Source organism: Phodopus roborovskii, unplaced genomic scaffold (assembly GCF_943737965.1).
Source record: "Phodopus roborovskii unplaced genomic scaffold, PHOROB, whole genome shotgun sequence".
NCBI lineage: Eukaryota > Metazoa > Chordata > Mammalia > Rodentia > Cricetidae > Phodopus > Phodopus roborovskii.
This window is the reverse complement of record NW_026126413.1, coordinates 15,909,942-15,970,889: the sequence shown is the minus strand read 5'-3', so window position 1 is coordinate 15,970,889 and position 60,948 is coordinate 15,909,942. Positions and strand designations below refer to the sequence as shown.

At 43.8% G+C, this 60,948-nt stretch overlaps 1 pseudogene; it reads right to left on the bottom strand.

The window, feature by feature from the left end:
* Nucleotides 1–9,530: 9,530 nt before the first annotated feature.
* Nucleotides 9,531–46,738, bottom strand: LOC127221023 (26S proteasome regulatory subunit 4-like; annotated as a pseudogene).
* Between the last annotated feature and the right edge of the window lie 14,210 nt (nt 46,739–60,948).

Genomic DNA, 60,948 nt, shown 5'->3' with positions numbered 1-60,948 from the left:
GATATGTAGACTAAAACTGCATACTAGTATACAAAACAGGTATAACTAAGAACCAACAGAAAGTGCTACTGCAGAAGAAAGTTTGCAGATTAACCCTTATCCAGCATTTAAATGCATGTGTGTGTTCAAAACAGTGCCACACATCTTTTCTGGCTCTGTGCATAGTAGTATAAAAATATCAACGTGAAAACAGACTCTGAATTCAACAGTGTGTGGTTTCCTTGGGTGAAGAAAAAAGGGAAACAGCTTCCAAGAATGATACACAGAAAGCCACAACTGTAGCTACAATTTTCTGTTTCGTGTGTGTGCTTTTCTCTAAAAACCTAGTACACAGCCAACAAGATAGGTCAGCTGGGAAAGCGCTTGCTGTGCAGTCCCAATGGCCTGAGTTTGATCCCCACCATCTCATGGTGGAAGAAGAGAACCAATCCCTGAGAGTTGTCCTCCGATTCCTCCACAGGGCACTGTGGCGTGAGCAAGCCCACCCGTAATGATGATGGCGACAATAATAACAAGCAATTTAAAGTAACGCGAATACAGAACCGTGTTAAAGATTTTTTTTTTGAAACATCTTAAAATTAAAAAAGTATTTTTGAAGGATTTGTGAGTTTTAAAGAAATCTCTCTAACATCAATCATGCAAAACCTATAAATAAATTTAATACTTCCAGACTAATTTATGAAAAGATATCCCTCAAGCATTCTTGTCTACTGAAAAGCAGAGCCAATTGAGTCACAGTGGGAAAAGCATAGGCAGTTTAGTAGCCTGGGTCCATCATCTCTGTGGTCTACAGGGTTACATGATAACGCTGAGATCCTTTCCAGCCATCTCATCTCAGTAAAGCTTCAGCAGAGGGCCATGTTTCGGCTTAGAGAGGCCACTGCTTAGCCTCGGCTTAAACCCTTGACTCTATCTTCCCAGGGTCCTAATCTTCTGCATTTACTTCCCCTTTAGTCTTTGCAGACAGAAACCCATGTATCCAGAGTCACCTACAGGCATTGTATCCAATTATGTCAGCATATATGCAGTCACCTCTAGGCAATTTTATTTCCCTAGCCCATTATGGATTTGGAAACAATCTATGAATTATTCTGGATAGTGATGAATGAGGAGAGATTTACTAAGGGCTTCCAAGGAAGGTGTCCTAGTTTGCAAGAACAAGCAACAAAAAGGACAAGTCTCCACCCCAGGCATTACTGTGTATAGTTTGAAGCCTGGAAACCAGCAGCCATGCCTCTGCTAGGCTGAAAAGGAAGTCAGCCTTCTGAAAGGAGCCAGAAGACTAGCAGAGAGACATTTGGTGCAGCTAGATCATGTCAGCATGAAGATGGCCTCACCTCTGGACAATCAAGAAATGGAGTCTGTGTGGTGTTTTAACCAGGGGGGGGGGCCTCAAAACTTACATACATAGATGGCTCAGGTTCCTTAGCTCTGTGTGGGGATAATAATGTCTTCCCTGATCATTGACTGTCCCCAAGGTCACATGAGTGAGAAAACTAGCCCTGCCCATCACCAGCGGCAGCACACGGACACACGGAGAGTGGGCCCTGTACACCACCTGGGCAAAACAGCGGAGCTGGCCTTGGGGGTGTGAGCATGGGGCAGCCGGATCTGAAGACCTGAGAGCAGAAGGATCGACCCCACTCCTTGCTGCCTGCTGCTCCGGGAGAGCTAACCAAGGCAGTGCTGGAGAGCCGTCTGGGTAGTGATGGTGAGGGAAAGCTGGCCAGCTGACCAACCCAGCTCCCACTCAGGGCCAAGTTAGCCCACCCCAACATCCACCTCATCTATGAACTGCTGAAGTAGGTGAAGGGGATGAACCTACAGGTCCAAAACTGCAGGGTCTCCATGACGCAGGACAACAACAGGATATCCAAGAGGAGCCCTAGTGGGAGCCCATTATTGGTGGCGTAGCAGAGGCCTCAAGCCAGTGGAGATGAATGGACTAAAGGGTAAACGGTGTCACTCAACAGGCCATGCTACAGCTTCTAGGACAAAAATCTGCGCCCCCCCCCTTTCTCTTTCTCTTATGTGTTTGTTTGGTTTGGCTTTTTTTTTTTTTTTTTTTTTTTTTTAATTTGGTTTTGCTTTGGTGGGGAGTGTTGAAAAGGGCAGAGGACAGATGCAAAATATTAAAGAGATTGAGTGAGATCGATCTGTGAACTCCAGAAAGAATCAATAAAAGTTAAAGAACATCATTAAAAAAATATAGTCACCTAACTCGTTTATTTTAAGTACTTCCAGAAACTTTATGCAATTTACATATAAAGTGCTTGTGTATCTTTAGCAGCAGACAGGAAACCCTGAACAGTACATTTCTATTCAGCTGCAGGAAGAAGGTAAGGCTTTTTTTTTTTTTTTTTTTTTTTTTTTGACTAGCCGTTTATATTAAAGAGGTTAAAATGTGTTTGCCCATAAAATATGGTCTTCTTACTGCAAAACTGCATAGATGCCAAAATCTCTGTGGAGTCAGCATTCCGGTTTGTGAAGATTAAAGGAGAAAGTCTATGCCAAGCGCTCACAGCAGGGCCTACCACAGCTCCCTGCACAGACGCAGCCTTGTGCAGTTTTCACGTGTTCTGTTTCATCTCTAAAATAGTTTTGCTGTAGGGAAAATATTTCATTCTTATTTTTAAAAGAACATTCAGACGAGGACTGAAAATCTAGTTCCGCTGGTAAAGCTTCCCACACATGTCTCCCTACCTGAGTTCCATCCCCACAAGCCATGCAAAGCTAGAGAGTGAGAACTGACATCACAGAGTTGTCCCCTGACCTCCACACAAGTGCCATGGTGTATACACACTGCATTAATAATACACATGCAACACACAGAGAGACACCATAGATAGATGATAGATAATAGATGATACAGATACATGACAGGTGATAGATCGATATACATAGGTAGCAAGGGGAGAGAGAGAGAGAGAGAGAGAGAGAGAGAGAGAGAGAGAGAGAGAGAGAGAGAGAGAGAATTTTTAAAAGAACTCCAATGGGCTGGAGGATGACTCAGCATTTAAACCACTGGCTGCTCTTAGAGAGGACCTGGGTTCGGTTCCCAGCACTCACAAGGCAGCTCACAACTGTCTGTACCTCTAGTTCCAGGGGATCCAGTTCCTTCTTCTGGCCTTCAGGGCTCTGGACATGCAGACGGAGTACCCGTACCCATAAAAAAAAAAAAATACATATTTAAAAAGTTGTAAACTCAAACAATACAGAAACATGTAAATCAAATAAAAAGCACTTAAAATTCCATGTTATTTCCTGGAAACTTGATAAGCAACCAGATGTTTTCTCTGTTTATATTAGGAGCAGAGCTGGAGAAATGGCTCAGTGACTTAGAACATTGGCTGTTCTTCCAGAGGAACCAGGTTCAATTTCCAGCACTCACATGACAAATCAGAACTGTCTTTAACTGCAGTTGCAGGGAATCTGACATCCTCACACAGATGCAACAATGATGCACAGGGAGAAAAAAAGTAAATCATTTAAAAACTATGTTAGGAGCAGGTGTATACACACAGGCATCTGTATAAAATATATGTTATACACATGTGTAATAGATGCACATACATAGATTCATAGATTCAGCTGTTAAGCCCAAAGTCTGGAACCCAAATCACTACTGTGAGACCGATTCCGATGCAAAAACAAAGTCTTTATTTTCGAGGTAACTGGTGGCATCAGCCTCCGTGACAATAGCAATAGCTACAGGAGCAGAGCAGGAGAGACTTCCAGAAGTGAGGGAAGGGGGTTTTATAGTAGCCTGGCAAGAGGGAGGGGCTTGGGGAATTCCAAACCTGCCCAGCTATGGGCTTGGGATTGGCTCAGACTGAGCTGATTGGCTGCCCTGGGGGAAATTACAACGTTGTCTCAGTACTAAGGCGCCTGGAGAGGCATTTCTCGTTTCTGATTGGCTTCTCCGTGTGCTGGGGGGGGGCAGACCCTCCCCACTCCCTGGAAGGAGCTGCCTTGGGCTAAGCTGGGCCAGAAAGTTCACACCCCTAGAAGGGGAGGTTACTACTTTACTGCTCAGGGATTGGTCAGTCTTCCCTCGTGGATTGGCTCGTGGAGGGCAGAGGTGGCTCTGATTTCAGGGGAGGTAATTCCCTGCCATCTCACTCAAAACAAGAAACACAACACTCAACTCTAATCCCTTCTCTCCGCCTTAATGTGACATCTATCAGATGATACATCAGAGACTTCATTTTTATATGCTTTTTAAATTTTGTTTCTGTCTGACTTTGCTCAGTAAATATTAATCCACCTACGTAAAAATAAATGGATTTCTATGCAGTGACAGGAAGAGGCAGAAATAGAGACAGAAATGAAGAGAGGGAATTGAGTGGGAAGGAGCCGTGTGTGTTTCCTACAGGTTGGACATAATTATTGTACTCTTGAATCAGGACTGCTGTGGTTACTACTCGAGGCCACCGTTATATCAGACCTGTCAACACATTCTCACATGGCATAAGGAGAAAGCTCACAAGACGAGCTGCTCCAGAGGATGGATAAGGAATACACAGTTTGGAAGCCACACTCCGTGTGTGTAGCCACAATCAGGTGATATCCCCATGCTCCTATAAGTAACCCTCATGAACTCAACTGCTCACCATGCTAAACTTGGGCGAATTTGGAGGGCGGCTGTCATTGTCCCTTTGATCTGGAATGAATAGAAATGGATTCCTGCCAGCAGTGGTAGCGCTTGCCTTTAATCTCAGCACTCTGGAGGCAAAGGCAGGTGGTCTCTGTGAGTTCAAGGCCAGCCTGGTCTACAGACTGAGTTCTAAGATAGCCAGGACTACACAGAGAAACCCTGTCACCAAAAACAAAATCAAAAAAAAAAAAAAAGGAAGGAAAGAAGAAAGGAAGGAAGGAGAAAAAGAAAGGGAGGGAGGAAGAAAGAAAGAAAGAAAGGAAGGAAGAAAGGAAGGAAGGAAGATTCTTCAGGAAAAACCATGCAACACAGATACAAGGAACATGTTCTGTCTTTATCACTTGGGTGATTGTATGGGTATATAAATTACTTAAAACTCACTGACATATTTGAATGAGCATATTACATTGGGTGCAAAATACAAACGATGAAAGGACTGCTTTAGTTATTGTGTTTTGGTTTTGGTTTTTGTTGTTGTTGTTTGAGACAGGGTCTCTCTGTGTAAAAGTGCTGGCTGTCTTGGAATTCTGTAGGCAATGCTGGTATCAAACTGGAAGATATCCACCTACCTCTGCCTCCCAAGCTCTGGGATTAAAAGCGTGCACCACCACACCTTGCTATGAAAGAATTTGCTTTTGTTTTTTAATTAGCAGTTGTACTGAAGTTTCCATTGTTCACAAGGTAAGAAAACTATAGTTCAAACTCAGATGGATCTGGCTCCCAGATCTTTGTGTGGGGTGTATGGCCTTCCTTCATCTCTAAATCTTCTTTCAGATTCACACATCTCTAGGGCAGGGGGATGCATTTCTGGCTAGGTCTTTCATGTTTTGAAAAGCTTGGGAATGTGAGATGGTGCTGGTGATTGGCATGCATCTGTCTCCCTAGTTCATGTGTGGTGTGATGCTAATAAATACATTTTCTGCAAGGGTCATTAATTAGTTCTCAGGGGCTCAGATATGTAGCAGGCCCTCGGTGACACATACCTGATAGGGTGCTTGATTTCATGTGTCAGCCTGGGCCTGTTATCTGGCCCTCAGGCAAGCACTCAAGCACTGATCCAGGTTTTGCAGCAGAGACATTTTGAAGTATGGTGAACATGTGCATTTGACAGATGTTAAGGAAGAAGATTGTCCTGTGACCTGAGGAAAATAGACCCTGTCAGCAAGGCCTTCAGAGCAGAATCCAGGCTTCGGTAAGTAAGAAGAAATCCTGCCCATGGCCTTCTGGGTCAGCTCTTGCCGGTTCTTCCTGTTGGGCCAGCACACAGGCATACAGGGTTAGTCTTTCCTTCCTAGACCCTAGGTTTATACAAGCTACTTCCTGCAATAGATTGCTCTCTCTCCTCTCTCTCTCTCTCTGTCTCTCTCTCTGCGTCTGTCTCTCTGTCTCTGTGTCTCACTCTGTGTCTTTCTCCCTCTCTGTCTCTCTGTCTCTCCCTCCCTCTCTCTCTCTCTCTCTCTCTCCCCGTGTGTGTGTGTGTGTGTGTGTGTGTGTGTGTGTGTATGTGCCTTTCTCCCTCTCTCTGTGTGTCTCCCCCCCTCTCTCTGTGTGTGTACACAATTTTATGTTTCTGAATATTTTCAGAAATAAAAAAAAAAAATAACCTTGCAACTACTTGTTTGTCTAGCATTGTCTGTGTAGCTACTGCTTGTCCTGTTTGCCCTGCTTATTGCAGTGTATAGGAAAGTCTATAAATTCTGATCCATCGGCGAGGATTGGAGCACGTTTAGACGATGACGCATGGCCACTTGTTGGTTGCCTCAGGCTGGCCTCAGAGTCTCAGCCCTCCCGCCTTGGATTCCTGGCGCTGGGGTTATAGACGCACATTGCCACGCACTGACAATGGTTTTAACTAAGCCTTAGGAGGGTGAAGAAGGGATGGGAGGGCTATCTTTGTCCTCTCCTTGTCTTGGTGTGGGAAGGGAACTGCAAAGAATGAACATTGTGTGCCTCCACACTCTGAGTTCTGGCACAGATTCTAACACAGAGATTCGTGTGGGGCTCACATGCCTGGATCTGACCCAGCAGAGGCCAAAGCATGCCTTAGCCCTCAGTGCCAGGCCGGGTCATGTGGCCTGGCCCTCTCTGGTCCCAGGACCACTTCACATCTACCCAGTCCCACCTGAGCACCGCCTGTCCACCTGGAGACTGAGAATCAAGTCTTCCTTCCTGTCAGGAGAACTGCAAACTGCTGCTAGTCCTCAGGGGAGGGGGGAGTGCCCAGGAGAAGGACACGTGTTGTCTTGAGACGTTAGCCGAGGTTGTTGAACGCGCATGAAAGAGTGGTACAGACCAGGGCCACAGTGACAGTGACTAAAGGGTCACCAGGTCTTGATAAGAGCCAAACCGTTTCTGAGGGAACCTAAAGCTGTGGTCTCTGAGGAGAGGGACTACATTTCATGATGCCGAAAGAGCTAACTAACGTGTCCAGAGCAAACACCTGCGTGTCATTATCTCGCCAAGTCTGTCAGGATCTAGTACCATCTGGAGAAACAAGGTCACACATAAATAAACTAATTGGATTGAAAGGAATTAGGATAGGAAATAATTCCTATGAATTTGCATTAATGTCACTAAATACTTTTCAGTGTAGGTTAGCCTTCAAGTATCAGATTATAACTTTAGTTATATATGCCCTCCGTTTTCTGAGGTCTAAAAAGGTAGATTTCCCATAGTCATGATGGAAATAGATCTTTAAGTAGAAAACTAATTTTTAATTGAGGAAAGAGTGGGGATGTAGGGGTGTACACCTTTCATCCCAGCTGTCAGGGAGCAGAGCCAGGCGGGATCTTTGGGAGTCCCGGGCCAGTTTCATGTCCATGGAAAACTCAAAGCCAGCCAGGACTACATAGTGAGACCCTGGCCCAAAACCAAAAACAAATACATTGAGATTATAGCGAATGAATGAAGATAATGTGTAGGGGCTGGGGAGATGGCTTAGCAGTGAAGAGTACTGGCTGCTCTTTCAGAAGTTCTAGATCTGATTCCCAGGCGCCGGTATGGTTGTTCACAATGATCATATATATATACATACATACATACATACATACATACATACATATATCCAAAGCCCTGTGGCAGCTTCCTTGGACATCAGGTACACACATGGTGTGCATCCATACTGTATGCAAAACATTTATACACATAAAATAATTTTTTAATTTAATTTATTATTTTACATGTCGATCCCAGTTCCCTCTCCCTCCTCTCCTTCTCTCCCTCCCTCCCTTTTACCCTCTCTGCCCCCTCACATGCACTCTGACCACCCTTCCCTCCCATCCCCCCACCCCAATTCCATATGTAGGGGAATGCCATCCAGGTGGGGTCATGTAGATCTGACAGGTCATGTGAAGTAGGGACTAGGACTTCTCTCCTGTCTCTAGGTTAAGGCAGTATCCCTCCATGGGGGATGTGTCCACAAGGTCCTTTTGTGCACCAGGGATACATCCTGGCTCCACTGTCTGAGGTCCCTTAGACTGCTCAGTCCTTCTGGCTGAGACCCTTATTCAGGGGGGCCTGAGTCAGTCCCATGCTGGATTCCCAGCTATCAGTCTGGGGGCCCATTAGCTCCTCCTTGTTCAGGTCAGCTGTCTCTATGTGTTTCTGCAACCTGGCCTTGTCCTCTCTGCATCTGGATTCTAGTTCAACTCAGTGTTTATGTATGGGTGTTTGCTCCTGTTTCCAACAGGTATTGAATGAGGGCTCCATGGATAAGTTTGTTGTTGATCTCACTATCCTGGAAGGGCATTTATGGTAGCCTTTCCACGGACGCTCAAATTGTTAGTTGGCGGCAGTCTTGTAGTTCTCTAAACCTTTCTTTGGGTTCAATTTTCTCTTCAAACCAATATTGGCACATTACAGATGGTTATGAACCACCATCTGGGTGCTGGGAATTGAACTCGGGACCTCTGGAAGAGTAGTCAAGTGTTCTTAACTGTTGAGTCATCTCTCCAGCCCATAAAATAAAATTTTAAGTGGTAACATATAACATAAAACTTGCTATTTTATCTGCTTTCTAGTTCATGCATTCATGAACTAGACAGTAAATGCATTCATATGCTGAGTGACTGTCATCTTCCTGCAATGGGTGATGATGCATTTCTGAGCCTTTTTCATCCTATGAGATTGTCCCAACACACAATTGGCTGCCCTCCTTCCCTCGGTCCCCAGTAACCACCACTCACCTTCCCATCACTCTGTGTGTGACTGGGCCACCTTCTCCTATCAGTGGGATCCCACGGTACTTGTCTCTTTTCTTGTTTCCCTTAGCATAGTGTCCTCAAGTCTCATCTATGTCATGGCATGTATCAAAACGTCCTTCCTTTCTAAGGATGAGGAACATCATTTTAGAGCAGTTCTTCTCAGCCCTCCTAATGCTGTGACCCTTTACTACAGTTCCTCAGGGTGTGGTGAGCCCCAACCATAACATTATTTTCATTGCTACTTCATAACTGTGATTTTGCTACTGTTAGGAATCATAATATAACTATCTGATATGCAGAATATCTGATATGCGACCCCTGTGAAAGGTTGAGGGCTCTTGTATTTACTTATTTATTTATTAGAAAGGAAACCAGGACAACCCTTTATTGGGAGCAGAGAATAGCACAACACTGACCAACAGGAAACCGCCTGAAGTCTGCACAATGTCTTCCAAGATACAGGTTCTCAATTAGCAAAAGTCAACTGGAAAAGAGATTTCATGGGGCAGTTTCACATCCTCCCTGGGAGGGAAACTCATTAACTTTGCTCAAGGCATCTGTGGCCCACTAGAAACAAAACCCCCCGGGGTGCCTTTATAAAAAACATTCTCCTTGGATTTTTAAAAAAAGTCTTTGTTACTTTCATTCTACATTCCCACAAGGCCACCAAGCTATGTATGGATTGCTTCGATGTCAACCCCAGAGAGGTCATCCTTGACCATGATCAAGGTTACATCATCAGCCAGTGTCATCCTGCTTGTGTGAACCTAGAAGATACGATTCTTGGTTTTTTCACCAGGCAGGGAACCTCAGTCTTTCTGTCAATGAAGCCTGGTCTATTAAATGCTGGATCCGAAGTTTCTATTCTCTTTGTGGCCATAGTTTCTTTTCTCTTTGTGGCCATGATAACTTTTACATCTCCTTCCAAGTTAAATCCATCCAACTGGTTTAACAGTTTCAAAACTGCTGAATTTCTCACCTCCATGGTTCTAATATATCTTTTGTTCCCAATGGAAGGTGCATGTTCTCTACTAACTTGAAACAGTTCCTGTATGAGTTTGGGCCCATCACCTAGATACTTCTGAGTAAGTCCTGAACCAACTACTCTCAAGAAAGTGGCTGGAGTTTGGTTGTCTAGTGCTTCGACCAATAACATTTTACCTATTCCTAGAGGGTCACGGAGAATGACCCTCTTAGGGGGCTTTATCCCCATCTCTTCGTAATGCTCAGGATAGGTAAAAGGAATTTCCTGGTTTTGGTTGTCCAGTCCCCCGATATTTTTATAGATCTCCTGGTGGGCAAGGGGGGGGGGGCTTCATCGCTGTGACCGGGGGATCTGTGGCATCCATTAGCACCCTTATCTCAGAACGTACCTTGTGGTTGACCAGGACTGAACAGCCTGTCTCTAGCAGATTCTCATATACAAATGATAGGATGCTGATGTAGTGTACTGAGCCCATAGATTTGTACACAAAGGCATGATTCTCATCAAAGATTTCTTCCGAGGTCGAAGCAGACTTGAGGTTCCCTTGAGAGCATCTTATTTCATTGTCTTGTCCTTGTCATCCTTCTTGTCATCTGCCAAGACCATGGCCACCATGGCCACCCTCTGACTTTGACCCATCTTCTTTCTGTTGTCCTAGCTAAGGACCAAGTGCTGGGTTTTGAAATCAGGGATCTTGGACATGTTAGCCAACTCCTCTACCACAGAGCCAAATCTCTTCTTCCTCCCTCTCCTCCCCCCCTCCTTCTTCAAGCCAAGGATGGGGCTAGGGATATTGCCCAGCAGATAAAATCATTTGCTTCATAAGCTTGATTACCTGGGTTCAACCCCAATAACCCACATAGAAAAGTGGGTTGTGGTAGCTTGCATGTATAATCTCAGCGTTCCTATGATGAGAAAGGAGGCAGAGTCAGCCAGAAGCTCATGGACTTCTTAGTGTCTTAGCTACTTGTCTATTGCTGAGAGAAGGGTGAGCCCATGACCATCATGGTAGGAGCACAGCAACAGACAGGCAGACGTGGTAGCTGAGAGCTCTACATACAGATCTGGAGGCATCAGGAAGATCTGTGTAGGCCTCCCAGTGGCCAGGGCCTCCGTCACTGTTCCAGCTGGTTCAGTAGGCCTTTTGAAACCTCAAAGCCCACCCCCAGTGACACACTTCCTCCAACAAGACAAATGAAATTCACCTTCGCAGGTCACATGTACTTTGAGGAGCCTCACGTTATTTTCTATAGCAACGATACCTTTTCTGCATTCCTCCAAGCCATGCACAGGGTTCTGATCTCTCCACATCTGTGTCAGTGTTTGTAATTTTCTTTTCACTTGTTTAACGTTATTTTTGCAATGCTGATTATTAAACCCCAGGTTTTGCACAAGTTGAGCAAAGCAAAATACCAACCGAAGTATGTGGTGATATGTTATTTATGATTTAATAAAGATTGCCTGGAAGATTAGAATGCAAAGCTAGCCACACTAGTTATCTATGGAAGCTGGGCAGTGGTTGCACACACCTTTAATCCCAGGACTCAGGAGACAGAGGCAGAGGTATCTCTGTGAGTTCAAGAGCACCTAGGACTACAGGAGATTGAATCAGGCTAAAAGAGAAACAGAGCTCACACCTTTAATCCCAGCACTAGAGTGTATATAAGGAGCTCAGTGCAGTCTCTGAGAGCAGACCAGGATTCTGTCTGAGATTTGGTGAGGAGCAGTACAGTCTGGAGATGCAATCTGAAGATCAGTGGATCGCCCCTTTGGTCTGAGCATTGGTAGAGTGAAAACTCTCTAGTGGCTGGCTGCTTTGCTTCTCTGTTACAGAGCTTTGCCCTTGGCCTCTAGTTTCCCCTAGCATGGGTTTGACGGGAATCTCTCTAATAACCAGTAGTGTTGAGCATGTTTTAATGTATTTATTAAACATGTATGCATTTTCATTGAAGAAATTTCTGTTAATTTCCATTGCCCACGTTTTAAAAAGGTAATTTGTTTATTTTTATTTTATGTACATTAGTGTTTTGCATGCACACATGTCTGTGTGAGGGTGTTGGATCCCCTGTGACAGGTAGCATAGACTGTTGTGAGCTACCATGAGAATTGAACTCCGGTCCATCTGGAAGAGCAGCCTGTGCTCTTAACCGCTGAGTCACCTCTCCAGGCCCTGCATTACTTGCTTTTCATTGGGTTGATTGTTCTTGTTATTGAATTGTAGGAGTTATATTCTAGATATTGACCCCTTATGGGATACAACCACACGCCCCATAACAAAGGATCCTACACACAATGTTGTTCCCATTATACTGCCTTGTGATGGCATAGCATCTTAGTGTACAAAAGCATGTGCAATGATGTTTGGCTAACAGTGGAATTTCCTAATACCACACATCACAGAATGTACCCACCTTGCTGATACATGATTACACATGATTTGTAAAACTTTTGTCCTAAAAACAAGTATTTAGGTTGGACTATCTTAATTTTTTTCATTCCAGAAAAATATATGTTATAAGCTTTTTTATTCTTTTTTTTTTTTTTTTTTTTTTTTTTTTTTTTTTTTTTTTTTACTTTTTGTTTTTTACCCTTTCCCAAATCCATTTAAGGCCCCGACCCCCAATGTGACTGCATTTGGAGACAGAATCGGCGAGGGTTGATAAGTTACTGAGATCGTAGGTCTGGTGTCTTCGTAAGAAGGATCAGTGCTCCCAGAATTCCCTGTCTTCCATGTGAGAACCCACGAAAAAGGCCATGAGCAAGCCAGGAGCCAGCAGGAGGCTACTTTAATCTGGAAGCTGAGGAGTAAATTTCTCGTGTTAAGTCATCTAATGTGAGGTGTTTTTTGGTTTATTTTTTTTTTCTTTCTTTTTTTATAGAAGTTCAGGCAGATCACAGCAACAGGCTGTGCATGGCTGGGGACAGTGGTCAGTATAGTGTGTGCATGGCTGGGGACAGTGGTCAGTATAGTGTGTGCATGGCTGGGGACAGTGGTCAGTATAGTGTGTGCATGGCAGGGGACAGTGGTCAGTATAGTGTGTGCATGGCAGGGGACAGTGGTCAGTATAGTGTGTGCATGGCTGGGGACAGTGGTCAGTATAGTGTGTGCATGGCTGGGGACAGTGGTCAGTATAGTATGGGCATGGCAGGGGACAGTGGTCAGTATAGTGAGGACCGTGCAAGCATGGGAACCGAAGTTAAAATCCCGAGCATACAAATGAAAATTGAGTATGACTGTTCACATCCTGGACCTGGGCCCTGCCTTCCATGCTGGGGCTGGGGGTGGAGACTAAAGGATCCTTGCAACTTATTGGCCAGCTAGCCTGGCCAAATTAATGAATGTCCAATTAAGTGAGAGGTCCTATCCTAAAACTAAAATAGAGAGCATTGACCTTTGACCTCCATACACACATGTTCATGCACACTGGCAATCAGGCATGTCACGCACACATGCATACAAGAAAAAAGCCTTACGTACTTGTGGGATAGTTTAAAAACATAAAAAGAAGCCAGGCACCGTTAACCCTGTTGCTCGCTAAGCCAAAGCAGGAAGATTGCTTTGAGTTTGAGGCCAGCCCAGTCTATATAGTGAGTTTTGGGCTAGCTGGGCTATAAAGTGAGATCCTATCTCTAAGTAATTGATTAATTAATAATTGAAGGAAGGAAGGGCAGCTGGCCACATATGTTGGCACCTGACTGGTGTGCCAGTTGTGGGATGCTGAGGCAGAGGAATCTATATATCTTCACATGCTTCTTTCTATGCACACAAACAGTGTTTACAACCCACACCAGAGATACCTCTGCCTCTGTCTCCTGAGTCTGTCCCCCTCCAGGGCTGGGTATGAAACCTAGGGCCTCTGCATGCTAGGCAAGCACTCATCTAGCCCAGACCACAGATGTTCTTCTGTAACCTTCTCTTAACACAGAGTATGAATATAGATAATTGTTTTTAAAACTTGCAAAGTTCCACTGGACAGGTATATTATAATATACAATGTAATAATGTATATTGTAGAGATTATTGTATACAATATGTAATAATCAGCCTCCTATCGATAGACAGCTGAGTGGTTCTTTACATATATCTTTGATGTTTGATTCATTCATGGAGACAACTTCTCAGAAGTTGAATTAATGGGCTAAAGGATATGCATCTTTAAAATTTTGATAGCCAGTCTATTGCCAAATTACCTTGCAGAAAGGCTAAACTAAATTGTCCTCGTACCATGTTTGAGAGTACCCATCGGACACACCCTTGCCAAATCGGCAAGCTTTCAACAGTGGTTAAAAATAAGTTCTTGTCTGCTCTTGTCCTCTGAATCCTGCCAAAGTGCGTGATGCAAAGCTAAATGAGAGGAATATAAAGTTGACAGATGGGAGTGTATTTTGGTCACTGTAATGTTTTATCTAGAGCACACCATTTTCCCCTCAAAGCAAATGTGATAGACAGGGTTTCTTCAGTTTTTAGTACAAGTTCTAGGAAATAAGTTCCTAAGTGGATTATTAATTCCTTAAAGACTGAATGTCTCTGGGTTGAGAGAGAGTATATATGGATGTGTTTAGACTTCTTGTGTGCAGCAGTAAAGGGGCAGAGCATTTTATTCTGGAGCAGCCCCCACATCACACTGCAGCCTACTCAGCATCATCAACTGTTGGACTGAAGCGGAGGAGCATTTTTCTCAACTCCATTCTAAATTTAATTTTTTTTTTTCTTGAGTTGAGCCATAGCTAGCTGTTCGTGTGATGTGAATGATTTCCCAGCTACTCAGGAGACTGAGCAAAAGGATCACTTGGGCCTGGGTTTCAGCGCCAGATGAGGCAGCATGGTAGAAGCTTGAAAACTCAAAACCAGTGGCAGCCACAACCAATGAGCTATACTTCACACTCATTGCAAGGTTTCTCTTAGGATTTGACTGTGCATAACTTCAATATTTTGATATAACATTTCGCCAAAAATTAGATGAAGGGGAAGAAAATAATATGATTGAGCCTTTTTTTTTTTTTTTTTTTTTTTTTTTTTTTTAAGCTATGTCATTCCTTGGCCATGTGGTCCAAACAAAGCACATAATTTAGCTAACTGCCTTTTCCTCCATTGACAACTTAGCAGAATGAAATCCACCCTGTACCATAGACATACTGGGAAGACAGGAGGTCCCAAATTCTATAGTGAACTGAATGACACGTTTGAAAAAAAAAATGTGTTTCTAACCAACCTTTGTGCAGGAGAGAGTGTAGGGTTTTTGTTTTGTATTGTTTGTTCAAATAAACCCTGTTACATAGATCTATGTTTTGCTATGGAATTTTTTCTCCTGTTATGGCATTAGTATCCATTAAAGGCATTTTCCAATGGTTCACCTCTCCTGCTGATATTAATGAGCCCACATACTAAAAGTCAGAAAATGGAATAATTATAAAATATGAACTGTGAACTGTACATTAATAATCCTCTTTATCTTCTCTCTTTTTAGCAACCTAATAAATTGAGTGCATCAAATTATTACAAGTGTGGTACTTCCAGTGCTGGCAAAAGAACATAATAACATTTGTTTTACCTTGGCAGAAGTAAAGACCACTCGAAGTCCTGCAATAACAACATGACCCAGGCTCTCCCCAGTCTATGCTCGATTGTCCCTCTCCTCCCTTCCCTTCCTTTCCTCGCACCTCAATTTCTTCCTTCTCCATCTGTTCCCTTCCCTTTGTTTCTGCTCTCCCTCCTTTTCCTGTTCCCTCTTTCTTTCCCTTTCCATCCTTTTCCAGTTAACATTGTGATCAGGGACAAATGTATATTGTCTCAGCTCCATGTCTCAGAATAGAGGTCTTGGGGTGGGATCAGGTCTCTTATCTTCATCCTGAGGGTAAGGACACCCTCTTTCCTAACATGGGACACTGCTCTGTGACTTGGTCCTTCTTTCTGAGTTGGGAATGGGAGGGCAGACATGCTGTAGGACTCTGTCCTTTCATGGTGGGCTGTCTTTTAGATCTTGCCATGTGATAAGCTTGCAGGAGTAAAGCTCTGCCCTACAAAGTGAGCTGGAGTTCGAAGAGGTTTATTTCAACTCAGGGATGTGTGCACAGTATTAATACTCAATAATTATCCATAGACAATGCCAACATTCTCCAATAAGCTTTAGGAATAATAGGTTAACTTCCTGGGGGAAATATATAAGCATAAAATTTCCTCCTGACACCAGGCAGTGATGGCACATGCCTTAATCCCAGCATTCAGGAGGCAAAGGAGGCATATTTCTGTGAGTTCGAGGCCAGCCTGGTCTACAGAATGAGTTTCAAGACAGCCATGACTACACAGAGAAACGCTGTCTCAGAAAAGTAAAATTCATCCTGTCATTACAAAGTTTACAGTTTTAGTAGTATTATCTATATTCACATTGTTGTGAGAATTTTATGCCTTGCAAAACTGGAACTGTCTACCCATTTATCAGCAATTCCTCAGTTTCTCCTTCCTCTAGTCTCTGCCAGCAACTGTTCTACTACCTGTTTCAATGACTGAACACTTTAGATGCCTCATAAACCTAGAACCATGTTATGTTTGCCCTTTGTGCCGAGGTTATTTCACGTAGCATAATGCCCACAAGGTTTTTTTCTCATCTTACCATGTGACTGAACTTGCTTTCTGACACAAATGAAGCTGACATTTGAATTCCAAATGATCCCTGCTTCTGTTTGTCAACAGAACCAAAACTGGATGAGATAGAGGGTATAATCAATTTTCATGTCCTCAAGCACCATCAGACTAGGGTAGAAGTGTGGGGTGTAGACATCTGTTTTCTGGTCTAGCCAGGGCCAAATGGAAATGAGAAAATAGAAACTTTATTTAAAGGATTATGACAGTAAGGGGGGAGGGAATTTTTATATGTAATACTGAGAATGCTTAGTGTGGTGGTTTGAACAAGAATGATCTGCATAGACTAACATATTTAAATACTTTGTTACCAGGGAGTAGAATTGTTTGAAAAGATCAGAAGGGTTAGGAGGTGTGGCTTGTTGGAGTGGGTGTGCTCTAGTTGGAGGAAGTGTCTCACAGGGGGAGGGCTTTAAAATTTCAAAGCCCATGCCAATCTCCCTCCCCTCTTTCTTAGTCTCTCTGCCTGCGGATTAGGATTTAACTCCCACCTACTGCTCCAGCACCGTGATCCCCACCATGATGGTGATAGACTAAGCTTCGGAAACAGTAAGCAAGCCCCCAGTTAAATGTTTTCTCTCATAAGAGTTGCCTTGGTCATGGTGTCTCTTCATAGCAATAGCATGGTGACTAAGACAGAAGTTGATGCCAGGAGTGGGGTATTATTGGACAGGCCTGACCATGCTGTTTGGTGGAGGACTATGGAAGACAAAAGCGGTTAGATACTTTAAAGTAAGCAGGGCTTACTGGGTCATGTTAGTATTAGCATGGAAGACAGTGGTGCTGAAGGCAATACAGAATGGGGGTTGGGACAGCTCAAGAGGTTTCACAGGGCAAGAATTGTAGTAAGTGGCCTAAACACCATTCTAGTGATATTTTGGCAAATGATGTGGCTGAGTTTTTTTGCCCTTGTCCCAAAAATCTGCCTGAGGCAAAACTGAAGAGTTTTTAGATTAATCTATCGAGGATACTTCAAGACAGCCAAGTATTGACTCTGTCATGTGGTTATTAGTAATCACTATACAGATTTATACTGAACAGGAATAAGATAAGTAAGGAATATTACAAAATGTACAGTTAGAGGATAAAGGGAGTCCCAGGAAAAGTAATATAGAAGACAGATGTTCCAGTGCTCAAGGAGATTAAAAAAAAAAAAGTCTAAAGAAAACCCTGATGCTTAATGGAATGAAGGAACAGATGATATCAGACCAAGTTACTACCCAGCTAAACTTCCAATTTGTGAAAAGGAATTAAAGAAAAGATTAAATGGTCAGGAAGCCATCACAAACAGAAAGTTGGTACAGATGTAATTGAAGGAGGGGGCCAATTCCAGCCCTATCGAATAGCAGAACTTGGTAGCTGTTGTAACGAGTACGGTTTTTCCGCCTGCCGCCGCTGGTCTTGTCCTGCTGCCGCACCAGCCCCAAATAATGCACAGAGACTCTGTATTTGATACAATGCTGTTGGCCCGGTTACTTGTTTCTTATCTGCTAGCTCTGCCTTAATTATTAACCCATTTCTGATGATCTATGTATTTCTCTTACCGGGGAGCCGGCAGCATACTGCTTTCTCCAGACTCTCCATCTTGACTCCTCCTTCCTACTTCCTATTTCCTCCTTGTCTCCTAGTCCCTCCTATCTTCCTTTCCTATTGGCCAACAGTGCTTTATTATTAACCAGTATGAGAAACATATACAGAATGACATCTCCCATCATCTCCTCTTTTCTGTTTAAATAAAAAGAAGGGTTTTAACCTTAACATAGCAAAATATATAACACATCAGTTATCAAGTAAGAATCACAGTTAACAATATTTAGTCCATTAACATTTATCAAGATTTAAGAAACTATTCCATCATCTATTCCATCTTTGTGAGTCTAAAGTCCTATATGTAACTTATCTGTAAGCCTAACTAAGGAAAACTATAACCATAACTATCTGTCTTCAACTCCTTCAAAGACCACAGAAGGATAATATATAAACTCTAGAAATGACAGAGACAACTCACTGCCTGGTCACCCGAAGTTCTTTTGTAATCTTCCATCTTCAGCCCATAGGCCATAGTGTGTCTGGCAGACTCTTCAGCAAACAGGAAACTTTAAACTGTCTTCTTGTATTGGCAGTTTGTCAGTCACTTTTCTCTGTGTCCTGCAGACTGTCTCACAGACTCTTCCATGAAGCAGGAACTCTGTAGCAATGTCCATCTTGAATTAGCAGTCACTTTTCTGTGGGTCCTGCATGTCCAGTTTATACAGCATAAAGTCAAACAGTCCAGACAAGAGCAGTATCTTGTCCAAATGGCTAGTCTTGCCATATTGGAAGCAAACTCCAAAACGAGTTTCTTCAATGTCCATCTTCTTTTCTGGTGCAGGTGGTATTGCCAGGAACAATTATGTCTCATTGTCAAGAAAAACCCTAAACCATTTTAAATGCCATATTCTGTAGGTCTTTGAAAGGTTTGAAGAATGCCTATCTATCTCAAATACATCTCTGTGTATCTTGAAAACCTAACTAACTTAACTCTAAGCTTTGACTATCATAGGTAATTATCTATAATCTGTACTACATTATACAATATGTTTCTGAATGAACTATATAAACACAATGCCTAAACAAAAGGAGAAATATACACATCACAAAATTGACCTTAAATTGTATCAATAAATGAAAATCCATTCCAAAACAAAGTAATCATATCAATACCATAATTCCCTTTTTACCTTTAAAAAGAACTGGCTGTGATCATTAACCATTTATACCCAAGTCCATTTAAATGAAACCAAACATTTATAAACAATATTTGGGAATTTGGGCGTCGTTCTTTCCAAACTACTTCCTGCTGACAGGGGGCGCTGTCATGGGAATCTTGGCTGTAGTCTGCAAGGCTGCTTTGTCCAAGCTGTTTTGAATGTTGGATCGCCAGGAACTCTGTTTCAGGGGGCCTGGCTTGATCAAACCACATTAGTCTGGAAGGAATCCACAGCTTTTCATTTTCTGTAGAAACAAAAATAGAAATCCTTTTCCCCAGTAACTTGTCCTTGAACTTAAATTTTGGAGTCAAAGCATTTTTAAAATATATAAATTGAATTAATCCAGCAGCATTTCCTTTATCAGTTGTTATTTTCTCAGCAGTCAAACAATGTAGAGACAACACAATAGCATACAGTAACCAGATTCTCTCTGAGCTTTTCATCTTTACATGCCTTTATTACTCTGTTTATTTTACTTTTATTTTTTTATCTTTTGACATAGGGTTTCACTGTGTAACTCTTATCTGTCCTGGAATTTACTCTGCATACCAGGTTTACTTTGCAAATCACAGAGATCTGCTTGCCTCTGTCTCCATAGTGCTGGGATTAAAGGCGTGTGCTACAACACCCAGTTCCTCTTTGTCTATTTAAAACCATTTTATTTTTCTCTCCCAAGCCTATGTATTTTTTTTTTTTTAAACACACTGTAAACTTTTAACACCTTTTCTTAATGTGAATCTGTCTCTACTGTAAATCTTTATCTTTTTTTGGCCATGAGTCTTTATCTGTTAAACAACAACATTGTTAAAATGAAAGTCTTTGTTTCTGCCGCGGTTTACCAAAGATGGTGGCGGTTACTTTTATCGCCAGCACTGAAAGCTGCGCTCACTGCCTTGATCTGCATGCTGCCGGCTTGGAGATGTGGTCACCGCCATTGCCATCTCTCATACACACCAATAAATTGTTAGCAGAGTTTCTTAAAAGCCCTGTGCTTTTTTCCGGCTATTACTGAGTCAGGAATCCTCGCTTAAAGGAGCCGCGCAAATATCTGCTTGTCTCTTGCAAAGCAGATTCCAACCGAGAAAAATGCTGCTACCAAGAAACCTTGCTTGTCTGTGTTCTTTTGTTTCTAACACCGCGTTTTTAAGCTTTTGTTAAATTTTAAGTGGAAGTTCTTATTAACCACGTTGGGCGCCATTTGTAAGGAGTTTGGGTTTTTCCGCCCGCCACCGCTGGTCTTGTCCTGCCACCGAGCCAGCCCCAAATAATACACAGAGACTCTGTATTTGATACAATGCTGTTGGCCCGGTTACTTGTTTCTTATCTGCTAGCTCTGCCTTAATTATTAACCCATTTCTGCTGATCTATGTATTTTCACATGGCCTTCTCTTACCGGGGAGCCGGCAGCATACTGCTTTCTCCAGACTCTCCATCTTGACTCCTCCTTCCTACTTCCTATTTCCTCCTTGTCTCCTAGTCCCTCCTATCTTCCTTTCCTATTGGCCAACAGTGCTTTATTATTAACCAGTATGAGAAACATATACAGAATGACATCTCCCATCAAGCTGTGGCCACATGGCTTTAACAACAAGGAAACAAGAAAGAAATATAGACTCTCCCTCCATAGCTAAGGAAACCCACTAGAGCCAGACATATATATCAGGGGTATTGCTGCATGGATGCCCAGAGAGGCTGCTATGTAAAGCTATGAAAGTAAAGCCTCAGTTGCGTTGGAGACCCAAGATGTTGGAGATGCCAGGGTCATGGGATACCTGCTGAGGAAAACTACAGACGGGTGACTTACATAGCAGATCATCAACTCAAGGCCAGGCAGACAGGGGCTTGTCTTTTACGGGAAAGAGTAGAACGGGTAAGAAGAAGTCAGTTCAGCGACCCAGATGAGTGGGGTTCTCAGGAAGCTAGTGGAGGAGTTTTCCTCTGAAGTCCACACTGGGCCATTAGGGAAAGCTTTTTCCTTCTTCCAGTGTTTAAGCCTGGTGGCCATTGGTTAGGACCTGGAGGAGGGAAATAACCCTGACAAGCTTAATCAAGCATTGAACTTTATAGGTCAATGGGAACAAAACACAAGCCTCCAGCATATCATTTTTGAAACAGTGGGAAATCAGAGGGTCTTTTGGCTGGGTCATGGATAGATAAGGGGATGTCTGAAAGTTAACCCTAGAGATGGAGGGATACAACTTGACACTGTTTTCCAGGAACACAAGACTCAAGTAAAGTTTAGTCTTATCACCAAACCCATGGCCTTTCCACATGTGGATGCTTTCTTGTGGAAAATTCACCTCACTTTCTTTGGGTAGGACTGATGCCTCTCCTTTGGTGAGTATGAAGGATCCAGCAAGTACCAGTCACTCTGCCCTATGGTTCAATCTCATGGATGCTGGGAAAGAGAGCAACATTTTTTTTTTATCCTTAGAACCAGCTATTTATGCCTGGATTAGTTCTGTCTCTAGGCTTCTCAAGTATAAGACTCAAGAAAAATTTTACTTTCTTAATTATGGAATGGCTTTGTTTTGTTTATACTGACTAACTGTGGTACCTAAAGCCCCATTGGTTCAGACAATTTTTTGTTTGGTTGGGTTTTTAATTTTTTGAATCACATTTATTTGTGTTCAGCAGAGCTCAGTTCTCCTTTGACCTTTATGTAAGTCCTGATGGTGAAACCATCAGGATTGGTAGTAAGCGCCTTTACCTGCAGAGCCATCCTCCTGACCCATTGTTTTGTTTTAATTATTATTATATTATCATATAAGTCTCAGTGTATGCACATGTGTGGAGATGAATGTTGGTTCTCTCTTTCCATAAGACTTGGCAGCAAGCACCTTTCCCCCGCTGAGCCCTCTCTCTGATGTTTGGAAGGCCCTGGATGACTCTGGTTATAATGATTCCAAGCATGATTTTGTTCCAAGGCTGAGATGCTCACTTTAGAATTCTGGCTGTATTTCAAGTTTCAGTAATTCCATCTGCCCTCCTTGAAAATTTTATTACAAGCACATTCCATATTCTTAGCCTTCTTCCTCCAGACTTCTGAACAGCACGAAATCTTTCGGATCATTTTCATTATTCAAAGGTAAAAATAAGAAAGAATCTAAACATAAATGTTCAAAGCCCTGAAGCCCCTACTTAATATGTTATACTGGCTCTAACGGAACATAAAGAACGGAAGGAGTCGAGGAACGGCTCGGGGGTAAAGAGCACTTTCTGCTCTTGCAGAGGACCTGGGTTTGATTTGCAGCACCCACACTAGGCAGCTTCCAACTGTCTGTAACTATACCTTCAGGGACCCAACATCATCTCTGGCCTCCTGGGGCACCTGTTCTCCTATGCACTCATACAGGCTTACATGTATAAATAATCAATAAAGTAAATCTTAAAGCATGGGAGAAGGGGGGGGGAGGGTGGAGAGATGACTCGGTGGTTCAGAGCACTGGCTGCTCTTCCTGCGGACCTAGGTTTGATTCCCAGCACCTACTCAGTGGCTCACAACCATATGTAACTCCATTCTCGGGAGATCCAACACCCTCTTCTGGCCTCTGCAAGTACTAGGCACACACATGGTACCCAGACATTCATACACATAAAAGCATCCATACACATAAAAAATTAAAATAATGGAAGCAATAGTTTCTGTGAGTGCTTGTGGACACACATGAAAAGAACATGCAAGAAATACCATAGGATACATCACAAACTACAAAATTTCTGTCCATAATTGACATATTCCTAACTTCATCAGGCATTTATTTAAATGACTAGATTGGTAAGTAAGAAATATTCATGATGGAGGGTAGTAAAGCTCTTGCTTGGCATGGGCAAAGTCCTGGGTTTTTTATACACACACACACACACACACACACACACACACACACTTTGCAGTTTCAACAACTAGTGCTCAACTTCAGTCCTAAAGTATTATACGAGAAATTCTAGAAGTTAAGTCACAAGTTTTCAAGTGTCAGTTGGTCTGAGCAGCATAATGGAATCTTGTGCCCTCCAGCTCTGTGGACATGGGGAACAGTCAGCCTTCAGTCTGGCATAGTCACGCTGAGCGATCAGCCACCTGCCCGTTAATCACTCGGGGGCTTTCTGTCATCAGACCCAATCCGTTACCTCAGTGCTGAGTTTGAACAAGGCTTGCCTCATGGCCCCACAATGTGTCATGGTACCGTGGCATTGACTCGGTGTATTCTGTCAGGTGGGCAGTCCATCAATACACACCATCTCAAGAGATGAGAAGTGAGCACAGAACAGTAAGATGCCCGGAGAGAGCTCTGCACCACTGCTCCACAATTTTATTACAGTGTAATTCTTCTACAACTATTGCTGTTCACCAGCTTTGACTAATTTATGAGTCAAGCTCTATCATAGGGATGTATGTGACTGGATAGAGCGGTGTAGAAAACTTGAAAGACACACTTCAGTACGTGTCTGTGGGAGTGTTTCCAGAGATGATTGGCGCATGGTTTAGCATCAGGGTGAGCCCAACCTGACTGTGGGCTAGACAGCTCAGCAGATTAAGGACAGAACCAAAGGGACCCTGAGGGACTCACATACACCTAAAGTGGCTTGGTCTTCGCAGATTTTGCTGCTGCCTCCAGGGACATTAGGCTAGTGTCCCTTCAGCCCTTCAACGCAGACCTGGTCAGTGATTCCCTGGGGGCTTCAGGGTCTTCGTGCTCAGATTGTTCTGAGGGTTCCAGCTTCTTGGACTGAGTTGGTACCTGGTTCCATGGCTTTCCAACAGGCAGAAGGCCATGGAGAGACTATCAGCCTCTGCCCATGGAAGCCAATTTAATAAATCCCTCTTTGTTTTGTTTTGTTTTTGACATAAGTCTTCGTGTACTCAAACTGACCTCAAACTGCCACCTAACTGAGGATGGCTTTGAACTTGTTTCTGATCCTCCTGCCTCTATCTCCTAAATGCTAGGTCAGAGGCATGCACCACCACATGAGGCTACATACATGCATAGAGTGGTATGTTCTGTCTTCCGTCCTTCTAGAGAACCCTCGCTGATAAGCTGAGCGAGGAGATCAAACACGCAAGGAGGCTGACATGACATAGTTTCAGACACTCACTGAGGCATGAGAGCCCCTTCCTCAATGAAGGGAGACTAATTTAGCTGCTCATCTTCAGGAAATAATGTGAAACCTCAACAACTCCTCCAATATCTTTTTATGTGCTGGGCCCCAAGGACACAGCAGTGAACAACGCAGACAACATGTTTAACCTCAAGAGCGTCTAGGGGACAAGACACAGATAAAAAATGACAGTCACATAACAAACAATGCCTGGGTCCTCAGAAGACCCAAGCCCACATAACGTGTGCTGCCGCAGCCTGTCCAGGAGGACCCCCACCCCCAAAGCAAGACTTCAGCTCTATTCTCTGGGCCACTGTGGTAGGGTTGTCCCCCCCCCCCCTTCTTACAACCTTTGCATTTTCTGGTTTTCTACAGGGAGCTTCTGTTCTTTTTTAATCAGAAAAAGAATTTATCAAGAGGAGAAAAACCTGACAGACTAGAAATGCAAATGCTTCAGTGTGAAGACTCTGGAGAGAGAGGTGTGAAGGCTGACCCTCTCAGGGCATGGCTGCCTCCAGAAAAGAAAAGACAGTCTCCTCAGAATGCAAGCTCTTGTTTTTGTGACCTTCTGGTGTATTCCGAATCAGTCTGTTTTATGGTTACATGTACCTGTTTCCAGTCACTTCCAAGTATTCTGCGTGAGGTGAGTCCCATCCCCCACACACCAACACTCTCTCTCACTCTCTCTCTCTCTCTCTCTCTCTCTCTCTCTCACACACACACACACACAAACTCTCACACACACACACAAACTCTCTCTCTCACACACACACACAAACTCTCTCTCTCTCTCTCACACACACACACAAACACACACCCCTACTTTTCTTGTTTGACAACTGGCTGCTTTGTCCTTACACCTATCTGTAAAAATCCCCGCTGTTCTCCTCCCTTATTTACTCAACCGTCCACAGCGCCCTCATTTCTATCAGCCGCTTACCCACAAATGGAGCCCTCCCTCTCTCCCTCCCTCCCTCCCTCCCAGTTACCATGGAATCCCTGACAAAATGTCTGTCAACGCCTCCTCCTTCACTTATATTTCTGTTTAATAAGTTTGTTAAAGTACCTTTCCTGCCCTTGGTGGGTTGAAGCATTCTATTATTGTCTGTGAGAACTCAGGGTCATGGTAGAACATGGTTTCATTTTGTTCCTTACAATTGGTTTTAATCAGAATTTTATTCTAGTAATCAATATTTGCTTTGCCCTTCTTTATGCTTAAGGAAATTTTCGGTATTTTTCTCTACTGCTTAGTAGAAAGGTTGTATTTTATTTTTATTGGTATAAAGGGAGAGAAATTAGGACTTGGAATATAGCTCAGTGGTATAGTACTTCTCCAGCACATGTGAGAGCCTAAGTTCAATTTCAAGCACAGAAAAAATAAAAAAGGAAGGAAGGCAGGCTCACTGGACAGTTGGATAATTTTTTTTTTAATGTCTCCACCTTTTTTCAAATTAATTGTATTGGCCCTCGTTCAGTTGCTATGTCAAAATGCCCGAGGCTGGGTACTTTGTAAAGAAGGTTGGTTCACAATTCTGGAGGTGGAAATCCATAATTGAGTAGCTTCCCTGCTTCAGCACTTGGAGAGGACCAGGTGGTGACCTTTGGGTCAGTTTTAGGTTTCTCTTATCATGAGAAAACTCTGCAGATTTTCCTGTGAATGCCTTTTGGGGGACAGATCCACTCAGTTCTTCAGGAATAGATTTGCTAAGTCACAGCGTACACGTGTTTTCAGACTTGGTCAGATTGTTAAGGTATCTATACGACCCAAATTTCAGAAAGTGCGAAAGAGGACACAGTCCACAGCCTTGGCGCCCTGAACCTGTCAGTACTGGAGCTTAGCCCAGCGACAAACATCCCTTGCACGTGCTGTCACAGAAACAGCTCTGCTACAGAAAGTACAGCCTGGGCTTTCCAGCAGGGCTTCACAGGGTGAAAACTCTCCTGCACCTTGCTGTCTTCTCTAAGTCCCTGTTTTGTGAGTATTTGCTTGTTTTTTAGTGATCTCTATTAACGATCCAGAACTGCTCTACTCCACTCCATGGACTGCCTGCCTTGGGTGGTGTTCTGCATACCTCAAGCATTATCTGTAGGGGCATTTAAAGATTGTACCTTAGCTACATAAGAATGCCTGTGTCCTCACCCTCTCAATAATAGAGTAATAACTTAGCAAGCTTTTTGGTTGTTTCTTTTTAAGACAGGGTCTCACTCTGTAGCTCAGGCTGGACTAACCTGTCACTGCTCAGCTTCTTGTGTGCTGGCTTGTATGCATGCACCACTGCATCTTTTTATGTTTGCTAGTCCCTAGGTGGAAAATAGCATCTTTTTGTTTGTTTTGGTTTCGGGTTTTGGTTTTTCAAGATAGGCTTTCTTTGTGTAGCCTTGGCTGCCCTGGAATTTGATCTGTTGTAGGCCAGACTGGTCTCAAACTCAGAGCGATCTGTTGTAGAATATTATTTTAACTAGGCAAAGATGCACTGCATTTGTTTACACTGCACTCGTTTAGTTATGTAAAGATGTGTTGCTGTTTCACCTTGCCTGCCTAAGGCAAGGTCTGACAAAAAGCTGACTAGTGAATACCTAGGCGAGAGAGGAATAGGCAGTGCTGGCTGGCAGAGAGAATAAAGAGGAGGAGGAATCTAGGTTCCAGAGAAAGAAAAGAGAAGAAGAAGAAAGGAGAGGACAAGGGAGAAAAAGAGGGACATGCCAAGAAGCCAAGCAACTGCCAGGCAGCCAGACATGAGAAGCGGTGAAAATAAGATGTGCAGAAGGAAAGAAAGGTAAAAAGCCCAGAGGCAAAAGGTAAATAAATAGAAACAATTCATTTAAGTTAAAAGAGGTAGCCAGAAATGAGCGTAAGCTAGGCCAAGCATTCAAAACTAATAAGTCCCTGTGTCACGATTTGGTTGGTGACCCCAAAGAAAAAGCCTGGTACAGTATTCCCCCGTCTCTGCCTCCGGAGTGCTGGGTTAAAGGCATGTGCCACCATGGCCTGGCAGAAAATAGTATCTTATTTTAGCCGCAAACATTACATTTTTCATCATGTGAGAAACGTTTCTTCATATGAAAAGATTCATTTTAATGTTCTGACCTAAAGACTGCTTATATTTTTTGCTCATCTTGTTACAATTTGCTGTCCCTGAAAATGGTTTCATAAGAACTTTCTCTACGCATTCTCCTTTTCATTACTTACTTTACTTGAATAAGCCTGGGAACACTAATTCCAATCCAGACATACTTGGGCCGTAGAGACTTTGATTAAAATATTTTGTTGTTTTTCCACGATTTAAGCTTTTAAATCTATTTTTGTTTTATGAGTATGGGCGTATTGCCTTATATTTTGGGCGCTATGTGTGCAGTGCCTGAAAAAGCCAGAAAAGGGAGTTAGAAACCCTAGAACTGGAGTTAGCCGAATGTGGGTGATGGGAACCAAATCCAGGTCGTCTGCAAGAGCAGCAAGTGCTTTTCATCTTTCAGCCATTTCTCCAACCCTCGGATGAAAATCCAATGGCGATGGCGGCAGACAATGAAAGCACATCATAGAGACATACACGTGTGCAGATTCCATGATGGAGCCCATTGTGCTGTGTGACAACCTGAAAGGGTTAATACAATTTAATGCTAGAATAGGCAGTTATTTCATCCGGCTTGTCTCCTGATTTCTCCCAGGTAGAATTAACAAGGACGTTAAAAGCCAAGAAAAGAAATAGTAGGAAGTTGTGAACGTGTGGGGTGAAGAGGATGAGTAGTTTGAAGCCCAGCTGATTCCCATTTGAGCAACCAGAGTGTCAGAAAAGTGTAACGAGCAAAGTCAAGGGTGAGGGCCTTAAGGGCCACCGTAAAGGTAGTCACTCCAGTAAGCCTGCTCTAAGTATTATGAAACAAGGTGGACTCCATATTCAGGAATTCAGCTTACCCTGATCAAAAGTGTTTTGGGTAAAAATTCATAACCTTCCAAAAATAGACCTTGGAGGTACTGGGAACTACATGCTAAATCCAAGAGAATTCAGTGATGTGTAGGCATTTGTGGTAGCTTGAATAAGAATGGCCCCCATAGGCTCATGTATGTGAACATGTAATCATCTCTCTCTCTCTCTCTCCCTTCAAATCAGGATGTAGTTCTCAACTGCTGCTCCAGAGCCTGCCTGTTTTGCTGCCTCTACCATGCTCCCCTTCATAGTAACAATGAACTAACTCTCTGAAACTGTAAGGAAGCCCCAATTAAATACTTTCTTCTATGAGAGTTACCTTGGGCATGTTGTTTCCTCACAACAATAGAATAGTGACTAAGATAATTGTACATTGTACAATTAGAACAAATGCAAAGATGATTTAAAACACATGGGAATGCATGTGTGCATTACATGCAAACACTGTACACTGCTATAGAAAGAGAAGATTATCCAAGGTGAGGTCTGGAACTAACCCTCTTGGATTACTTCCTAGGTACTACAGCTGCCTCGTTCTCTTCCTCTCTTTTTCTCTCCTATTCTCATTACATTTGTTTTGTTTGTTTGTTTGTTTATGGGCACACATGTCATGGAAGACATTTAGAGGTTAAAGGATAACTTGTGGGAGTAGACTCTGTCCCACCATGTGGGTCCCAGGGATTGAACTCAGGTCCTGGGTCATGATCACAAGTTCTTATACCTGAAGCATCTAGCCAGCACACTAGTCTTCTTTTTGCATGGTTACAATTTGTAGTGTGGTCATTGAAGGTCTAAATATATAATAATATCTTTGTAGCTTAAAATGATTTTTAAGTAGTCACAGAGGAACATTGCATATAAATTATCTATCATTGTATTGTCTTTACCTTGGTTAAAACTTGTGTTCTCTTTAAAGACATAGAAAGGCATATGTTGTTACAGATATTTAATGACCAAGCAGAAAAGCTCATGGACCCTCAGACAGACTGGCTTAGTAACACTACAAAGAAACCTAGAACCACTTTTTACATAGTAAATTTTTGTTTTGTTTAGTTTTTTGGGTTTTTGAGATAGGGTTTCTCTGTGTATCTTGTTTGTCCTGGAACTCACTTTGTAGACCAGGCGGGGAACTCACAGAGATCCACCTGCCTCTGACTCCCAAGTGTTGTGATTAAAGGTGTGTGCCACCAGCATCACCCGGAGTAAAATAAAATTTTAAATGTAGGCATGTTTTGGACACTGGTCTGAGAGGTGGATACATTCCCAGCCTTGGTATCATCAGTGTGACCTTACACTGACTTTTCCTTTGTAAATGGACACGGCTTCTACTTCTCACCTGCCCCTCAGCAAACGCTTTGCTGGACCCCGTGGTCCACGCCCGAACGTAGGAACCATCAAATCTGGAGCTGAGCTAAGGATCGAGCAGCCCTTTTAAGATCACAAGCCAGGAACGAGGCTATCGCCAGAAGGGAAAACGGATTCTGAGCCGGCAAAAATTCTATATGGCCGGCTATATGGGGTTGAAACAGAAAGTTCAGCTTTCATGATATAGGCCGGCTTCCACAGGTGGGAAACCCAGCTTTGTCTGAGCTGCAGTCTTAGACGCAGGCAGGCTTTGTGACCTCAGGACAATCCCATGAGTTTCGACCAGGCGTTCACCCACAGGTTCCTGAGTGACTTTCCTGCTTTTGTGAGTTGTCTATATACACTTCCTGTGGAGAGACCATTGTATTAACAGCAGCAGACAGTCTAAAGCAACACACTTCTTTGACCCATCATACTGCTTTTGTCTTTGGAAAGGATCAATATGCTACTCGGTTAAGAACAGTTTGCTTTTCACCATGTGAAAAGCAATTGTCAATGTGAATTTAGTTTTGCTCAAATAGCACAGAACCTGGTCACTATGAACCCTTGCCCAAATGCAAGTTTTTCACATGCTTACTTATCCCACAATTCTGAAGGATGGGATGCTATCAAAATAGGACACAAACTTCCTCTGAGCATAATTTCACCCCGGCAACTGTTTGCTCTCCAAACATCTACAAAAGGTACCACTATAACTATCATTTCATGGTTTATTATGTTATCTACCAAATGCCAGACCCGTGGTAACGCCTATATTTACATTACCTTATTAGATCCTACAACACACTCATGGTAGGTATGTTTTGGTGTTGGTTTGGGGGTCTTGACTTTTTTTTTAACGATTTTATTTCGTTTTAAATTGTGTGTGTGTGTGTGCGCGTGCGTGCGTGCATGTGCGTGTGTGTGTGTGCGTCCGTGCGTGTGCACGCACGCATGTACATGTGTGCATATGTGAGTACAGGTGCCCTTGGAGGCCAAAAGAGGAAGTTAAGCTGGAGTTACAATTGGTTGAGATCCACTGTACATGGGTTCTGAGAAGTGAATTTTGGTCTTCTGTTGGCAGTGGTTTGAATGAAAATGTCCCCCTTAGGCTCAGCTGTTTGAATACTTGGTCCCCCGATGGAGGATCTGTTTGGGTAGATTTAGGATGTGTGGGCTTACGGGAGGAAGTGTGTTTGAAATTTAAAAAGCTCTGAGCCATTCCCTGTTTACTCTCTCTGCTTCCTGCTTGTGGTTCCAGATGTGAACTCTGCTCCAGCTGTAGTGACTGCCTCCTGCCACACTTCCTGCCATGATGGTGAAGGACTGTCTAGAACCACAAGCCTAAACAAACCCTTCCTTGTTTAACTTGCCTTGGTCATGGTGTTTTATCGTAGCACAAGAGAAAAGTAACTCTCCGAATCATCTCTCCATCCCCAAGCCTTCTTATTTGGGAAAAGCTTTTGTTCCATCCTAGGGGCCCTCACACTCATGACCTTCATCCCCTTTGTTTCTTGGGTTACAGGGATGTGCCACAATACCTGGCCCTATAGGTACTAGTTTTCGGTGCATTTTGGATAAGGATCCTAAGTCCCAGAGATGGTATCTAACCTGTTCAAACTGACATTGCACATTGTGTTACATAGTAACATTTATCCAGACTCCAAATCACTTCTAACCTCTCCCCTGTGTAAATGTTATTATTTTTATACTATATAAGTGGTTTTTATGATAAGGTACCGTGGAAAGCACAGGTGGTTGATTCTTCCAAGTAGTAAATCAGTAACATGTTTAACTCATATTTCTGACATTTTTAGGGAAACAGTGCTAAATAAAAAAAAAAAAAATCTATGAGGTTAGAGAGATGGTTAAGAGCACTGGCTGCTCTTGTAGAGGACCTAGGTTCAGTTCCCAGCGGTGACTTCCAACTGCCTATAATTCCAGCTCCAGGGAATTCAATGCTTTCTTCTTGTTTCTGAAGGTACCAGGAGCACACATGGCTCACAGACATATATGCAGATGAAACACTCACACACATAAAATAAATGAGTCTTTTTGTTTGGTTTTTCAACGTAGTGTGCTGTGTAGCTCTGGCTGTCCTAGAACTCACTCTGTAGATCAACCTGGCCTCCAACCCACAGAGATCTGCCTGCCTCCTGAGTGCTCAGATTAGAGGCATGTGCCACCAATGCCCAGCTAAAATATATAAAAACAAAACAAAACAAAAAAACAACAAAACCAGCTAATATATATGTATATATATGTATATACATACACACACACACACACACACACACACACACACACATATATATATCAACAAAACAACAAAAAATAACTCGTAGAAAATAATCATTTTCTAGGGAGATAATTTTGAAACTGGACCCAGGTCTCTTTTATTCTGTAAGACATTGGTTTGAAGGACATTGGATTTCCTAAGGTCAAATAGAGAACTATTTCCTTCTAAAAAATTTACAATTCAGATTTGGCTCAAATAGCTACTCACCCCTAACAAGCCTTCGGATCTTATGAGTAAAGAGGTGGGTGATCAAGCACGTAGCCATTACTGTTCATTTGTAATTAGATGAAATAACTTCTTAGTTTCAGTTTTTTCCGTGGCCTTGGCCCTAAGTCATTATTCCACTTAGTTTTCAGATCTTATAAATAAACCTCTGGAAGTGTTAATAGCTGAGCCCTTCTGTTATTAGACCCTTAGCGTCTTTGCAAGTAGGTGTTGAGGAACTCGTGGTCTATGTGTAAACTGGCATTTGCAGCTCACTTGGACTGAATTTGGAGCCACAAAATGCCATTAGCTTAAATAATAATCATACTATTCCACCAAGGTTTTCTTTTTGAAGACAGAGTTTTGCTATGTAGCTCAGGCTGGCCTTGAACTCGTGATCTTCCTGCTTCAGGTTCCCTGGTGATGGGATTATAGGCATGCATTAGCAAGATTGCTGATTGTTCATGAGTTACAGCTAGCAGTCTGCCGGAACCAGTTTGGACAGGCTGGTGAAAGCTGATTAGTAAACGTTCAGGAATGTTGTGAGTGCACTGATAGCTTTGCTAACTTGACATCAGAGAGGATAGCAGTATTACAGACACGATGGCAATGCTACAAATCCCATGTCCCAACCCCTTTCCATGCCTCCACTCTCCACACAGGTTTACCAGCATACTCCTGGGCAGAGCCATGCTCCTGGGCAGAGCCATGCTGCTTAATGAGATATAAGAAAGTGAAGGCCAAAGATCAACAGCTTGTGTCTCTTCATGCCTAGAAAGTGGCCGCCTTTGCAGCCTCCATCACTGTCTCAGGCATATGTGAGACTTGGGATACCGATGCTCAGAGCTCGGTTTTCATCTCTGAAGGTCAGAAGCTCTCTTTGGAGCATCAGCTGCTGCTTGGCAATGAAAGGTTGGCATGGAACACTAAAATACCCTAAGGTCTAAGGCAAGGAGTGACTCATTCTCCCAGTCACAGGGGACATTCATTTCTCCCCATGACAGGGTTTTCCTTCCGGGATCACCAACCTCAGTGACTGTGCTTATGACTTTTTTAGTTACCAGATAGGAGAAGCGGGTGGGGAGGGAGGAAAGGAGGGGCTGAGAAATCAGATCTGGGGCAACTGAAATCCCTGGCGGATGTTCTCCACTGGATCAGGGCATTCTTCCTTCCCCTAATGCATTTTGGAAACCCTGCCTCCTTTGCCTGCCAGCCAGGCCAAACCTGTTCTAACCGGTAGATTTCATCTTGCAGAGAATGCTCTGAGAACCATGTTTGTTTATTTCATTTGTTTTCTGAAGACTTAAGGGCCTCTGTTTGATTTACCTGGATCTAGCAAGATGTCTGACTCAGCCTCTGAGTAATTCTGTTCTTTGTAGGTCAAGGAATAGAAATGAAATTAAAGCCTGGAAAACAACCTAGTGCCTTTTCTGAGAAAAGAGTAGATCGACCTCTTCAGACTATGTTAGAATAAAGGATTTAGACTGAACCTAGTCAGACGTCCCCCAAGTACACACTCCACATCAATTCTTTTCTGGAAATCTCAGGAAAGAATGGAAGCCTAGGGCTGGGAAAATGGCTTGGTGATTAAGCACTGGCTGCTCTCCCAGAGGACCCAGGTTCAATTCCCAGCACCCACATGGCAGCTCACAGCTGTCCACAACTCCAGTTCCAGGGGATCTGGCACCCTCATATAGAAATGAGGGCAGACAAAACACAATGCATATAACAATACTCAAGTCTTCAAAAAAAAAAAAAAAAAAAAAAAGAATGAATGCTTAGCAGGCATCTTTATTGGGAGCAGAGACATGGAATTCAGGGCATTTAAAACCAACAATACGGAAAACAGAATCTCTAACTTGTAGCTCACTGTAGAATTGCCCAGGGGCTTTTAAATATCTAATACTCAGGCCATACCACAGGTCAATCAAATGAAAACTGAGGTGTACAACTCAGGCAGGTTTAAAAAGTTCTGCAGGTGAGCCGGTCATTGGTGGCACACGCCTTTAATCCCAGCATTCGGGAGGCAGGGGCAGGTGGATCTCTGTGAGTTCGAGGCCAGCCTGATCTACAGAGCTAGTTCCAGGACAGGCTCCAAAGCAATACAGAGAAACCCTATCTTGAAAAAACAGCAACAACAAAAGTTCTGCAGGTGATGTAAGTTTCATCACACTGGTGTCTGACACCATCAACTTAAAACAGTATTCTTTAGTCTTTTAAACTGTGTGATTTATTTTAGGGTTAGTCACTCTTCCTAATATATTATGATTCTTCATTTCCTTAGTGTCTGGTTTCCCAGTTGCTTCTTTTAGGACTTTAGATAGACAGTGAATCATGCATTCAGAACAATAATCTGATTGAAGAAGCTAGCTGCCTCACACCACAGCTATGAACTTGTCACAACCTTGCTCAACAGAACTTCCCCTTTGATTAGACCTAATGTTGAGACTACCGAGGGAAAAACAGCATTTAAACATCTTGCTGAAGAAATTTCTACAGACCAATTTAAAAGTGCATATTGATTTTAATATTTAATATTCATCAACTCCACTCTCAATTATTCACATTTAAAGATAACTGTATGAGTATACAAAATATATGTATGTTATATTAGTGTCTTTTTTTTTTTTTTTTTTTTTAGATTTTAAGTATCTTAATACTGGAAAGCCTTGAAATGCCTGACGTTACTCAAAAACTTTCAAAGTTTATGTTGACACATAGTATTTTACCCTGTGAGTTTACTGCCAAGAGAAGTGTCAAGTATAATTATATTTATGCTAAGCAGTAGCTCCATGCTTTTATGCATTTGAAAAGGCTGTATTCAAACTAACAGTGGTTATATCTGAGGGACAAAATAATAGTCAACAATGAAGTGAAACTTTATTCCTCCTAGAGTTGGGTATTTGGGCTTTTAAATGTACAAGTTTCTACAGCATGATTTAAGCTTGTTAAATTGCCTCATCCCACTTCTATAGAGTGATATGTTGTAGAAGTTCTTTAGCTTTACACTCAACACACACAGCAAGTTGTCCACAAGAGACTTCGGGCGGGTCGTTTGCAAGTGCTTGTTGTTGGGGTTGAGTTTCAGCTTCAGCTTCCTAGGTCCACTTGCTGGAGCCCAGCCGCTGTCACCGCACGCAGATGCTGTCCTGTGTTGGACCTGTGGACCTGTGGAAATGCCCTTGCTCTTGCCTGCCCTGCTCTTCCCGCACTCAGGAGATACAACCGAGTTTCACCCGAAGGACGGTGATACTACATTTTATAATACTCAGTACTCAAGATAAGACCATCAAAGAGAGGAATGAGTCGCCGGTGTAAAGTCCAAGGCCCTGTCAAGTTTAGTGTTCTCCTTTATGATGAGACATACCGCATATCACGCTGGGCATTGTGGGAACTGAATGAGATGATTATGAAAAGCGCCCAGCTCAACAGCGGGGTGTCGTGACTCACAGTCATAGAGTGTTACTATTATGACTTGGTTTTTTGTTTTTATAAGTTTATTAAATCAACCTCTGGATATATATGCCACATATTTTTGTGTTCTTCCCCAAACTCCGTACAGTGGAACTAACACTTGTTGATGGCAATGAAATTATGATATGCGCACGCCAGTAGTTTTCAAAGGAATAATAAATCACTTACTTCAGACAATATTATGAATTCAGGATGACAAGTGTGAAACGTTAACATGGAATTATAATATGAAAACGCCTGCGGACAGAAAATTAGTATGTAAAGTAATGTTTGCTTAGTAAAATACAGAAGGTAGCCTTAGTCACCCCTAGAATCTTATTTGCACAAGTACGGTTAATTCTCACAAGACGCTAGGCAAGAATAGTAAGCTATTTACAGAAAACACCAGATGAATTTGGTTTAATATCTTTTTTGGCAGATAGCACTCTGCTTTCACAGGAGGCCCATGTGTTCTAGAGTGGTACCATATGGGGCTTCGTCTGCCACTAAAGCGACGTTCCCTCAGCAGTCCACGGCAAGACTGACCAAGTCTTGGTGTGTTTGTTCCTTGCCTTGTGCTAGTTTAAAACCACTGGAGCCCTGCTTTGCAACTCCAGGAAAGCCACTGCCAGCCCAGCCAGAGCAGGTCCTGTCCTCACCTAATCTCACCGGACAGACGTGCTCTGTGTGGCATGGCCCAGCGCCATTGGCACAAGTGGCATCACCTGATACAGTGCGTTGCCCTAGGAAGAAGAGAGTCAAATGGTTATTTCGTCTTTGGAGACCTAACAAATGTGTTTGCCGGACATGGCTGTTTATTTGGTTTGTATGTCCAGATAGCACTTCCCAGGTTGACTTTGTCTCTCAATTCTGAATGCCCCCCCCAAATGAGTCTGTTTCAGAAGGAATACTTCTTTGAAGGAAAACAGAAAGCCTGAACAAAGTGTGATCCATTTAGAAAAGATGCGTAGATGCCTTGTATACAGTACTTAACTGTGTAAAGCATGCAGAAAGCCCTGGGCATGGTAATGGGCATTGCATAGGCCAGGTGTGATGGCACATGCCTAGCATCCCTCTCTCTCCCTCTCTCTCCTTCTCCCTTTCTCTCTCTCTCCCTCTCTCTTTCCCTCTCTCCCTCTCCCTCTCTCTCTTTCCCCCTCTCTCTTTTCCTCTCTCTCTCCCTCCCTCTCTCTCTCCCTTCCTCCCTCTCTCTCTCCCTCCCTCCCTCTCTCCCTCCCTCCCTCTCTCTCCCTCTCTCTCTCCCTCCCTCTCTCTCTTTCCCTCTCTCTCTCCCTCCCTCCCTCCCTCTCTCTCTTTCCCTCTCTCTCTTTCCCTCTCTCTCTCTCTCCCTCCCTCTCTCTCTCCCTCTCTCTCTCTCTCTCCCGCCCCTCTCTGTTTGTGTGTGTTGAGTGAGACACTCTGAGGCTGAAGAGATGGCTCAGCAGTTAAGAGCACTGCTTGCTCTAAGGACTTGAGATATTCCTAGCACCCGCATGGCAGGTCACAACTCCAGCTCCAGGGGGCCCAACTCCCTCTTCTAAACTCAGCAGGCACCAGGCACACACATGGCACACAGGCATACATGCAGGAAAATACTCACACGCATAAAGCAATCCAATTAATTCTATAGATAAGAACAAGGCACTCAGACTGACTAACCAAACTAACCAGAGTATGGCACCGGCACACTTACATTAAATGCATAAAATATTAGAGAAAGGTGGAGCTCAAGAACATTATAATAGCAGTGAACAAATCAGATTGTAGAATTATGTGTTTGGAGTGTAGTTCTGCCCCAGGAAGCGCAGAGGAACCAACACCCCTGGATATTGGTATAAACAAGGAGGGCACATGGAAGACTTGACGTCAGTAAACTGAGGGTGAATACAGCGTGGAGTATGGCCAGAGAAGAGGTAGTGGTGAGCTATGGCTTTAGAATATTTTATTATAATCCTTGTGTTATGAATTGTTATGAAAGCGTGCTGTTGTCCACCTAACACATGTGGTCAACTGGACAACTGGAAAATTTCTACAGGAAATTTATCAGAATTAATATAAGAATGTAATAGGATTGCCAAATTAAAAGTCAAAGCATTGTATTGCTAAACACCAGCAATGAAATACCATCTGCAATTAGCAACCCAAGCTACAAATACCTGGGAAAGAATCTAACAGAAAATGTGTAAGACCTACTGGGAGATAGTTATAATTTTTAAAAATTTTAAAAGCCATTACAGAAAAAAATTAATATAGAGATCTTTCTCTTTTGAGGGGGTTTGGGGGGGGGGTTCAAGACTTTATTGCTTTGGAGCCTGTCCTAGAAATCTCTCTGTAGACCAGGTTTGCCTTGAATTCACAGAGATCTGCCTGCCTCTGCCTCCCAAGTGCTGGGATTAAAGGTGTGTGTCACCAACGCCCAGCTGATAAATGGTTTTCTTATACAGGAAAATTCAGAAAAAATAAATTATTCCTAGCTGTGTGTAATTGTAAATGCCCATAATTCCAGGTGCAGAGAGCATCAGGAGTCTGTCAAGGTCATCCTCACTACATGGCAAGTCCCAGGCTGGCCTGGATCAAAGGAAATCCTTTCTCAAAAGCAAACAAACGGGGTGGAGAGACTGTTCAGCAGTTAAAGCTGCTGGCTGCTCTTCCAGAAAACCCAAGTTCACTGCCCAGCACCCAGATCGGGAGGCTCACAGCTGCCTGTAAGTCAAGCTCCAGGAGAGCCAACACCCTCTTCTGACCCAACCAACACCTGTACATACACATTGCACACACACACACACACACACACACACACACACAAACACACAAGTAAAAGCAAACACATCTTCAAAAACAAGCAAATATCAGTTCTCACAAAGTTGACGCATGTTATGAGGACAGTGTGCTGCTGGTAGACAGACAGACATAACAAGAAACAGAACAGGAACTGAAGAAAGACGACAACGGACCAACAGAAGTTTGATTTGTGACAGTCATAAACACAGTGAGGAGAATTACCTTGCCTGAGGTTATATGCCCAGCCTAGGGTGGTCTGCATCAGCTGACCGTTACAGCCTTCTAAGACACCGTAAACACGGACATTCTAAGGGCCGTTCAGTTAGTGTCTCCATGGAGAGAGCCCAGGCTTCCCTTGCAGTTGCATTCAAGCCCCACAGGCCCCTCTCCAGCCCTGCTTATTCCCTTCCCCTTCATCGCGGTGGATCGGAATGAATGTGATTCCATGGTGAACTATTGGCCCAGTCATCTCTGCCGTAGCGGCTACTTCCCCGGGGCCTCAACTTGTAGGGATATGAGGTGTCAGGAGCACAGTCGCAGCAGCACAAAGCCAAGAAGAGTGTGCCTTACAGCTCACAGGACTCGCTTTGGTCTATGCTCCAGAGAGATGCTCACGCGCCGTTCATCACACGCCGTCCATCACGACAGATCTCCTCGGGGGACGACGGCTCATTAGGACATTAGGGCACCTGGGTATTAAAAGTGTTGGCAAAAATAACCTCGGCCAAGAACTAAGCACAAAGATTGGGCTTTTTAAAGGAAAGGCTTACTTGTCGAGAAGCTAAACGAGGAGGCATGAGGGTGAGCCCGGTGACATCTGCCTGGGTCAAGCACAGTTGCTAATCTGTGGAGGGTAGTCTACAGTCGCCTCCAAAGCTGGAATGCGGGGAAGGACCTGCGGAGGGGGGGGGGGGTTAAGTGTTGTAGACTGTGCTTCTCCAAGCTTTAGCTGGCGTCTTCAATCAGATCGGTTGTGCCCTGCGGACAGATCCCATCACTATTGACATTCTCTCACAGGTGGGAGTGGAGAGGGTTGTTACACATTCACCTGAGATCCCGTCACCTCCTCCCAGACGTTTGTACACAGTTCTGCCTCACTTGTGCTTGTGGAAAAGCAATGGATGCTCTTCCAGAGGACCTGGGTTCAATTCCTAGCTCCAGCATGCTGCAACATCTGTGGTGATGTCTTGCTTGTACAAATAAAGCCTGTCTGAAGATCAGAGAGTGGAGCTTGCCACTGGCTAACCATAGAGGTCTGGAGGTCTATATAGACAGTCAGGAAGTGAGATGGCTGGGGGGAAACAGGAAGAAGATGGCTGGGTGGAGATTGGATATACGCAGGAAGAAACAGGATCTTGCTCTCTTGTCCACTGAGCTGAAAGGAGGTAAGGTGTGGCAATGGCTTGTGCCTGCTCTCCAATCTCTCAGCATTTTCCTCTATATTTGACTCTGGGTTTTTATTATTTAGACCAACTAAGAGCTCTATTTACAAACAACTATCTGTAAATCCAGTTCCAGGGGATCTGATGCTCTCATCTGGCCTCCTCAAGCACAGAACAAATGTGCACATGCAGGCAAAACACTCACACACATTTCTAAAAGAAGAATTTGACGCCATCCAGAACTCTCTAGTGGGTTTGTGGCCAGCCTGGACTACACAGCAAGACGTTTTCTCAAATAATGGTAATATAATGATGATGATGAAGAAGCCTTTTAAATTTATGAACATCTTGGGGCTGGAGAGATGGCTCATTGTTTAAGAACACTTGCTGCTCTTGCAGAGGACCTGGGTTCTGTTCCAGGCACCCACATGGTGGCTCACGACTGAACTCCAGTTCCAGAGGATCCATACCTTTGTCTGACTTCTGCAGGCCCCAGACACATACATGTTACTAATACACACACGGAGTCAAAACCCTATACACATAAAATAAATGTAGTCTTTTTTGTTGTGAGCCTAGCATTTTTAATGGCTGAGTCATCTCTCCAGCTCTAAAGAAATACATAGGGGAGAGAGAGAGAGAGTGAGAGAGAGAGAGAGAGAGAGAGAGAGAGTAATTCTTCAATCTGTTCTATTGGGAAGAAGAAACACAAATGGCTTCGAGAAGAGTCTAGAAAAACCACAGGGGCAGAGCCTGTCCTTGGGAATTACATTCTTGCCTTTATGGTCATGTCCTCTCATACCACACAAAACAACAAAATCACTTTTAGTAAATGGCATTGGCAAGTAGGACCAGCGAGCCTGGAACAATCTCTAAACTTAATTACCGGACTCTTATTTGATTGCTCAGTTTGGTGCTGGTCTCTAACAGCCACAGTGTATGCTCCCGTGCAGCTGTTGTTTCTGACAGCGTTGTTGTCTTTGCATGCTAAAATGGTTAGTGTTATCCCTAAATGACTGCACCGAGTGCCGCTCCGTCCAGATTACAATGGCATCTATGTCGGATCTCAGACAAACCGGTTTTGTACTCGCTGATCTGAAGATTTCAATTAGCAATCCCATTCTGCCATTCTGTTCGGTGTACTCTGCCAGCAACACCCTTTTTTTTTTTTTTTTTTTTTTTTTTTTTTGTCTCTGAGCTGAAAGCGATGCAGGTAACAGACAAGGTCTGGTATCCCGAAAATGTTCAATATGCTTTTGTTTTGAGTGCCTGCACTGTCCTCGTGGGACACTTGACTAAGCCAGTGAGCCTAAGGTTTCAGCAGACTCCCTTAATGCGCTCGGTGGGTCCAGTGCTACTCCTCAGTATTGCTCTGGCCCCCTTTCATGAAACGGCCTCACAACAACCCTCACCTACACTTTAACCCCATGGCTTACTCAGTTGCTATTCCTGTTCTTGGGCCAGAGGAACCACAGTTGCTCAGTGAAGTCTCTGCTGCCTCGGGGAAGTCCGGAAAAGTATCCTTGCCTGGTCTTGTAACTCCTTCCTGCTACAAGTGTCCAGATTTGCTCACTCCCGTATTTTGGGAAATGGAGTGTGCCCTTGCATCCAGCCGCCAGGGAAGGACCACACTGTGAGCTGCCATTGTGGCCCCTCTGCCACTAGGGGAATGCAAAGTTGTCTCTCCCTGTTTCTCTTCCTGAAGGAGGACCAGCTCAGGTGTAACTTGGCCAAGGCACTTGGCCTACATAATATGTGTAGGGTGGGGGTGAGGTACAAGAAAGAGAAATGAGTTTTAAAGTCCGTGGTTTTCCTAGGTGTGATGGCAGTCCCATGTAATCCAAGTACTTGGAAGGTGGAGGCAGGAAGACTGCAAGTTTAAGGACAGCTATTTTGTGCCCGGTTGTGGTAGTATTCCTTTCATCCCAGCACACTGAAGGCAGAGAGGCAGGCACATCTCCGACTTCAAGGCCAGCCTAGTCTACACATCATGTTGTAGGATAGCCAGAGATACACACTGAGACCCTATGTCTCTCAGCGCCCCCCTCTCCGCAAAGTACAGGTTTATGCTAGTTGTTTTTGAGGCTTACTATGTATGTGTAAAGTCTGTAAATAATGAATGAATGAATGAATGAATGAATGAATGAATGGTAGGTTCACCAGAAGTTGTACATACTGAATTGGCCCACACAGTCCCTACCCAGATTAAACGATGTAGGGCACTTCCCGCGCCCCTTGAAGTTCTCCCAGATCTTTCCCAGGTGGCATCTATCACTCTGCCACCCTGGCCCCAGGGCTGCCGACTTCGGTTGTTGCTGCCATTCTTCAGTTTTGCTGTTCTCGAACTGGGGTCAAGAATTAATCATGCATATACTCTTCCACGCCTCTGTCTTCAACATGAAATTCACCAGTATTGCACTAGGGTTGTTGTTTTTGGTTTATCTGGGTAGCTATGGAGCCTGTCCTGGAACTGGCTCTGTAAACCAAGCTGGCCTCGAACTCACAGAGATCTGCCTGCCTCTGCTTCCTGAGTGCTGGGATGTAATGCAGGATCTTGCTGCTTAGCCCAGGAGAGTCTCAAATGTCTGACCCAGTACCTCAGTCTCTCCCATACTGGGGTTACAGATTTACACCAAATATACCTGACAAAAATGTCACTCTGGCTGCCATTGCCCCTCAGCATGTGCTACTCAAGCCAGCTTTTCTTTTAACGGATTGGTTTCTTTGTTTTGTCTCTCATTGGCCCATCTCATCACTGGAATGAAGGAATCAAGATTCAGTTTCTGGCTTAGATATAGAGCATGATTTCAGGCTGGGTCTTTGGTCGGGAGAGATGGCTCTGTGGCTCCCATACAATCTAGCTGCATGAATTAAGACTTCATGTTGGCTTTAGGACCACAGATCTTTCCTGGCATTGCTGTCAGTACACAGGTGACTATGGAGCTTTCTGTTTTCCTTCTACAGCCACTGTGTTCCATATATCTTCTGGCATTTTGCTTTTGCATTCCTCCTCTGAACATGATACCTGCCTAGGCAAGTTTCTGCCTGATCGTATGATCTTCTGTGAAAGTCTAACTATAGATCCTGCTAAGTCCTAATCAGTCTGCTGTTCTCACCCCTGAGCAAGGGGCAAAGGAGTTGAGCTGATTGGACAGACCTACTACCGTTCTTCAAAAGCAAGCCCTACCAGTGTGCTGTGGCATCCTTAGTTTGGACAATGAAATTGTGGGCCTCCAAGGATGCATTAGCTTCCTCCATGTCTGTTCTCTTCCATATGGCCAGTGGTAGCCCCTTTCAAAGTGTTTGATCCCTTCTTCCCTTTGCATGGAAACACAGGCAGCTACTATTAGCCTAGTGCAGTGGTTCTCAACCTGTGGGTCGTGGCCCCTTTGGAGGGTTGAATGACCCTCACCTAAGACCATCTGCGTATCAGATATTCACATTATGATTCATAAGAGCAGCAAAATTACAGTCATGAAGTAGCAACGAACATAATGTTATGGTTGGATGTCAGCACAACACGAGGAACTGTGTTAAAGGGTCGTAGCATTGGGAAGGTTGAGAACCAGTGGCCTAGAGGTTTCTTATTTTCTAAGACTGAGTTTACTCTCTTTTAAGTAAAGGAAAGAGGTAAAGAACTCAGACCGGATATTCGCTCTTGGGTTTGTTTTATTGTTTGCAGTGCCCAGTGAGCTGAGCGTCAGACCCACAGCCATTGCCTGTACTAAATAAAGCACTCTGCACTGAGTCACATTCCCAGCCCCCTAAGTTCCTCTGCAGTGCTATCGTCTTAGACTTCTCCCTTAATGTCCAGCTTTCTCTTCCTAGCAGACAGCCCATTGTTCACTTAATCATCTTCTTCTAGAAGGGTCCGTGACTAGGAGAAAAAGTGTTATAAGTTTCCAGTGAGACTCTCCTTATGGCTGGGCTTTGTGATTTCATGTCAGACCCCCGCCTGCTGCTTGGTACTTCACTGAAACCCTTTGTCACAGGTGTTTTGAGAAGATCATGGCTCTCGCTATCCAAGATTCTGTCACCCATCCATCTTGCGGGTTGGTTCAGCCTCCCTGGGGGAGTGCAGGGTTTCCTCTCTCACTGACACCTGGGCCTACATTGTCCCCGGGAACAGCAGCTCAACCGCAGTGTCAGCAGGGACCGCTGGTTTCTGGGATTTTAGCCAGTGAGGCATTCACCCTTTCTCCTGCCTGGAATGCCTACCTGCCTCTGTCCTTCTCCTGATAGCCACTTCCCACTGGATTCATACTCAGACACAAAGGAACGTAAGTTCTGGCAGGAGCAGGACTCTCTTGGCCAGAGAGCCGAATGTAGTGAGTAGTTTAACAAAGATCTCCATTTTTCTTCAAGGGCTTAGAACTTCAGGAGTGAGTCATAAGAAAGACCTGGCTTAAAGTTGCCCTTCTCAATCATTCGGCACCATTTAACCACGTGGTCTGAGCGCTGATCACGCCCTGGCAGCTGGGAGCACAAGAGTTGGGAGCGTGAGACAGGCAACATGCTAGCTAACATTCAGGACAACTCAGCGTGAGGTCCTGAGTTCTGTCCTGGGTAAATTCAGGGTGGTGCTGGCAATATAGGTGAGAGACACACGTAGATCACATGGCTCGCGGTAACAAGTGTGTGGGAAATCCACGGAAGCAGAATTCTCTGTAACTTGTGGTTTAGTCAGATCAATGTTGGGGATGTTTATTCGGAAAGGAGAATCAATAGAAGGGAAAGTCGAACGGATGCCTGCAGGGCAGCTTCCGACCTTTCCTGGGGTGCAACGTCTCACTTCAGGCTGGAATAGTCAGACCCGTTGTGGTTCACCTCAGCCATCCTTGGGTGTGGGCTGCTTCTGGAAGGATGTGACTTCCGAATGTGCTACAAGACCAGTCTAGCACTCCTAGCAGGGAGACAGACAGCACATCCTCCTTGGTGGAGCTGTGCAACCCCTCTCTATGTTCAACATAGGTTACCCCAGGACTACTTAAACACACTACATTCCAGCCTGCCACCCCCCCCCCCACGTTTATGTGTGCAGGAATGCATGGGGCGGGGCGGGGCGGGGCTCTGCAGAGGTTGGTATTGGGTGTTGTTCTTAAGGCACTTTTTCTTTTTTGAGATCATCTTTCACTGGGCTAAGCTGGCTGGCCAGTGAGCCTCAGAGACCTGCCTGTCTCTATTTTCCCAGGTATATCACACCTGGCTTTCTTTTGGGGGTGGGGGCTCAGTGCTGGGGCTTGAACTCAGATACTTGTACCTGAACAGTAAGCACTGTAAGTAATTGAGCCATCTCTCCAGCCTGGGCCTCTCTCTAAGAAAGGAATGGTTACTTTGGGGACTGGACTGGGGGCTGCAGTTGGTTCTTAGTTGTGTCTTTCCTACCTCCCGTTCTAGAAGCCCCTGAACCCCAGCTAACATCTCTCCTGGATGGGGTGATTTTCCAGGTTGAACCCTTGGTCTCCACTGCCCTTGTAGTGGGTCCTTCTCCAGTCTGTCTCCTGCATAGTCTGCAAGGGAATGGCAGTACCCATACAAGTCATCTAGGTTCCACAAGGGTTCTTGCCCTCAGTCCCCTCAGTTTCCAATGGCCAGGGTTGCTTCTTCCTTGCTTTGTTGAGCCCCCCTCCTGTGTGCTAATGATCCCTTAACATGGTGGGGAGCAGGGGCCTTGAAGTTCTCAGGGGTGGCCTGATTATGGCTCAATGGGACTCAATGGCAGTCTTTCTTTCTTTTCTTTTTTTTTTTTTTTTGAGACAGGCTCTCATTCTATAACCCTGGCTGTCCTAGAACTCACTGTTAGACCATGCTGGCTTCGAACTCAACAGAGATTCGCCTGCCTCAGCCTCAGGGTGCTGGTATTACAGGCGTGTGCAACCACACCCCATCTCAATGGGAGTCTCACTGTGTTCCTTGGGGCAGGGACACACCTCTCTTCTGAAGAGCAGAATCCCCAGCTCTGAAATGTAATGGGGACAGATGGCAGAAATCCTCCATGGAGAGTGAGGGCAAGAATGCCTGCCTTGATCCTGGGTTCACGGTCCATAAATCCCTTCCACTGGGCACATCGCACCCTGGAGGGTGACTCCTTCTTAAATGGCATTGACTCTGGACTGCTGCTGCCACACATTTTCAGCAAAGTTGTCTTTCAGGCAGCTTCTGCCTCGTGTGTGTGGTTACACCAGGGAGATCCCTGGTGTGGGTTGGTAGAGTGAACTCCTGGTCTGGTGGATATCGGGTGGGACCCCATGTTAGTGGATCAAGTACTCCAAAAACTCTTGGAGTATAATGATTTGGTAGGCAGGAAAATCTAATATATGTATGTATGTATGTATATGTATATATGTATGTGTGTGTGTGTGTATATATATATATATATATACATATATATATATATATATATATCCTGAATATGTGTCTAAATTTTTGTTTGTTTTTGGTTTTTGAGGCAGGCAGGGTTTCTCTGTGTAATAGCCCTGGCTGTCCTAGAACTCACTCTGTAGACCAAGCTGGCCTGGAATGCAAAGATCTGCCTCTGCCTCCTGAGTGCTGGGATCAAAGGCGAGTGCCACCACCGCCTGGCCCGTCAGAAAATTTGTTAAGATATGTTTTTCATTATATGTTTATTCATGTGTCTGTGTGAGTGTTAGTGTAAGTAAGGCCAGACGCATCAGATCCTCTGGACTTGGAATTATGGACAGATGTGAGCCACCGTGAGGGCGCTGGGGACCAAACTGAGGTCCGTGAAAGAACAGCACATAGTCTCAACCGCTAAGCCATCTCCAGCCCCCTCGTCAGGAGAGTTTTGATCACGGGGACCTATTGGATTTGGCAGTTCAGTGGCTGTTTGGTCCCTTCTTTTGGCATAAGGGTCAGGGTTGTGAGAGGCAGTGGTGGCACTGTGGCTCTGCCCTTGTGCCCAGCGGGGCAGCAATGGGCTGGTGGATGACACTGGCTGGCTGACATCAACCCGTTGGTGTAAATGAGTGACGTGGGGATCTTCACACTTTGTGGACATGCTCACGTGTCCATACACAAATGTAGGTGCTACTTAGTGAAGTCGGGGCTTTCCACTTTAACTTCCACACACAATTAGTCAGACTTTCCTGATTTGTCTTTAGCCAGCTCCCCTACGAAGACTGTCATTAACAGCAGCAGAATTGAGTGCAAAAAGTCCTTCAGTTTCAGGAAGGAAAAAAAAAAATCAGCGTATTCTCTAGAAAAGGTTTATAATTTATTTTCACCCGTCCTCAAGTATTCTAAGATCTCTCTCCATGATATTCTTATCTTCGCAGTCTATCAGGCTGTGGCATCACATTTGATTTGGGGATGCAGAACTTGCCAGGGCAGAGAAAATCATACATCCTAAGGGTTGGCATCTGTTATAGGAATGTGAGTGGAAAGTAAGCCCTTCTTACACTGTTCTTATCATCATATGAACTTTTGGGACATTCCAAAACTATTACGTGTTAACTTTACATTTTTATAAAGGGGGCTAAGTTTTGACAAGACCGCTCTCACTTTTGTAGTGATGAGTCTTGTGTTCTCCCTGATAGTAAAAGGTGAGGAAATGTTTCTATGCATCTCGTTTGCTGAGAGCAGGCAGCCCAGCCCCGTGCTATACATTGGTACAGGGCTATTTCTGGAACGTCGTACAGTGAAAGTATTTTCTTAATAAAGGGAGTTATCTGGAAGACATCTCCAAGCACTGAGCAGCTCCATGTTGTGTAGTGCCTCACAAACTGCGGCGTTCGGACGGGAACACCGTGACTTCTGAGTGCTTAAGGCCACCTCTTCCAAGTGAGCTCATCCCTGGGTACAGCAGAAAGATATTGACATTAAAGAAGGTCCAGTCACCAGGGTCTCAGTGCTGTAATTAAGCACATAACAAGGAGAAAAATTAATAAGGCAAAGTATTCTTTGCTTTAGGGGAGATGTAAAACACTGTCTGTATTCGTGCATTGCGTTCAAGGCTGAAGGTGGCATAGTATGTTTGTCTGTGGTACCAGCAGTTAAACCCAGGGGACCCAGCTTTCTAGATTAGTACTCTCCCGGCTGCACCCTTATGCCACATTCTCCAGCAGGACCCCTCCCTCCCTCCCCCACTGGAGAACTTAATCTTTTTGTTTTGCCCCAACCTCCTTGTTTCTAGCTGAAAATTTCTTTTAACTCTTTCTTGTCCTTTTGGATCTGCTTCACATTCATAACAGTAGGGAGTGGAGCAAACGCCAAAGGAAACAGTAGGAGCATCGAGACGGGAAGACCAATGCCAGGGATGAGCATCTGTGTATTTTCCCGGTTCCACTGCGCATCAGATACTCTACCTACCTGCCTTATCCCCTTCATTAGGAACTGCCATTAGAAGCAAAGTTTTAGTTCAAGAATTTGAGTCCCTAGAAGATCTGCTAATGCAGTTATTTGAAACTTATCTCATTAGATATACCACTGAATGTAACTAGAATTATCAATTTCTCAAGTGAGAACAAACAAACACTTACTTCTTTAACTAAGTAAGCTTGGTTAATGAGGAAGGCTTCGCTTCCTTCAACAATTAAACGAGTAAGAACGATAGGATTAGAAAATAACTTGAAATGTCTGTTGTAGGCAAAGATTATCAATCCTGTAGCTAAAAGGCTGGTGGGAGTCTTCCAACAGAGAGGTCAGGCTCCGACACATGGGCTTTTCTAACTCATCTTAGCATCCTGAGAGTAGAACAGCCAGGCACTGTGGCTTCCCTGGAGGGATGTAAGAGAAGGCTCATGGCACCCCATGTGAAATATTCTTTCAGAAACAATAAAAAACAGAAGCACAAATCTGAACTTGGATCTAATCAAGCTGTTAGAAGCTTCCATTCATTTAAAAAAAAAAAAAAAAAAAAAAAAAGCAAACAAACCAAGCCCCCCTCCAAAAAAAGAACCCTCAAAAAACAAAGAAACAAAACAAACCCCACAGGAAATGGCGGCAACTCACCTGACTTCTGCAGTCAGTCAATGGCAGGGTATGATAAGAGGCAGGTTGAGGGCCGCGCTACAGGACTAGAGTGGCTCCGCAGATGAATGGCATTTGAGGACCCTAGCTGGTCACACAGAGAGGAAAGACTGGTTTATTTAAACATCTGAGAACTTAACTTTTACACGATACAGAGCCATTACTGTTAATTTTGTGTGTGTGTGGTGATGATGATGTTGCAACTTTGAATTAAAATTCTTATTTTTTAGGGATTCAGAGATCAAGTTTATAAGGTGAGAAGACATGGTGTCGGGATCTAGTTTGGAAAAGATTGCCAATGGCAAAGAGTGGCAGTTGAAGCCAGTGTGCTGAAATCTTTATGCCTATACAACGATACTTACACGTAATTGCCGTCAAGGTGGCAGCTATGTGGAGGTCCACTACTAATTTTGCTTCACCTTGTATGCTTGGGATTTGTTTTTTCTTTTTTGTGATAAATGTGCAGGAATGGGAGAAAAGAGAAAGCAGCAAACAAAAACACTGGGAACAGAGGAACATCCAGCACACATGAAGCCGAGGTAGCAAGACCTCTCCTTTAAGACCAGCCTCACTAGGAAGTGAGGCCCTGCCTCACAAAATGGGTGGGGGCAAAAAGGTGTTCTAGAAGGACAGGGTATGTAAACACAAAAGCATTTGTAGAATCCAAAGTCCCAGCTGCTTTTACTTATAGGTATCCAGAGGCTTAAATACCCTGCTATGGAAGGAAGCCATTCCATGAACAATGAAGTATGTATGCGTGTGTGTTTCAGGTTTCCTAAAAAACAGGCAATAAATCTAGTCTTTAGTAAAACAGCAAGCAAATATAGCCAGCAAAGGTTCCTAAACAGACAGTCCGCATGCAATTTGTGAGACAAATGTTTTAATATTACCACATTTTAAACTTCAAATACCATCATTTGTAGACAACAGTTTAAAAAAGAAAAACAAGCAGCTAAAAATAACCATTAAGAATCATTGCCAACATAAGCACAAAGTGTAGGGATATAACCTCAAACAGATGTCTCATTAGTCCATAGTAATCCCACACAAGGGGACTCAAATACACCAAGCCAGACAAGCACTTAGTTTGGTACCTAGTTGATGTTACAAAATGCCAGATCCCTGGGAATTAAAAGACCTGAGATCCATCCCTCCCTTGCTGCTGACGTAGTTCGTGACCTTGGGCATGTTCGTTCATTTCTCTTGGCCTCGTTCCTGCTCATGTTGTCTGTGCCTAATTCTTTCCATCTACTTACCTTGGAAATGGTGAGGACAAATGAAAAAACGCCAGTGAAATGCTATAAGGCATTCAGGAACAAAAATATTTTTTCAGGGCTACAGTATATTACGTTCTTATTTTGACAGAGAACCCCATAAAGTTTCTGAATGGTAGATAACAAACCAACTTTAGAATCAGTAACAAACACTACATGGATAATGTTTCCTAGCAGGGAACGCTGCACTTTTTAATTACACTCAGATTCAATTCACCTTTAAACCTCACAGGTTTGCTGGAAAGGCTACATAAGCTGCAATTAAATAGAGAAGATTTGCAAAGCCTCAGCCCTTTACCCAAAGGTCTAGAATGAGGGATTGGAAAGCCTGTGTTCTCATTGGATGTGACTGTTATAGGTTCTGATTTTAATTGTGATAACCTCCTGGGAGGAGAATAGGTTAAAATTAGTAATTGCTTTAATTTTAGCTCTTAAACAAAATTACTTTCTAATCTCCCATTGGGTAGGAACAGTAAAAAAAAAAAAAAAATACAATTAAAATATGTGGAGAGGATTCCTTCTTCACCTGGAGTCACTAACAGACATGAAACATATCACAAATGCATTTTAATATGTCAACAATTCACTCGAGTATTGAAATCTGACAAGGCACAAACAAATGGTTTTCAGTTTAAGTGGGAGAGATTTAAAAATAACTGGCTCCCTGCCCCCACACACCTTTTAGCTCCTACTGCTTTAGTCCACAGTCAGGGAGGGATATTAGGAAAAGTCAATCACTTGCCTAGAGCCTCCAATGCTTCCTCAGTGTTCAGGCCAACCCTGCAGCCTGCAAACTTGCCCTCACCAGCCACGCTGTGGCCTGTCACAAATGCTTTTTTCCTGTTTGATGAACTTGCAAATTTATTCTTTGCACTTGCTGTTTCTTGCAACGTGACTGTTCTTCCTTTCGGGTCTCAGCTCAGATGTCCCTTCTTCAAAGAGGACGTCCCAGAGCCCGTATAGAAAGCATTCCCCCAGCCTCTATCAGATCACCCCGTTATGACGAAACAGCATTTATAACTTTCTGATCTTATCTTGTTGATGGCTTGGTGGCTTGGATTCTTTTTTTCTGCCAGAGAGGTGTTGTTTCTTGTTTAACCCCCCTCCTGGCATGTTCCTAGTAAAGTATTCTAAGTATTCAATCCATTTGTTCAAACCCCTGTCCCTGCTTATTCTCCAGAATGACCTTTGATGTTTTTCCTTTTTTTTTTTTTTTTTTTTTTTTTTTTTTTTGAGTCTAATGTTGAAACCTCCAACAAAGCAGAGGGCTGAGACTCAAGTCCCATTCTGACACAGCCCTTGTCCTGGAGTTCTGGAGTTTGCTGGCTTCTGTGGTGTCCAGGTCAGGAACATAGCCACCAGGCTCCTGGAAAGCTTGGCTTCCAATGTAGACTGAAGACAAACGGTTCTCCAGGCCTCTTCCATGATTCCAGCCTGCTGGATTGAACAGCTAACAGATGTTCTGCCTTTCCAGGATGAGACAGCCATTTCTGGACTACCCAGACTGCATCCTGTAAGGCTGTCATTGTGTGGGGGCATATTCTATCAGTTTTGTCCCTTTAGAGTGTTCTGACTAATACCTATGGTGTACTAAACACTCTTCTCCCAAGGCTACTTCAAAGTCCTGAGAGGCAGAGAACTTCCTAAGTGGCCTGTCATTGTAAGGGACAAATTCTTCAGTGGAAGAGCTCCAAGGAACATGGAAGGTTTTAGGCATGAGGGCAGACCATTAAATGTTAACAATTCCTCCTCAAAGAAAAAAGGGAGAGAAAGGTCCATTTTGCCTAGTTTATAACTCATTTAGAGAATGAAATAGCTTGTACCAAGACTAGGAGACAGCTCCGTTGGTAAAGTACTTGCTGTGCAAGCGTGAGGACCCAAGTTCATTCCCAGAATTGTGTAAAGCCAGCCAGGTGCAGTAGCACACACTTCTGATTGACAGGTCCTTGGACTCATGGGTGGCCTGCTCAGCTTACCTGGCCAGTTCCAGGCTAGTGAAAGACCCTGTCTCAAAAATCAAAGTGAATGGCATTTGAGGCATGGTACTAGAGGCACACACACACACACACACACACACACACACACACACACACACAGGAAAACTAGAATATTTTACAATTCACAGGCCTTTGGCTGTTAAAGCCACGACACTGACTGTGGGATCAGGTCAACCCAGGCCATGAAAAATCAAAGCCTTGATATCCCTAACCTGGCACAGGCCTGAAGGTTTGTCTACTGTTAATCCATTCAGAGGAACTCAGGCTTTATTTGTAACCACACTCCCAGCCAGGGAGCCTGTCACTTCTGTGACTTCATTCATTAGTTCAGTCAATAGGAAATGAGAGCTTACTGGTTCCAGGCCTCTCCTGGGTCCTTTACGAGACCTTCAGGCTATCACCTTACTGAGGGATGTTAGAGCAAACAAAACACCCGGGAGCTAGCAATTGAATAGGGGTGACAAAAATAAACAGAAAATGAAAATCCAATGTGTAATAAACTCTAACTGGACTAAGTATGGGGTGTTGTGGGAATGAAGGGGGACATCTTACTCGGTCTAGAACAGACAGATGCTGGGGAGGTCTCCCTGCGAATTGTGGAGTTTGCACTGAGATCCAAAACTGAAGGCAGTCGATAACAAAATTTGGCGACGCAGAGAACACTTGGCGTGTTCCAAGTGGCAAATGTGTCTCAGTATATGCAAAGACCAGGAAATACCAGGGCCCACAGAAAGAAGCTCATTGTGGCTGCAGCCAGGTTGGGGGAAGGGATGCAAGGAGAGGAGAAACTGTAGAAAACAGGTAGAGAGATCATAAATAGCTATAAAGCCAGGTTGAGAAATTTGGACTTAATTCCCAGGGCAGTGGGCATCATATGTTAACACGGAGAACAGCATGGTTAGGTTGTGGTTTAGAACTGTGTGTAGACTGGATCTCTGAGGGTAGACTGAAGGCAAGGAGGTGATTTTGGACTCTTTTGCTATGAGACATTAAAATGGCCTGGACTGTTAGTGGTGACAATGATGGAGAGAAATGGTTTGAAATCTGTTTAATGAGCAAAGACATGTATAAGACTTGGCATTTGAATGAAGAGATGTTGAACAGAGATGGGTCCAAGGTGACAGCTGGCACAGGTAGGAAACTGAAGACTATAGAGGATATGGGAAGAAAATTAACACAGGGCACACAAGGTTCTTCTCATACGTAGCTGCTAATCGGTCTTCCAGGGCTCAGGGAAGGAGCTTGGTAAAGGATGCGGGCTTCAAGCTACTAGGACAAACTTGGTCCTATGAGACCCATGAGAGCAGATAAAATCTACTGAGCTACAGGGAAAATCAGCCCGTAAGTTCTTCATAGGTGAACTGATTTCTTCAATGAGATCAACTAAAGAAAAATAGAAATGTGCCATCAATGAGCTACACATCGGGGCTGGAAAGATGGCTTAGCAGTTAAGAGCACTTGTTCCTCAACCATGAGGATCAGGGTGTGGATCCCAGCAGACAAATAACAAGCCAAATCTCCCCTAAATGCCTGTAACCCCATCTTTGAGGGGTCCAAAACCTTTTCTTCCCTCTGTGTATGCACAGCTATGTGAACCTGCGTGTACATGTATGCATGGACGTAAAGATTTTAAAAAGGAAAAAAATGATGAATGTCTTACATGGCGAGCCATACCTGTAAATCCCGGCACTTGGGAAGTAGAGGCAGGAGGATTAGTCATCTAATGGCATGCATCCTTGAATGCATAGCCTGAGTTACATGAGACCCTGACTCGAAGAAAAGGAGGAAGGAGAAAGGCGTGATGCTTCTGTACTCTACCCCAGACCACCGTGTGGATGCTTTCATCAAAATGTGGAAAACTGCAGTTAGCTTTGCTTTCTTGGAAGTGACATTGTACAGACATTTGTTTTAAGTTTTATACAAGAAGGCACTATGGTTTGAATAAGTACACTCAAGAACTCCAAGTGCTAAAGGCTTGATCCCTGGATGTGCTACTGGGAGGCAGCAGAGCCTTTAGGAGGTTTTAGATTCCTGGAGGCATGCCCTTCAAAGGTATTGTGGGACACCTGTGTCTTTTCTTTTTTGTTGCTTTTCCTACATGCCTTGAGGTCAGCAGCTTCCTACATGATAAGCAGCAGCCATGATTTTCAGCCTCGACACAAGCTCGAGGGCAATTGCACCCAGAGACTATGGGCAGAGACCCACGAAACTGAGCGCTTTCTAAAGTTTATTGTAGGCTTAAGAGCGCTGGATGCTTTTCCAGAGGACCCAAGCTCTATTCCCAACATCCACATGATAGTTCAGAACTGCCCATAACTCCCGTTCCAGGGGATCGACGCTATTTCCTGGGCCCTGTGGTCTTTGTGCACACATGTGGTACACAAGCATGCACACAGACCAAACATCCATACAAATGAAGTAAAAAAAATACATTTTAAATAAAGAAGTTTATTGTCTCAGGCATTTTGTCACGGTAGTAGAAAACTGATCAACATAGGGATCTATAAGAAAAAAACTGCTTTGTTCATTTACAAACTAAAGAAGTAGAATGGAAAAACAGTTCTGAAATTCTTCATTCTTTTCCCACTCTTCCTGAGCAGCAGGAGGAAAGAGAGCATTTCTGGAACACCTGCCAAGGACTCTACTAATCAGGAGAAAAGTCTCCTAGCGCCTGCAGATTCTTGAAGAGTGGCTTCGTGGCACGTCATGTGTAGAATGAGGAGCTGTGTCAGAGGCCCTGAGTCGTGTTTGGAATGTCCTAAAGCACACTAGTACTGATGAAGACAAAATGGGCAGATGCTCAAGGGATAATGACTCCAGAAGGGAGCGCAACACACTGGATAATAAAAGGGAGAAGTGATTTAGGGTGGGGGAGAGGAAAGGATTGGGGAAGGAGCAAACAAATCATATCAGCTATAGCCAGGGGCGTGGCCCAGTGTTAACATGTGTCAACTCTAGCCGGGCGGTGGCGAACGCCTTTAATCCCAGCACTCAGGACACAGAGGCAGGCAGATGTCTGTGAGTTCAAAGACAGCCTGGCCTATAGAGCAAGTTCCAGGACAGACTCCAAAGCTACCAAAAAACCCTGTCTTGGGGGGAAAAAGTGTCAACTCAGCACATAGATTGAGGATCCAGAGACCAAAGCAAAGCACACTAAATACACCATGCCCTTCCCCCCTCACCATGCCTACTTTTCAAGTTCATAATCTTTGCTGATTATGGAAAGAGTGCAATTCTTCTCCTTGTGAACATATGAATGAAAAACAAACGAACAAACAAAAACTAACATCTTACTCTTCAGCTGCTTCTTTTTCAAAAATTTATTTTCCTATTTTTAATTATGTGTGTGTGTGCATGAGTACCTTTTTGTGGGCAGGTGTAGGTGTTGGCAGATGCCAAAGGTGCCAGTTCCCCGGGAGCTGGTGATGATAAACCACGAGGCGTGGATGCTGAGACTTGAACTCTGGTGCCCCTGGAAGAGCAGCGTGTGCTTTTCCAGCTGGCCATCTTTCCAGCCCGTTGCTTCCTTTTTAAATTCCATACCTCTTTCTTTTATCCAAATGCATGTATTTGTGTGTGTGTGAAAATTTAGGCAGGAGCCTTTCTCATCACAATGTATTTTAAATCATTTGGCATCTTGATGTAGCTGGCTACATTTGTGTTCTTTAAAGAAAACATCATACTATGTAGCCCAGGCTTGCCCTGAGTTTTGGACATTTCTGACTCAACTTTCCAGGGGCTGAGATTATCCGGTATGTACCACTATGTTTATCCGGTATGTACCACTATGTTTGTCGGTCGGTTGCGTTTAACTTTGTAATTCTTCCTTGAAAAGAAAGAGGAAGAGCAACTGATTGGTCTTTTAGAAATGAAGAACTGTAATATATGATTTTATAGAAATTTGGTTAGATGTCACTTTATTCACAGGTAAAAGTCAGTGTGTTCTTGCAGTGTACAGCGCCCTGACCTGGGAAGGGGCTAGTGAGGAGGTTTTATACAGAGGCGAAGCCATCAGACAGAAGGTAGGTGCAAGTGAAGATGACCTTTGGGAAAACTTGTTAAAGTCTTAATCAAGTAACGTTAAATCCTCACGAGTCCTTGTGCTCCCTACGTTCCTGTTTTCACTGGGACATAATAATCATACAAGTTTATGGGCTCTGACAAAGACGTTTTGATGCATGTGTATGTGGTATAATTATCAAGTCAGTGTGGTCAGCATGTTCGCTACCTTACACATTCATCACATCTCCCAGTGAAACGTTCAAACTCCTTTCTTCTTGCTGTTTTGAAAGGCGCAATGCATTATTGTTAACTCTCCTTGTTCCAGAGCTCATTCTGTCCACCCAACTGTTCCCTGTCCTCTTCCCACCTCCCCTCCCCCTCTCCAGCCTCAGACAACCACTATTCTCCTCTTGGCTTCTGTGAGTTCTCTTATTTTTTTGTTTTGTGGTTTCTGAGCTTCCAAGCATGAGTGAGACCATGGTGTTTGTCTTTCTGTGTCTGGCTTACTTCACTTCTCATACATAACGTTTTCTAGGTATGCTCATGCCGTAAATGGTGGGCTTTGATCTTTTATGGCCAAAGAGCCTTCTGCTGTTTATACATTTCACATTCTCTGTGTCCGTTCATTTGACAGTCAGCTTAAATCTGAATCTTGGCCCCTGTGAATACAACTGCAATAAGATAGAAGGGCATATGGTTTTTCGACGCATTGACTAGATTTCCTTTGGGCAGCTGCCTTTAGTGGGATTTCACAACAGTCCTATTTGAAGGTGGTGTTTTGTTTCAAACGTTCGTACTGTTTTCTGTAAAGGCAGTACTGGCTTACATTCCCACCCCACAGTGTGACAGTTTTCCACACTCTCAACAGCACGTGGAGGAGAGTCCACTTCTGTCAACAAGGTTGCTAAGAGCTCACACTGAGGAAGCAGTGGTCTTTTCGGAGAATGGTACCAGAGACACAAGTGGATGTGCACATGCAGAAGAGTCACATTAGACATTAGAACTGTCTTTTTTTTTTTTTTTTTTTTTTTTTTTTTTTTTTTTGCATTGGTGTTTTTGCCTGCATGTATGTCTACATGAGAGTGTCAGATCTTGGAGTTACAGTTGGGAGCTGTCATGTAGGTTCTCAGGAATTGAACACAGTTCCTCTGGAAGAGTAGTCAGTGCTCTTAACGACTGAGCCATCTCTCCAGCCCCAGGCCTCTGTCTTTTACAAAATACAGAAATCAAGTGTCTGGGGATGAGCAGAGATATCAGTGTGCACGGGCCCTGAGTTTGAGCCATGGGACACAAGGATCAATTCAGAGTGGTCTAGACATAGATGCAAGACTTGGATCTGTGAATCTACTAGAAGAATACATAGGGGAAACAGTTCAGGACATGGGACACACGGGACTGGCAAGAACGTTTTAGATAAGGTCTCAAAAGCACAGACAGTAGAAGAAGGAGAGAGATGTGATTTCATTAAACTAAAAAGCTCCTATGCAGCAGAGGAAGCGGTCAACAGAGTGAACTCACTAAGTGGGAGAAGAGCATTTGCTGAGAGCCAGTTTATGGACAGAACTCAACAGCAGGAAGTACATAATCCAATTTAAAAATGGGCAAAAGAGTCACATGACATTCCTCAAAAATGTCAAGAATGGCCAGTGAGTTCTCAGCATCATGAATCATCATGGAAATGCAAATCAGCCCACAGTGTGTTATCACCTCACACCAGTGAGGACACTAGGGAACAGAATCTCCCAACATCAAAGTCAGCCTTTCTACTGTGCCCCAAATACAAACATACCCTCAATCCAAAGGAAGCATCCTAATGCCTTCCTTCCTGGAATTCAGTAAGATAACGTCCATAAGCAAAGCTATATTAACATGGTTTCAGAAACTACACTAATAAGCGCCTCCTTTTCTACGATTCCTGTCAGGCCAGTCTCCATTACAAAGTAAGACAATTACTTTTGTCTTCAGTGTAATTCCAATTGATTTCAATGTTCCCTTATTCCAGGCCCTGTGCTAACTTCTGAATATGCCACTGTTTGCATGAAGTGGATTACTGGTTCCACCGTGGAGGAAATATTACAGGGAAAACAAATGAGGAGGGTTGTTCTCAATCAAGGCTGTGCTTTGGGTCAGCAAAACAAGAACCAAATTAGGTGGAAAGCAAAGGACACTGAGCCATCTCTCCAGCCCCAGGCCTCTGTCTTTTACAAAATACAGAAATCAAGTGTCTGGGGATGAGCAGAGATATCAGTGTGCATGGGCCCTGAGTTTGAGCCATGGGACACAAGGATCAATTCAGAGTGGTCTAGACATAGATGTAAGACTTGGATCTGTGAATCTACTAGAAGAATAAAGCAATGTTAGCAAGGGTGGTGGCTTTCCATGTGTGATGCTAGCACATGGGAAACCAAGGCAGGAAATGTATAAGTTTGGAGACAGCTAGTACTACATAGTGAGATGCTGTCTCAGGAAAGAAAAAAGGAAGGAAGGAAGGGAAAAGAAAAAGCCAGCAGCAACAACAACAAAAAATACCTAAGTAAGCTGGGCAGTGGTGGCACATGCCTGATGGGAGATGTCATTCTGTAAATATGTTTCTTGTATCAGTTAATTAATAAAGCACTGTCAGCCAATAGGAAAGCAAGTTGGCGGAACTAGGAAACTAGGAGGAGAGAGGAAGTAGTAGGGAGGAGGTTCCAAGATGGAGGACAGAGAGAAGAACGCCAGCCCCTCTCTCCCGTAAGATAAGACCACGTGGAAATACTTAGATTAATAGAAATGGGTTAATATTTAAGACAGAGCTAGCCAATAAGAAACTAGTAACTGGCCAACAGAATTATATCTAATACAGTGTCTCTGTGTGTTATTTGGGGCTGGCAAGGCGGTGGGACCAGACCGGCAGGAAAAAAACCACTCATAACACATGCCTTTATTCCCAGCACAAGGAAGGCAGAGGCAGATGGATCTACAACCTGGTCTACAAACTGAGTTCCAGGACTATTTCACAGAGAAACCCTGTCTCAAAAAAATCCAAAACCAACCAAGCAAACAAAACCAAAACAACAACAAACAACATTTCATAATAGTAGCGAAATTACAGTGAAGAAGTAGCCAAAAAATACCAAAGTAAATCAATGGGAAAACAGTCTTTCAACTTGATGTTGATGAAGTCAAGGATAAAATGTTATCATTTTAATTAAGTCATTATGCAGAAATGTTGAACAAGGCACATGGTATGAAGTTGCAAGCAGTACCAAAGGGTAAACAGGAAAATTCTGCCTCCAGCTGGAAGTCCTGCCTTTTAAAGTCTCCTTCCTAGACAATCACTACCAATCTCTTCTGCCTTCTTCCAGAGACGCGTCACCAACGTAGTGTGTGTTGAAGATCTGTGCCTCCATAGTACATAGGCAGCTTTCATACTTTCTTTAGAAATGTCAGTTACTACATACTCCCATAGACTTATTGACAAAGCATCTAAAGACATGATACTTTAATAGTATTTGGAGATTTTTTTTTTGTAAACAATGTAAAATTCTTTTCTAGGAGTAGATATCATTTTACATTGAAGTAAGCTTTCAAGACTGTTTAGGCATTTCCATCTATGTACTTCATAAATTCCTGAGAAAGTTACAATAAGACTAACTCATCAGTCACTCTGCTACTATCTCAAATCTCCGCCCCTTCTGTCCTACACACGTTTGTTCCCACTAGCCAAGGAGAGCTCTTGCCAGGCTCTTTTTCTCTTCTCTGAATCCCAGCTGCATGGCGCGGTACACTCTTTCCTTGTTTTGCTGAAAATCCTATTATCCTATCCTTCAAAACTTTTAAAGGCCAATCTCTTCCAAGTGATCAACCCCAAAGCACTCCAACCATTGTAGAAAACTCAGCATGACCCGAGAGAGCTACGGATTCCTTATCTCCGCTTTATTCCCCTCACCTCCAGCCTCCTCAAGGCTGCCAACAACCCTCCTTCTAAGTTTTGTGGTTAAAGTGACAGCATATTATAAGTGAGTGCATGAACTGGCTTGTGTTGAATGGGAATTGAATTATAGATAATTCAATATATATATTATATATTATATATTTCACCTTTCCATCTGGCCCCAAAAGCCAATTTAAAATGTCTTCTTATTTATATCTGATTTGTATTTCCTACTTATAAATGCAGTGACTCTCACTTCCTCTTTGGCACAGCAGGTGTTCACTTAGGACACAATTGTACCATTGTCCTTCTTCAGTCCAGGTTGAGCACCTTTGATTCCTTCAGCTTTTCTTCAGACAACAGATCCCTCCTCAGTCTTTTAGCTAAGATCAGATGTATACGTGTGGTATATTTTCTAGGTATAGCTTCATGTTGACTGCCCTCAATTAAAATCTGTCCTGATAAGATTCCTATAACCTAGTAATCGCCAAACCTCCTTCCAATTGCTTGAGGCCATGGATCGATGCAATCCAGACAGGTTAGGAACGGGTCTTGCTGACAGGGTCTTTCGGGTAAAAAGCAGCCACAGGTGACGGCTACATCCCACGGCAGGGTAGTCAAGGGGCAATCCAGATTGTGAGGTGACAGGGGGTCCTGAAGCTGAGTTTTAAAGGATTGAGATTTAGGTCTTGGAGCTGTAGAGACGGCTCAGGGCTAAGAGCATTTCCTGGGAAGCATGTGGACTGGAGTTCCATCCCCAACACACAGTTAAAACGCTTCATGTAGACCCGGACCTGGAAACCTAGCACTGTGGAGAGTGGAGACAGGAAGATGGACTGCCCCACCCCATCCAAACTAGATAAAGGGGGTACCCCAAGGAGAGGTCCTGTATCAGGGCAATAAAGAGGGGGAGTGATAGATGAGTGAGCATCTGACATGCTCTGGCCTGCACTAGGTGGGTGCACAGACAGGCCCACACTCACAGGCTTGCTCTATTCTGCTCACTTTCTCTTAGTTCTTAATGGGGGACACAGATGCAAACAGCTGGATG